Below are 60792 nucleotides of genomic sequence, written 5' to 3' on the forward strand. Positions count from 1 at the left end.
AATCTGTGAGTAACAATGTTGTAGAGATATGTTCAATTATAATTATTTTTTGAACGATCGACTGTACTGCTTTCTAAAGTGACATTGTTTACTGAATGAATGTTTGTCCTATTTTATGAACTGTACTCGTGGTATCCATAGCAACTTACTGCTACTGTACTGTTACTGTTACTGCTACTGTTTCAGAGATCTCTGTTAGTTCCAATGCTTAGAACCAATACTGCATATTGTTTCAATGGCCATCAACTGACTGTTTGATCTACTAAGACCTACTATACTGTTCTGCTATTGGATGTACCACATACGACTGCTATGGTTTTTAAACGATTGTTATGACATGAACTATGAGTCACTGATTGAATAACTGATCTACTGATGCAAATGACTGTTGTAATTACTGAAAGAACATTCATTCTTAATCCCTTTACACATTTGTTATTCACTGGGCATTAGCTCACAGTTTATATATGTATGTAGGTGGCCAGGCACCGGACCGAAGCTAGAAGCGTCGAGTTAAGCTCATGTTTTGTCCAGCCAACCGTTGTGCATCACTTCAAGGTTCCGAGCCCGCTCAAGCCAAGGCTGTGTTTGGGCTGCTTCAGATTCACCATTTTGTCCATGTTTTGTACCGACTGAATAAGACTTGACTGTACAGTTATGGTAAATGGATTAGGTCCTTAACCTGTACGCTATGTGTATCTAATATGTGTATATATGTATATGTATATGGTTGAATGTGGTTATGTCCATAAAAGTCTTTTTCCATTCAGATTTTCACAGCTCATTGGACATTTTTTATTTACTGTTTGACTTCCTCCAGCCCCTTACTCTGTACTATTGTCATTACCGTTAAGCAGGCCTTTGGTAATCACGGATTATTGGCCGGTTACGATACTAAACCCATAGGGGCGGGTTTGGGTCGTGACAATAGTTCCTTATCATCTAAACAATCTCAAATGAGACTACAACTCATTCATTCACATTTCAATAACATTCATTATTCGAACACTTCAAACTTCTTGCTATTTTACGGGTTCTCGTCCGAGAGAATCGACACCTACATATACACATATAAGGTTTCGGGACTTTCACCCTAAACATTCTGGCCAACTTAATTTAAAATGGAGTCTATCTCCTATCTCCTCCCAAACAATGGAGTATATCCCCTATCTCCTCCCAAATAATGATACATATATAATGTATTTAAAGGGGTTGTCATATACAATCACTATCCAAATCACATATTCAATGGTTTAATCAAACCGTTATATTCAATGACATAATTTAAATGACTAGTTTCAACTCACCTAGTCCTCATACAGTTTCTACAGCAATCATAACCATCCTCTACCGATAGCCCAAAACAGACATTTCTAAACAGATATACAATCTATCAACAGATAATTTATCAAATTTTTCATAGATGAGTAATTAATCAAATCCAACTACACCATTTATTCACACATCCTCCTATATTCCACTACTTATACAAAATGGCAAATACCTAGGTTAAAAACCATATCAAGGTGTAGAATGTCCCTACCTCAAGTGTAAAAGCTCAAATGAGATGAAAAAGAATCTCAAAGGTGTCCAAACTCGATTTTGTTCGGATCAAGAGGAAGCCCACAAAATGCTTTAACTCTTTATCAAAGGGAGTAGGGTGGAGAGACCCTTAGATCATGGAGTATTTGTAAAGAGAGAGCGTTTTAGAGAGAGAATGCCAGATTAGGGTTTTGGGGCAAAAAGATGTAAAATTTCTATGTAAGAATGAGCTGCTGCAAACTGATATACGCGACCTTCGCTCGAGCGAAGGAGTTGTCGCTTGAGTGACTAGACACAGCAAGTAACCTCGCTCGAGCGCAAGAAGCGTCACTCGAACGCAAAATGCAAAGCTTCAGAAGTTTTACAGACGCACACGCTCGCTCGAGCGCAAGAAACCTCGCTCGAGCGAAGCACTTCACCTTTCCAGAAATTTTGCGTTTGGAAAAGAAACCTGAGGACTCTCAATTCTCGCTCGAGCGTAAGAAACCTCGTTCGAGCGAAAGAGCAAATTTTACAAGGCTCGCTCAAGTGCAAGAAGCTTCACTTGAGCAAAGAAGCCAAAATCTGGGCAACAACAATCTAGACCAACTAACAACCAACCTGTTCCAAACACACTCAACATATTCCAAAGATCAAATTCAAAGAGTTAAAGGAGGAAAACGAGACATGGACAACAATATACAACCACGGAACCCGAGTCCGGAATACAACAAAAGTCAGGTCAAAACTGGGATCGCCATATAAATGGCAAGAGAAACACAGATTTTGAATTTTTAAGTGTAACAACCCTCATACTGTTTACTGATTAATGACTGAATGATTACCGTTAATCATTGATTACTGCGAAATGGAACTGATAACTGACTGATAATTGAACTGAATGAAATACTGAACTGACTGACTGAAATTGAAACTGAATTGACTGAGTATATGTTAGTTAATTGCATTCTATCTGTTTAATTGTCTGATTATCTGTTCATGTTTATATGTTTAAACTGCTAATTGAAGGCCTTACCGACGGCCGAATCTGAAACCGATTAGTGTTCTATGATCCTTAGAATTAAGGTGATTTTATAGTATAATTATCTGAAAATTGATTGGGTATGATTAAATTAGATTAAAATAAGCTAATTGAAGAGTTGGACTTAATTACCGTTCCGCCACTTAGTGGCCACCACATCACACCTCTTGAGCCTTTTACACTCCACGTATGTGATCAAACCAAACATTTCTTCTCCTCTTCTTGCCTCAACCGACCTCAACCGACCTTAGAGAGAGAGAGACTTGAGGAGTTAGATTTCACCTCTTTTGGCTTGGTTTTGCTTGGTAATTGAAGAAATTGTTGAAGTGTAGATTGCATATTTGAGCTCCCTTCTTGAACTACAAGACTAAAGGTAGCTCCATTGTCTTCTTGTCCATGTTTTGAGTTGATTGTTGCATGGTCCATGTTAGATTGTAGAGCTAAGTCATGATTTGGGTCAGTAATGGTGAATTGAAGCTTAAGTGTTGCATGCATGTACATATATTGAAGTTTTGAGGTTGTGGTTCATCATACCTCACATGCATGTCCATCTTTTGGTCATACTCCATGAGTTCATCTTGTTTTTGAAGGCTTGAGCTCTCTTGAAACAGCATTAAAGCTTTGAAAATGATTTAAGATCATGCATGTCATGTTTGAAGATTGTTCTTGGAAAATGATTTGAAATTGGTTTGAAATTGGGTTTGAATTAAACACCCTTGGGCTTTGATTTCTCGAATTGAGCTTTGAATCATGTTACTCCATGTGTTTATAAGAGTTTTCCAGAAAATGAGCCCAAGAGGATCGGTTTTGATGCATTTAAACTTGAGTTTGAGCTTGGAGGTGCAATCTGGGTTTTCCAGATTTCGCACTTCCGCTCGAGCGGGGAAATTTACGCTCGAGCGTAGAATCCGAGCAACCAGCATCTCTCTGCACTGTTTTGCAGTCCGCTCGAGCGGAGGATTGGGCGCTCGAGCGGAGTCATGTCTCAAGCTCGAGCGGGCGTCGAGCGGAGATTTCACCCATCCAGTACTTTTACAGTACGCTCGAGCGGGAAAGTTTGCGCTCGAGCGTGTACCTTTGTTTGCCTGTACGCTCGAGCGGGGAAACCTGAGCTCGAGCGGGACTCTGTTTTTCTGAAAATCCTGAACATGCTTTTAAATGTACATCTGTGCATCCTCATCCCATTCTAGGCATTCTTAGGCCTAGTTTAAAGCATCTTGTTGAGGATATAGATGTAGAACACGCCGAGGCATTAGGGATTAAGTTGTTATATTTCCCAACTGTGTAGCTTAGTGTGTGTTCAACCTGTGAACTGTGTAGGGTTGGCAACTGGGGAGACACGCTCTAGCATACTGTAGCCCAGAACTCTGTGAGTAACGATTGTGTAAAGATATGTTCCTAAATGAATATCTTCTGAACAAATGAACTGTACTGTTTTCTGAACTGATTACTGTTAACTGAATGAATGCATGTCCTTTATTTCTGAACTGTACTGTGGCATCCTTAGTACTTACTGTTTACTGTTACTGTTACTGCGACAGAATTCTCTGTCGGTTCCCTCGTGGAACCACTACTGTTTACTGACTGATGGCCATCATTACTGTTCGGTCTTTTAAGACCTACTGTCACTGTTATGCTAATGGATGTACCACATATGACTGTTTACTGTACTGAACAACTGAAATACTGATTAAATTGAACTGTTTTCATTACTGTAAGGACATTCATTCTAAACCCCTTTACGCATTATGTTATTCACTGGGCTTTAGCTCACCGTTTATATATATATGTAGGTGCTCAGCCACCAGATCGGAGCTAGGAGCGTGGGTTAGACTCCAGTTTTGTCAAGCCAGCCTATGTGCCTCACTGCGAGGTTCCGAGTTGCCATACTATGGCTTTGGGGTGTTTTGTTTGTCTTCCCCCGCCTGTCTTCATACTGTCTAACTGTACTGTATAGACTGACTGTTTACCGTACTGCTATCAAGGGATTAAGTCCCTGTACTGTGTGACTATAAATTTTGTATAGACCGTACTGTTTTGTACAGACGGAATGTTTCCTGTACTGTTTTGTAGGGTTGAGTCCCTAGTTTGAATGGACGTAAATATTGTACATACTGTCCTGTACTGTTTATGTTTGAATGCATGAAAAATCTTTTTGGCATGCAGACTGTCACAGCTCATTGGACATTGTTTAATTACTGTATTGGCTTCCGCCAGGCCCTGTACTCTGTTTTACTGTATTACTGTTCTACAGGCCTTCGGTAATCTCGGATTACTGGCCGGTTACGGTGCTAAACCCATAGGGCCGGGTTTGGGTCGTGACATTAAGGTTTGAGTATTTTCAAATAATTTTATATAAGGATAAAATTGTAATAGAATTTTTTTTTAAAAAAAATAGGGTTGTAATGAGTTATTTTTCTACTGTAAATTTAAGTATCTTGTGAAATAGGGTGATTAACAAAAACTACTACTTACACACCTTTTCTAATTACACCCCCCCCCCCCCCCCCCCCAAAAAAAAAAGGGTTTATCTCTTTATATTTAACAAAATATCTACTATTACATCATTTTTACATCCTTATTCTTTTAAATCCCAACTCTACCCCACCCCTAACCACTACCTTTGGTTATCACAGTTCTCACCTCCGACCAATAACCCCAGTCTTCCTTATCTTGCAGCAATCTTGCAGCAACCTAAAATTGTGAATTCTACTGTTTTAGATTCATAAGAATTTATATTGAAAATGTGTAAGCAAAGCTATGCTCAAAAGTGATAGAGGAGACAAATTTCAATTGAGATTGAGAAGTGAGAATAATTACATAATTTTGTTTCAGCATGTGATGATAATAACATAATTTTATTTTGTTCATCAACATCATTAAAAGACGAACATTGACAGAGAATCAGTGTAATTTTTATAAGGTGAGCAAAAAATTATATTAAGCAAAGATCAATTTAATGAGTTTAGATTTATTAAAAATGAAAATCTCAATTTCATAGTGAAATTGATCTATTATCGGATTAATTGGACTCACTTTGATGATTTAAACTTTTTATCTCATACAACTAACTAAGAAAATTATTTATGTAAAAAATCAAATTGATCCAATACCAAATGTCATACTATTAGATCATTTTTAGCTATACGATCGATATGCTTTAAGAACAAATTGTACATGGGTTATAATATATATATATATATATATATATATAATTTAATCATTTGACTATTTATGTCTGATCAACTTTGCATGCATATTCTTCTTAATTTGTCATATGAGATAAATGGTTTAGATTATTAGCATGAATATAGATTAATCCCACAATACACCAACATCACCCATGGAGTTACGATTTTCAATTTTTATAAATCCAATCTCCAATTTAATTTATCATGTTTATATTATTTAACTTCATTTTTATAGATAAAAATAAATATAATTTATTGCACCAAATAAGGCCATGATTTTTTATTTTTTATTTTTTATTTTTTTTGAAAATGAAATAGGCTATTTAACTCAACAAAAATGATAGTTCCCATTTTAAAAAATAAAAATAAGATAAATATATAATAATTGAGCACATAACTATAGGAAAGCCTTGGAATTCATCAACCACATATCTAAGGAAAAAAATATTTTATTTCCACAAACATATCTGAATGGTACATTTGTGTGATCTCCTGTGATCTCCGTATAAATAGGCAGCTCAGCACAATCACTTAGTTGTTACATGAGCAATATTTTAAATTTGTGCATGTGGATCATTTAGAAAGTTAGTAAAAAGTTAATTTTTTAATTTTTTGGTAATTTTTTTGGCAAAAAATTGACTTATTTTAGGTAAAAAAAAGTTGATTTTTTTTATTACAAAAAATTAAAAAGTTAAAAAAATGACTTTTTTAAGATGTTGCCAAAATGAGCCTCAGTCATTTAAGAATAAAAATGACAGTTACAATTGACAAGAATAACAACCGTAATTTATAAGGGTTACATTAGTCGTCCAACTTACGAAATTCGAGCGATTTAGACGAGATCAAATTTAATGTATCACCTATTTTTCTTGTTATATGTCGCCGCAGTGAATTATTGCTCATCTCACAGGAGCCTCCTTAATCAGCAGATTATGTTACATCTGGACCATTCGTACACACCAGATGTAAAGTGGGACCAAGTGAAAACAAATCAATCCTTCCACAAGTCGCCAAGTGTCATCAAAACAACCGCTGGATGGCCCAAAGAAAAGGCATCATATCCCTGGATGTGGATAGGCCAACAATTGCCACGTGTTGCCCACCTCCTGAAATGGCACTATTGCCCTTTCTTCTCCTAATCGTCCCCGTCATCTCTCACCGGCAGTCTCTTTCTTGTGATAGATAGTTATATTTTCTCTCTCTAGAAAATTAGGTTTCTCAAGATCCAAGCACTCACAAACACGTATTCTTCATTTTCTCTCTCTTCCCTAGACAAAGTTTGGGCCTTTTCTCTCTCTCTCTCTCTCTCTCTCTCTCTCTCCTACATCTATACAAGGTTCGATACATTCACATCTCTGTCTTTTGGTTTAATTTTTTGCGGAATTGATGTTTCGATTGGGACATAGTTCTTGTGTTTTGTTATGTTGTTGAATTTTGTGTAATTTAGCCTGATTTGTGTTTCGATCTACTGATAATTACTGTTGTTGCATTCAATTGTTGTGTTTGTGTGTGAAATTGTGTGTTTGAGTGCGGTGGATCAGATGTTAATAGTATGAATTTTTAGTTTTTGACTCAGTTTGCTAAAGGTTTCTAATGTTTGAAGTTTGGGTTTTGTGTGATTTAGTGGATTGGGTTTTTATCAGGTTTTGAAGCATTCTTGATGATATCAATGATTATGATTTAGGGATTTGATTATCTGCTGTTTATTTTCTGAAAATTCACTGAAATTCTACTCAATTTAAGTGTTGTGTGATCTAGTGGATTGGGTTTTTATTAGGTTGTTAAGCATTCTTGATGATATCACTGATTATAATTTAGGGTTTTGATTATCTGCCTTTTGTTTTCTGACTTCACTGAAATTCTACTCAATTTGGGTGAACAATTGTGCACCACATTTTCTGGAGGCCTAAAGAGTGAAATTTCAAGTCTTTAGTACTTTTACCCTATATTTATTCTATCAATATATTCTATTATATAAAGCACACAAATTATTTGGTGTGAATTTCGTCACCTAATTTTGATTTCCAAAAATAACTACAACAATACTAGATTTCTCTAAATATTTGGCTTTGCCTAGCAGTTACTTTATGGATTAAAAAATGAAAAATCAACCAATGAAAACCGATGTGTTTAGTTGCCCGCTACTATCTTCACTCTCACCCATGATTTCCAAGAGCAATTTCAATTGCATACATTAATGTGCATAGGTCTTCTAGTATATATTTGCACATTGTACACACGTACATATAATCAACATGTCCTTGTTTGATTTCCCAAGAGTGACAGTGTATGAGTAGACTTTCATTGTCTAGCTATGTTTTCAATTTCATCTGTAATTAATGAGGACAGGTTTGTCAAGACCCCTGATGCAGGTGTACCGATCACACATCATTATTTCTCTAATTTTAGTAATTGTGTCCATTGGTTGTCGTTCATTGGGTGCATAAATTGTTTCATCTGTTGCTCTAGAGGGGTTTTTTTTTCCTGTCAAATTTCTGTCTTAGATATTAGATTATTTGTTTTTACTGCAGGGGTGGAAGGCCATGTAACTTGTTTGAACCAGACTCGAAGTGTTACGTTCTCAATTTCAATTGGCTTACTTGTTCTATTGGTGTACACATGGGTAAATGCAAGGGTTGTGGGAAGTTAGGAAGAATGGTGTCAAGACATGGGTCTCTGAGTGTGTATGATTTTTCTCTTCTGCTCTCTCCTGTTGTTTCTGTTTGGGAATGCATTGTGCGTAAGATAAAGTATCCACTAAGACCCGAGTGGGTGTAGGTGTATGTCTTGACATTAAATTATTCCAAGTTTGGAATTGGTTAGTATTTACTAGTATAGAAACCTATACAAGGGGGAAAAATAAATAAAAGAAACATTTATAGAGATAATGTATACATCTTAGTTTTATTTAAGAGAAAGAAGTTAAGCAAACAAGACTGAGTGGGTAGAGAGGTTGGTAATCGAATTGGAAACATGGAGTGCACCAAAGTTCCACCTGGTGTTAGAAAAGCGAAGAAGAAGCAGGTGAAGGACGAGTTAGATCGCATCAAACAGGCTGAGAAGAAAAAGAGACGGTTGGAGAAAGCCCTGGCTACTTCAGCAGCCATCCGTTCTGAGCTAGAAAAGAAGAAACAGAAAAAGATTGAAGAACAACAGAGGCTTGACGAGGAGGGTGCTGCAATTGCTGAGGCAGTTGCTCTTCATGTCCTACTTGGTGAAGACTCGGAGGATTCATGCAAGATTATGCTGAAGAAGGATACAGGGTTCGGTGCTTGGGATTGCGCTAGCAATGACCTCTTTATGGGTGGAACAAGAGTGATCCTTCCTCATCAGGACCTCTCAAAACATTCATTGGAAGGAAGCAGGTGGGTTCCTTGTGCTCATGGATCTGAATGCAAATGGAACGAGTGGGGAAACAGTGATGGGTCAGTCTCTCTTGGGCCTTTTGGGTTGGATCTTTACACGCCATATTCTGATGATAGAGTTTGGGAGACAGCAGAAATTTCTGCGGGTCATATTGCAGCACAGGCTGTTGCCTCACTCCAAATTGCAGAAGATGCACATGTTGACTCTTACGTATTCAACAGAATGTTACGAGGGTAAGAAGACCACCAGATGAACAGTCTCATTTACGTGTTCTCCTCACCGTGTGGTATCGTTTATCGTAGTCATGGTTCTCAATAATGTTGTGTATATATTTGTCGTGCGCGAGCCCTTTCCGTTCATTGGATATGAAGCTTTTATTCTTTTTGAGTGACATGATTTTGAGTTGTGTCTTAAAGCTTGCTATGTCATTGTGAAGTGTTTGCGGGACAGAGACATCAATGAGCCATATATCCGTTTTCTCTGCAGAGAGTGATTTCCATGAATATCAGATTAATGTCATTGTATCTGAGTTTCTATGTAGTATCAAATTAACGCATCTATTTTGTGTTCCCAGTATTGTGGTTGCATTGCTTACCAAATTACACGTCTCCAAGATTCCTCAGTTGAATATATCTTCTCTCAAATGTGATGACAGTTTGGATTCATGAAAGAGTTTATCTTGCAAGTACTATTTCTTAATTACCATTTGTTTTCACCGCTCAGGCGGTTGGTTTGTCTGTGTCAGAGTTTTACTTTGTTCAGCTGTCAGACATACAAGTTACATTGAAAAATTAATGGAGTTGAACTATGGAAATTGTCTGATCCTAATTGCATTAACACATTCAATCTCATCAAACTAACAATTCTTGTACATCAGTAACTATGGTCTGACAGCTGTTGAATCACACATTTGTAACTGGTTTTGTTCAATTGAAAACACAGAAAGGGTGACCATCACATAACTGCCAAATATTCTGGACAACTTATGATCGGTTAGCAGAAAACACTGGGCAAAAATCGGCAATAGTTCTACATGATTGTTTCCAAAGACTGCTTTAGTACCGATCATGTTACATTCAGGATGACAAGAAATAACACAAGATATGCAATCACTTCATTGTAATTCAGAATCTTCGGAAGAAAACAGGTAAATGTGACAGTCAAAAAGAAAGTAACTTTAAGCATTTTACAATGATTCACAAAAGAATAACTGTAACAATGGCTTCGTAAGGTTTTTAACTAGTACAACACAAAACAATGATGCTGGAGTAGAAAACTTCCTCAAATATCACGGCATCAAGTTATGCTGACTGGGTCCTTTTGCTGCTGTATCTGGTCATTGCTGCTGATGTCGAACCACGGCCACCTCTTGGTTTTCTAGTTCTGAACTACTACTGGATGGTTTGGCACCATTTGAAACAAGGTTTTTAAACCAACTACCTTGGAATCTCGGACTCCCTCTGTTGGTACTGCCTGGAGACTCAGCTGCAACAGACTGGTTGGAAGTAACACCCAGAAGAAACCGGTAGGCCACTTTGCTAGCCGATACTATCTCTGTTTTAGCTTGTCTCAGCTGCAACCGACAAAAACCACCAGAGAGAGAAGCTACATTCAACAAGCACCAAATCTAAGAGAACACAATTGAAACAAGCCAGAAAAAGGTCAATACTCAACAGTCATTCAATTATCCCTGAATTTTCAACTCCCGTAGGAGTCTAGGCCGTGTCTCAGTCCTAGTGTGGCTGATCCTCCTCTCAGACCAACTACTAATCATCGCCTTGGTAAGCTATTGCCTCACCAACTAGCGAATCAGAAGCGAATTTGCAATCTAGATTTTTATAAATACTGACATTGGCCTTTTTAGTGTTTTTGTCTTCTTCAGTATCTAAAAAAGCACATGCATTGGTGAAGTCACCAAAAAAATTGCTTCTTTGTGAACAGGAAAATTGAGTGGGCGGTGGGCTTTAGTTTTTTTGGCTGATGACAAACAGGCTTTTCACTTTTTGGCTTATTTAGCCAAAAAAAGCTAAAAAGGTGTTTTTTTAGCTTTACCCCAAACAGGGCCTAATGTGCTACCAACAAGTCTATACTGCAAAAGAAAACTCTGTAGCAAACCAGTTGTAGGCAAATTTAAACTGTCCATATCATGGTAGAAATTCAATTTATTGAGAGTATGGATGTATGTGTTTTTGGATTTGAGGTAAAACCACAGAAGCAGAGTATGACAATCTTACCCGTAATGCTGTGTTTCCTGCTATTTCTGCCGCGGTATCACCCGCATTTGCAAACCGATTAACCCAACCTGTTACAGAAGCTATAAGAACATCTTCTACATTGTCAATGACAACCATAGAATAATTGAGGTTAAAACACATTTCTTATTTTCATTGGTAAAAGAAAACAGGACAAAAGCACCAAGGTTGCAGTCAACTATAACCAGAACTACTAGTTCCAACTAAGAAGCACAGACAAATCTAAGAAGGTACCGTGTCATGTCCAACACGGTGTCAAGACACCGACATGACAAGACACTTGTCGGACACTTCCCAACACTTTACACAAGAAACACATTATAAGTTTGTATAAAATACTTCAAACATCTCAAATACCGTGTTACACATTTTGTAATCTGTGGATCTCACCAATATTCAAGTTTTATGTTAAAAGCTAAGTCAGATTGATTAGAAACCAATGTTACACGAACTTTTCTAAATTTGTTAAGTACCGTGTTACACATTTTGTAATCTGTGGATCTCACCAATATTCAAGTTTTATGTTAAAAGCTAAGTCAGATTGATTAGAAACCAATGTTACACGAACTTTTCTAAATTTGTTAAGTACCCATGTCAAAAACTTGAGTTAGGATATGGGATATATCTTCGACATGTCTAGTTGGCCATGCACCTACAATTATGCTTTAAGTATTACTATGCATAGGATTCTGATTTTATGAATAAAAAGTTTTATGTTAGTTTGAAAACATCATTTTACCCTAAATAAATGAAAACAAATGAGTCCATGTAACTTAGTTGGAAACTAATACCACTATTACACGGTTAACAAAACCCATAATTAACATATTCAAGTAATTCATAAAAATGGAGACCTCATTCATATTCATGCTTTATATTAGAACCAGATTTACACTAGACTGGGAAACTTGTTACATACAAGTCAATTATCTAGGTTGATGAGTGAAGACAGCAGAATATAATGGAACTAAATTGCACGGAAATATTTCAGGTCAACGAACAAGACTGCAAAGACTTTATCCATCTTCACTTTGTATGCCAAAACTCAGCACTATATGCCGCATATAGGACAAATGAATATGAATGGGGAAGAAACACTGCATCACACATTTTCTCTAGGAACAGTGGACGTTAATTACACTTATGGTTGCCAATTGATTCATAAATGCAAAGGAAATATTTTAGAATCGTTTGTATTAAAAAGAAAAAACAAAAATCCCAAGTAAGGATGCCAAGGACTTTGAGAGAGAGAGCAACGCAAATTACCAGGAAGTTTAGGCACACCAAGCCTTTCACAGAACTCATCACAGAAGTGATTGCAGTTTTTTGACAACAAGTCATACGAGCATCCAGGCCACTCCCGACTTAGTTCCCTCAGGATCTGATTGACCTTGAATATAGAAAAGTTTGTTTCCCCAAGAACAATGCATTCACGATATGTATACATCGGATTCTTTTCAGCCGGGCAACTAAAAACTCCAGTACCTTGTTCACAGAACCCAAACGACCATTCCTCGTCTCCGTAAACCTGCCATCATTTCACATTCCATCTAATTAAGCGGAATAAAATCTCCATATGCACTTTGACACAACATGAACTTAAAAATCACAATGTGACCACTAACATAAAGTCACATCTATACATGGTTAATGAAGTAATACAAATGCAAGAAATATGCTTCTGCTATGTAAATCGAAAATCAGTTAAACACTTGTGAATTGGAAAATGGCATATTACAAGAGATAAAGAGTTGTGGTACTCTACAAAGAACTTAATATGTGAATGAAGTATTATGATACATGATGCAAAAGGTTCCAAACAAATCAAGGGGAAGGAGGAAACACATGCAAGCATTTTGTAATGCTTTCAACTGTTTTCCCAAGTAGTGACAATTAGGTCCTTCTAATTCTCCTCTAAAGATTGAATTAAAAAAAATTGGGTAGCGTTTGGTAGAGCTTTCTAAATATGATTTGAGAATAGGAGTTGTATTTTGAATTTGTGAGTTTTGGAATTATGATTTGAGTGTGAAAAATTTGTTTGGTGAATGAGTTTTGAAAAGAATTTTGACTTGAGTGGAGAATTTTTGATGTGCCATATGATATTTGATACAAAAACTTACAACTCATAACCAAACATACAACTCAAAATTCTATTAACGCTCATAAAAAAATTTTAAAAAATTTCAAAAATATTTTTTGTTGAATATATAAAAATTCATGTGTAAAAAATAATAATAATAATAATAATTTGCACTATTCCAATCAACTGCTTGGCCCAAATTTTTCCGTTTTCGACCGAGTTTTCAAAACTAAGCGTGGAATTAATTTTTAAAAGCTGCAAACAAATGTCATATGCAAACTAACGGGTGGAACTAAAGTTCCAAAACCCTTCCAAACACAACCTTAATATTTCAAAAGTGCACAGTTAGGTCCTTCTAATTCTCCTCTAAAGATTGAATTAAAAAAATTTAATATTTCAAATATTAGTTACAAAAGGCCACTTGAAACAAGCAACTTGATGATATCATGAATGAGAGAAAAGAAGTAATCCGATGATATTACTTTTTATTTAGGCACTATTTGGCATAAACTAAATAAGTGCACTTACTTAGATAAGTGCACTTATTTGGATCACATCACCGCTCTTGCATTGTGCTTTGCAGATTAGAGCATTTTGGGTTGTTACTAAAGCAATTAAAAAGAGAAAATCAAAAGAAGAGGGTTGTCATATCTGGTTTTCTAAACAATACAGAAGTATCAAGACTCAGCCAACATGGAATCAATAAGTACTAAAAAAGTAATTGTTAGGATTAAATCCTGAAAAGAACCATAATCCACAAAAATGAATAAATTTATGAAGCATAAAGATGCTCTCTAAAAAGAGAACAAAAAAGAAGATAATAGTTGACAGCCATGACCACTATTATGTGAATCAACCAGGATAATAAGTAACATGGATAAGCTGGTTGGAGAGGAAGAATCCCTTTCATAGAACTCTCAATCAATGGCAACATTGTGGGCACTGTTCAACAGTGAGAAGGTTCTTCCATTCTTTATTTGCCATAATAGAATGCACACCACCAACCAACCTATTAAATAAATACAAGGTATATCGCAAACATAGACGTGTTGAATGAATCTGATAGGAAGTTGAATCATGAAATTGACCCATGATAATAAGCTAGAGCATAGGTCTTCTACTCTCTGCACTGCTGATTGCTCTCTTTTAGATGGGACTGAGAAGCTCATTATGTGAGAGTAGGGCCTGACCATCTTATATAGGGTGTTGAGCCTAACCCATCAAGGACTCAAATAACCCTTACCACAATCCTCCATCCTTATTGTACACTTAGCTATGGTGTAACTAAGGTGTGCCTTCACCCCAAGAGAAAACGATCCCTAGCCATCAGATGCAATCACCAGCATGCCTTGTAGGTCCGAGCCAGTGTTTCTAAAGGCTCAAGGCGCACCAAGGCGCTAAAGGTCTCTTGGGGCCTAGGCGCAAGGCACAAGGCGAGGCGCGGGCTTTATTAAAGCAAGGCGCACAGTCTTAGTAAAAAATAGATAAATTAACATAGACTAATGATTCATACTAATACTAAGACAATTTTTAAAAAAATAATAATAAAAAAAAAACGAAGACATATAATTGCAAAAAAATAATAAATAAATAAAAAATAGAGACAGGCATGAAAGAGAAGACAAAAAAAACAGCGAAGGAGAAGAAGAAAAAGAAGACTGCTGCTATTCTCATTTTTGCATTATTCCATGTAACAGATAAGAAGAAGAAAAAGAAGAATAGAGAACAAAGAAGAAGCCGGGAAAAAAAAAAAAAAAACAAAGAGCAAGAAACTGAGTTGAAGAAGCAGGAAAAAGAAAAAAAACAAAGAGCACAGAAGAAGAGAGAGTCGAAGTCAAAGAAGCAAAAAAAAAAAAAAAAAAACAGAGAGCAACCAGTGAAGAAGATGAAGAAGGGAAAAATATATATATATATATATATAGTAACTTGAAGAAGCAATGAAGATGAAGGGAGAGAAGAAAAAAAAATATCTAGCAACCAGCAAAGGAAGACGAAGACGAAGAGGAAGAAGAAGGGAAAAAAAAAAAAGGTCGAATCAAATACCCAGCAACCAGCAAAGGAGGAGGAGGAGGAGGAGGAGGAGAAGAACTTACCTCAATCGAAGTCGAGAGAGACGAGTCCAGAGGAAGAGACGACACAGATTTCTTCGATAGATTAGGGATTTGAGTCGATTAATTCGGGTTGAGTTGCATTGTATGAGCTGTAATCCTATGTTGTTGGAGCCTTTTGAACACAGATCAGAGCCGTTAGATCAGAATCATAAAAAAAAAAAGAAAAAAGAAGCCCTCTGAGGCTTGCGCCTTACAACGCTTGGTCAAGTCAAGGCCAAAGCGCACAACTTATTAAACGTGCCTTGACTTGGATCCCTTCAGGCGCACTGTTTGCACCTTGCGCCTAGGCGCACCTTTCGTAACACTGGTCCGAGCAACAACCAATCAGGTTTTTCACAATTCAAAATCAATTTGCATATTAGCCCACAATGAATTCTAACATTCTTCAAGTTGGGCCATGTATGACAATTGGATTATCATTTGTAAAAATATTTTCAAAATGACTCCTCTAGTTTAACACTTGTCAAGTGGCCACTCATTTAAACATTGCTTGTAATAGGCTTCACCTTGGGGTCAAGACCTAGTCTAGTAACCACTAATATGACCGAATCATGGCAATCAATACCTCTCTTCAAGGGATATATGACCTTCTATAGTTATAGTACTAGCAATTATACCGACATAATGGCTGCCATAAAGGATGGTAGTGATGATAATCATGAGAACAGATATAAAAGTCATCACCATGCCTATTCTCAAATTTATCCAACTTTATTATTCATTTAACAATAACATTCATAACACTTCCATAAAACCATTATGAAGCCAACACGTCATACAAATAAAACATGTACAAACCAGTGTTATTAAAAGAGCGCCTAGGCGTGCGTGCCTAGGCTCAAGGCACAGCCATGCCCACCCCCTGCGCCTTGCAATGGTCAAGGCAAGGCGACTTCACTAAGGCACGATTACAGCGCACGACTGGAACAAGGAGCAATTAAGCCCAAGGCGCAAACCTAGAGGGCTTCTTTTTTTATTCGAATTGGACCATTGAAATTACATGGCTCAGCTACAGCAAATCATATCCTTCAAATATACATGCTAATATTGTCGATTTAGCCCCAAATAAAAATAAAACCCCTAATCCAAAGCTCCGAAGAAGTCGAACTCGTCATCGAGTCTAAAAGCTTCAAATGTGCAAGTATGTTCTTCTTCTCTTTGTTTCTTTGTCTCTTCTTCCCCTTCTCTTCATATGTTCTCTTCTCTCTCCTCTTCTCTTCCCTTCTCTTCTCTTCACCAGTCGTCTTCTTCTTCTTTTTCTTCTGTTCTTCTCTTCCCCATGTTGCCACCTTCCTATTTTTCGTTTATTTTCTAGAATGCTCGGGTTTTGTCTATAGAGTTAGGCTGAGCTGAGATTTTTAGGGCTTCAAATATAATCACGTTGTCTTCCTCTCTGCTTTTCTGTTTGCTTTTATTTTCTACTTTTCTTCTTCTCCTTTTTATTTATTTTATTTTCTTCTCTACTTTTCTTCTATGGACTGCTCTATTTATTAAATATTTATTCTAAATTGCTCTGTTTTTTCTCTACTTCTATGATTTAGTTGGCCTTTAGATCATGGATATTCGTGTTTTATATTGAACTTTGGAATATTACTCATTTGTCTACGTTAAAATAGCGATATTTGTTGATATTTATTTTTTAAAATGTTCAATGTTTCATTTTGTTTATGCTATACTAGTTAGTTATTTACATATATGTCTCATATTAAATTATATTATTTCAACCTGCCATGGTGCGCCTTACTTCGATGAAGCCCACACCTCGCTTGGCGCCTTGGTGGGCTTATCACTTTTAATAACACTAGTACAAAGAGTAATATTATAATAGTTAAGAGAGTAAACATACAACCAATAAAATATTTCATTACAACATGGTTACACAAAAGTCATTAATCAGTTATCTCAAAACTTTCAATTATTCCCATATTAGTTACATGTTTCATAAACATTATGGGATAATCTTTTTGTCAATGAATCAACAATCATATTCTCTCTATTGATGTGCTATACAAATGTCTATAACTCTATTAACTTTTTTCCTACAACAAGATACTTAATTTCCATGTGATTAGAAGAAGTAGAACTCTTGTTGTTCTTGACAAATGAAACAATTTCAGAATTATCAGAGTAAATTCTTGTAGGCTTGGAATAGAATCAACAAACCTACGCCTAGAGATAAAAGTCCCCAACTACATAATTTTAACAGTATTTTCATATTAAGTCACAAATTTTGCCAGCATAGTGGATGAAGTAACAAGTAATTGTTTGACATAATAGCAAAACATTATCTATAATTGATTGTGTATCAACACTAACACTCAATGTAGAGTATGAATAACTAATTGTTTCCAATTTATCTGATTTACTATATGTGAGCATAAAGATTTTGGTTCTTTGCAAATAAAGCATGACCTTCTTACCAATCTTCCAATGCTCCAATCCAAGATTGCCTCAATATTTTTGAAGCACAATGATTACCATGTCAGGTTTTATACAAACTCAGATATATTCCAGGCTAACAACTGTAAAAGCATAAAATACATTTTTCGTCTGCTTAACTACCAAATCATTCCTTGCCGTTTGGATACTGATAATTATTCAATCTCACCTTCATAAAATGTGTTTTTACCAAGAGAGCATGCCTGCTTTATGAAATGAATGACAATCCAATTAGTATAGGTTCACAAAGTAAAGTTTGACCGGCTATGATTATGATCACGATGGATCTCAATGGCAATAATAAAAGATCTCCCAAGATCCTTTATCTCAAAATTATTAAAAGAAAATATTTAGTCTCGCGTGGTAAACTTGAGTTTCTACTTACTAACCATACAAAACCATAGAGATAACTTTGCTCCCACTAATCTTGAAATAAAATACATTGATGCAATGCATTCTCTTGAAAACCAAAAGAGTGCCAAAGAGATTATTACCTCATGAAATTTCATATACAATTGTCTTGACGCTTATTTCAAACCATAAATTAACTTTGGCTAGCAAGCAAAATGTTCGCTTGCTTTTGCTCATACTCTCACTATAAGGGTTGGGATGAGAAGATCTGCATCCTTTTTTATCCAGTTGGGTAACCAACAAGATAGCAATTGATTGCCCTTTCATCAATTTTCTTCTCTTGTGGGTCATAGAATCATGTTTTTGCCTAACAACCTCATACTAGAGAATGATTACAAGTAGACTTTCTTCCAGTCCACCACTCATATAATCTTAGAAACAAATTTAGTACTACTAAGTTAGTAGGGACTCGTACTCTTTATCATATCCATGAAACTTGAAAGTGGTAAAAAATTGTAACAAGGGTACCTGAAGATATTCCTATAATAGGATTGCCTTTGGTAGAATTATGGCGTGGAACTGCTAGTGTGGGACAATCCACTTTGCAACTGTGTCTTTTCTACCACTCAATTTGTTCAAATGTTTGGAGCGTTATATACTGATTCGTTGTCCCACATTCTTTTAAGAACTCCATAATATAAAATTAAAAAAGGCCCTTACTTTGTCTAAAGATTTACAATAATACTTTAATCCCTGTTAAATCAACAACTTTTGTCTCTTTCCCTCTCAAGTTGTTTTCCAATTTCAATTTTATGAGTTTTGAATAACTGTGCATTTATCTTTTCATTGATGAGATAAAAATAACCATGTGAGAATAGTCCAGTGGTTGAAAAAACACGTCTTCAATCAATCTATCCACGAGGTCTCATGAGAAGTGTCCCAGAAGTCTATGACAAAATTTGGATAATGTTATAGCCCCATTTTATGCTTCCTCTTTTTCTTTTTTCTTTTTCTTCTTCTTCTTTTTTTTTTTTTTTTTTTTTTAATAACTAGGTGTCCGAGCCAACTTACGCGCACAATTTCTTTTCAACTAGTCTGACTTTATTTCTTGCAATGGCCAGTCTTCTGACATTGAAAATAGGTATATATAAGCATTGGTATATGCATTCCTTTCAATTTTGTGACAACCTCTAAACATTTTGAGCTAAGCACTTCCCTTAAAACAGATGCAATACATTAGAAAAAAAAATATACAAAATGTTGCTTTAGAACCTCAAGGTATTTCATGCATCTCAAGCTGCATCAGATACACGAATTAAATTTGTTAGGAGCAGACAAGATGAAGTGATACGTAAAAGACTATTGAAATTCATAGTTCTCTATATTTCAATTTCACAGATGTCTAAACTTTTTTTTTCCATCAAATTTAAATTTAATGAAATAAGGACAGTTTTGTTGGTCCAACCATGAACTCAAATCTATATCAAATGAGGGAAAACCAAAAACTTTTATCAAATAGAGGGAGGCTTAAGCATTTCATCAAATTGAGAAAGTAGCTGCTATTGTTGCAAGTAGCCGTTGGGACGTCATAGTACACTAGACAACCGGCCGATTGTCTAGCCGGTTGTCCCTTGCAAAAATGGAGAGAAATTTACACAAACCAGTCGACTGCGTAGACATCCTCCCGGTCGTCATCCCTGTCGACCGGTTGTTTGATAAAAATTGAAAATTTAGCATTGGTATCAGATGAAACTTTTAAGTCAAATCTTTACTCAAATTTGATGGGAAAAAAAATAAAAAATAAAAGCAAGCGTTGGAGATGCTTTAAGACTATCTCCAATGGTTCATCAAATTCATCATCAAATTTACATTTGATGAAAAAAACTTAATTTTTGTTCCTCCAAAAAGTTCACCAAATTCATCATCAAATCCAAGATTTCTCAAATAATTGAAGACTGATATGCCTTTCATCAAATTACTGTTCATTACCATTGGATTTTTACCCCAATGACCACCTCAAAAATTTGTAAAAAAATTACGCTGGCCGGTCAACCTGCCGATTGTCCGCCCAGTCGACCGGTGGTTTGATGAAAGCTTTAAAACACTCCGTTGGAACACTTGATATCAAAGTGAGCTTTTACTCAAATTTGGTGGGAAAAAAAAATGCACCAGTGGAGATGCCCTAAGGAAAGTACATCTACAATCAGTATTTTCAAACCTAACAATCAATGCAAATAACAACTTGATCCTAAATCGATTCGAGCTACACATCTAAAATAAAAAAAAAACTCTCAATTGCTGATTTAACGAAAGACTCCAAAGAGCAGAGTACACAAACCAAACAAGCAAATGCAATTCAAACCATTAACTAAGTATAATTACAGGAATATACAAGAAAATCGTGTTTGTTCGATCGAAGTCATAATCTCAACGTCAGAGCACCGATTAACGAAACTAAAACCCTAGATCTCAAATCTAATCAAAGATTCGCGTTTTCATAAATACTTGTATATATATATATATATATATATATATAGAGAGAGAGAGAGAGAGACCTGAACGGCGCTGTGGAAGATGCCACCGAGACCGATACCGTCTTTGAAGATCTTGTTAATCTGAACAATGGTGTTGTTCGTCTTATCTGAATCGCTATTCGTCACGTCGTATATGTGGAGGATCACCTCCGTCATCTTCAAAACCCTAACCTTCTCTCTCTCTCCCCCTCTCTGTGTGCAGAGGCTGAATCAAGAAACCCTGAACCTCTCTCTCTCTCTCCTCGATTTTGAGAGCTAGAGCTCTCTTCAATGATGGAATTCAAATTGAAGAAACAACATAATCATTATCAGCAGCACCACCACCGATCAGATAAACAAACAAAAAAAAAAAGACAAAAGCAAATCATCATCACCGTCAATTATCTTATTTTTCGCGCTGGCTCTCTCGTGCTTTGATTATTGCCTCGATTTACTCAAATATGTACAATTTAGCTTGCCTTTTCCCTTGCAGATATAAATACCGTTTTTCGTTTCGTTTTCAAGTTTCAAAAACAGAAGTTTACGGTGTCGTAGTAAAAAATTCCCCTTTGAGAAATTCCACATAATATTTTTTCCCCAGTGTAGATAGCTAGTAGTTTAATTATTAATTTTTATTTTCATCTTGTACATCAATTATATCAATTATCCTCTTAACTCATATATTATGCATATACCCGTCAACTTTCTTTTCGCATATTAAAAGTGATTTAGAATGATCTAAATAAGTGTATTTTTTGATTTTTTTTTGTGAAATATGAGTTACGTATGGGTTGGGTTTGAAGTGATCTGGTAGAGAGGTGTTGTGACTTAAATAATATATGATGTTACTTAAATAGAATAGTGACTTTTTGACTTTTTTAAATACCCGAAACAAGGCTTTAAACTCTTTTTTCACATTCCTATTCAAAGTTAAAGAGTAACATCTTCCTTATTTCTGTTCACAATAAAGATTTTAATAGTGAAAAGAAACTCCATTGAACAAAATAAAAAACCTGAAACACTCTATTGAAGACCCTTAATTCTACTCTTCCATTCGACACTCTAGTTCACGGATCTATTGAAGCTAACCATTACTTGGTTTCAATTTCATTATATTTAGTACCATTTTGTTTTCTTTGTCGAGTGCATTGATAAATTAAAAGAAACCCTTAATTTTTATTGAAAAGTTGTGATTTTTGACATTCGATACTAGTTTTTCGAAATTTATTTTTTAATTCGACACTTGATTTTCAAATAATATTGCTTTTTTCGGCACTGTAGTTCCGAAATATATTGATTTTTTCGACAATGTGGTTCCGAAAAAAAATTTCCAATTCGACAGTTGAGATTCGAAGTGCTTTAAAAGCAATACGTATCAGTTTTTTGTATCCCCCTTGCAGCATTACAAGTTACAACTCGATCATAAACCCAACTGACGGATTTTTGCTTTTGGTTTAATTCACAGATTCAACATTTGGGAAAATGATCTTTTGTCAATAAGGCTTTGAATTTCCATGAGATACAATTGGTGTCATATTTTTCTTGATTGAGAAGCATGGCAGGTTATGACCTCCCGCGGAAGTGTGCTTGTAACTATTTCATTGATTAGTAAATGAAAAACATAGTGAGAGAAAAACGAAAGAGAAGACGAGAAAGATATGGGCCAATGTACAAGGCTGTGTTGCTAGGTGACTTACACATGGCAATCAAGGTGGCGGAGCAAGCGAGATGCGTTGATGATGATGAAACTATGAAGATGTTTGTAGAGCTGGCGAGGTGTTGAGATGTTGAGATTTTTTTTTTTTTTTAAAATGTGCACAGATAATATTTTCATATAATATTATGGATGTTAGTAGATGTCCATTATGATCATTTTAATTTAAGGTATAATTATCATTAAAATAATATTTCATTAAATGTGTGCACTAAGATAACTAAGCGTGTGAAAATAAAATTTTCCTAATAGAATAGATGCTTCGATTTGGCTTTTGGTTAATTACGATAAGACTCTTAATTTTTACCAATTATCACTCTACTCTTACGTTGTGTTTAGTTAGATTTGCAAATGAATTTATAAAGAAAAAAGCGAAAAATATATATATATATATATATATATATATATGTGTGTGTGTGTTTGTGAAACTAGGTAAAATTTGGTATATTTTACTTAGTTTTTCCTTCTTTTTTTTAAAATTTTTTCTCAAATTTTTCAACCAAACATAGCGTTAGGGTTGGACTAAAACAACCCATTAAAAAATAAAATATATGAAAATAGTTAATAATACAAAATGTCACATTCAATCCATAACTATTTTATTTTTTTTCTCACAACTATTAAATCAATTATAAAAAAAAAATTAACTATCTTCCTAAATATAATTATTTTAGCCAGACTTTGAATTGGTGAGAGAGATTGATTCACCCAAATAAATGGGTTTCGTCAAGTCCCAATGAAGACCTTGTTATCCACAATTGTGTTCAAGATTGATCCACAGCTGATGAGATGGTTATCAAGAGGAGTGAAAGCTGTGGAGAGATGGAGAAGAATTGACAAGTGGAGGAGAGAGAATGTGAGTGGTTTTGGTTTTGATTTTAGTTTTAATTTATATTAAAAAATCAAAACAAATTTAAGAATTAGGAGTTAAAAATTTTGTGATGCGTTTAATTACTGGTAGAAATTTCAATGCCCAAAGTGCAGTGCTAGAAAGCCTATCTCTAGGTGATTTTTGGGCCCTTTCAGTGACTTTTTGGCATGTTGTCGACTAGTTTCAAAAACACTTTTCAAAGTCTAGATTTGAATTTTTTATATGTAGGAAAAGAGATTTGAGAGTTTCTCTCACTATTTTTGACATATTTTTTTGAATTTTTGACATCCGTAATAATTTTTTTTTCTTTCAATTCTCTTCTCTTATTGTTGTGAGTGTTCTTTTTCTACAACTCTAGGTTACGATAGTAACCAAAGTATAGTGGCAATAGTAGTGGAGTTAGGCAGTAGTGACAAAGACGACGACGACAACGAGTTTGGGCTTTCTTTTGATATAAGTCTTGCTTTTCAAAACCATATCTATAAGAAGATTGGTGTTTTTCTTCTGATCGTAACTTTTTTTCCTTTTTTTTTTTTTTTTCCAACTTTATAGTTATTGTTAGGTTGTTATTTGGCCCATAAGGTCTTGGGTTTGTATTATTATTATTGTTTTTTTTTAGCACACCTAAAATAGTGAATTAAACATAGGATAGCAAATTTACAGATTTTGCAAGTCGATGCAATAGATCAACCAGCAACCTATCAACTTTAGTTACACATAGAACACAAAATACTTACTTAAAGACCAAACATCTTGGACTACTAAATCGACCTCTCAATCCAACTTTCTTTTTTTGTTCAAAACTATCTACCAAAACCTTACAATCTGTAAATATAGAGAGGCATCGAATTTTCATATTGACAGCTCATTTAGTAGCCTCCAAAAGTGTTCTTGCTTCTGCTAGCAATGGAAAGAAAAGCCAAGTGGAAATCTCTTGTTGGTACTGTACGGGGGCGAAATATCCTCTGCTTTCCGTACTCCTTGTACTCTAAGCTTCTCTTGACGGCGTCTACCTGGCAACACAGAAACGGTAAGCTGCCTGGCGGTGTTATGCCGGATAGACCCTCCGACGATCAAGTCAGTCCACTTGAGGAAGAAGAAGAAGACTGAGAGAGAGAGTATTCTCTTTGGAGAAGAAGTTGCATACCTCTAGCGTTCGTCCTCCTCCCTATTTCAAGGCTGGCCATGCAGCCTCAAGATTATGCGCGCACTACCTCTGCCGTCCTTCCCAAGACAGGTGGCAGTGCTCGCCTCTCACCACCTTACGCGTGTAAAGGCTCAGTCCTCCCATCAGTACACGCAGAACTGTCTAACGGTATTGAGGCATGTGTGGAGCAAATGTCCCTTCCCTCGTGCCATTGGCCCAGGTGGCACACCTGACTGCAATACCACGACCGACCTATCTCCCACGAAGAACTATCACTACAGGCGCTCAACCACTCTATGCCCCACTGGACTGCCCCTTGGCAAAGGGGCGGCGGGGTGATGCTCATGGACCGGGCAGGTATTGACCGGTTTATCGTGGCATACCGGTTGCGAGGCATGCCGGCCTCCCTCCATTCTACCTTCATCCGAGGTTATCTTGAATCTTCCCATCTCGGCTCACCGGTCAGAGACGCGTCATCCCTCCCTTGTCCGCAGTTTAGCCCGAGCTATCCGTAGCCCGGTCTCGCCACTTAGCTGTGTGCACCGCCGAATGTTTGCTAGTCACCGCTCGGCCAGGCTTAGTTCACGCCCGGTCAGCTGATCTTTTAGACTGAGCAAAACGGACCCGTCCAATCTCTGCTCGGCCGTACTAACGGCGCAAATCTTCCCTTTCAATTGCCCCTTAACCCTATCCGACCTTGTCGTGACTGGGGTTACCATCGTGACCGAGCTAACGGATTGAGTTACGCCATCACCAAGCCGAGCATGATTGGGGGTGAATCTATCGCCGAGCTGTCCCGTTTGGTCGGCCATTTCCTCCGCAGTCTTATCAAAGGTCGTACAACCGTATTGACAACCGCGTTTCCAGTGCCACGTGGCTTCACGCCACTAGGTCGTACAGCCAGCTGTTCTGCACGCGCAAAATTCAAACGGCGCAGCCGTTTGGGGTTCCTTCCTCCCTCTTTTGTATTCCAACGAAGGGCCTAAAACCCTTCACTTTTCACCTTCTCTTCCACACAAGCCCTAAACCTCCCAAGCTTTCGAACCACTGCCATTGCTATTTCTGTGCCATATCCCCCATTTCAAATCCTTTCGAAGGCCACAATCGAGCTCTCGAGGTCGCGTTCACCCTCACACCTGCCCTTCTGGTAAGTCACACTACCCCCCCTTGCATCTCTTACTTCTACTTCTCAAAGTTTTTCCATACATGTTCTTCATTCCCGTGTCACTATGCTTCGTATTTTTGTTTATTTTCGGGGCCATTAGAGTTGCTTTCCCTTGCCTAGATCTTGCACATCCTAGGGCAAACAAGAATAGTAAGAATGGCTGGGGCTTCCATACCCCTTGTTTCTCCTGGGTTCGAATGAGTTCGTCCTATCTCTGGGATGAACAGTTTGAATCTGGGTAGAACCAAGCAAAACGCTCGTTTAGATCCATAAATGACACATCGGCCGAGCAAAAACTGGTTTGTGACTTCTCGTAGAGGTTGTAGCCGAGCCAAGCTATCGATTAAAACTTGGTAATAGTACTGAACCGGGCAAAAACTTGAGGTCGTTACTCGTGCCTTGACCGAGTTAACTCGTCAAGTAGAAACGACCGAGCTATAACTTTGACCGAGCCATCTTCGGAAAGTTAGAACCGAACTAGGAAATCGACCAAGTAGCATAACCGAGGTACGGGTCGAACCGGCCAAACACCAATAATCCCTTCACTGAGCCAATTCCCATAGGGGCCGTGCAATTTATGCCATGCTAACCCTTGGAATTATTTTTTAACAATACAGAACAAATAGGACCGACCAAGCCAGTCCAGCACTAACTGGTGGAGCTCAGAGTCCGAGCAGACCCACCAACATTTTTGACCGAGATATACACTATATCAAATAAGACCGAGATAGATGGGGAAGCACCGCTATATGGTTAGCTCGCCCGGTGCGATGGCCGAGTTTCGCAGGGATTACAACATCCCAGATGACGTCATCTTAGAGCTCGCCAAAAAGGGAGATACCCCTTGGGGAGATCTAGACCGGTGCCCCTTTACGGTCGTGTCAATAGTAGAGGGAGGGCTCCGCTTCCCGGTCCAGCCTTTGATCTGTGAGTTTTTGAGGCAGACAAGGCTTTGCCCGACCCAAGTTTCAAATAACACTTACAAAATAATAAACGGGGTCACCGAACTGAACCGGAGGCTCGGTCTCAATCTCGGTCTGGCTGAAATTTTCCATCAGTATAGTCTTAGTAGAAATAAGAGCAGGTTTTGCTGGTACCTCAAAGTGAAGAAGGGCCGAGCAAAATTAATAGAGGGTAACCCGGACAAGGAGACCAACGACGACGACTTCCTGTGGGTGTCCGGTCGCTATGAGGACACCGAGGCACCCATACCGGGATGGTATATTAGAAAGGATTTTGGTAGTGCCGGTGAGTTGCTCAGCTGACTGCGCTATTTTCTTTATGTATCAATTATTTTCCATGCCGATCTAACACTTGTCTTCTTTTTGCAGATAAGCACCTGGCAGCAGACTACTACCGGGCCAACCAAGAGGCCATCAGAGTCCTGCTGCGCCATCCTGCCGAGGAGAGGGAGGCTTCGAAATTGCTCAGCTTCGATCAGACCTACCATTACACCGCGCCGCGCAGGAGCCGGGTTACCGATTTTCTGCGTGCGCCAACCCCAGAACTGGATCCAAACCTACCATCGATCAGGCTTATTCCACTCACCGCCGAGCAAGAAATTGCGAAAATCAGGGCCATCAAGTCCTTGATCACTGGGGAAGAAGACGAGCCCTAGAACCTAGAGGCAACCGGTGGGACATCCTCCACACCCGCTGTTGTAGACACCCCATTTTTGACCGTCCTCAAGACTTGGACGTCACCGTTTGAACACTCGGTGATTATCCATGTTTGTGTTCGTTTGGAGTTCCCGGAGGTCTCGGCTCACGCGCCCTGCCTCAGGATCTCCGAACTTGACCGTTTAGTGTCTGGTTTCACACCAAACACTTGTGTTTTGCCTTGGAGGGGCAGGGAATGCCTTGTGAGGCATCCCCACACACCACCGGCAGTGGCTAGAGGCCACCGGCTGGTTTTTTTGCTTCCATCGGCACTGTTTGTTACCGGTCGGCACTGTTTATTGCCGGTTGGCACTAAATTTTGTCAAAATGACATTTTTGGGCAGCCGACCACTGTTCATCTACTTTATGGAGATATTTTATGCCAGCTGTGATAGCTGGCACCAACTCTGCCTCCCTCCATACACGTGTATGGAGGGATCTCCCTCTAAGCAAGCTTGTTGTATAAGCTTTGCAAGAGGGAGTCCTATAAGAGGAAGGCTCTCCTCTTTGATCTAGGTTAGAAAACTTGGAAGCAAAAACCAGAGCTTAGAGATATAGATACATCCTATCTCTATATCTCCCTCTCTCTCCTCCTTTGTGTGTGTTTTTTGCCCCAAAAGTGTGTTTTTACCTTATTTTTGCACCAATACACACACTATTACACCTAGCTCCGAGATTGAGGGACTTGGGGGCTTGATTCTTGAGTTTTTGGACTGATTTTGATCAAAAGAAGAGGGCTAGACCATTTGTTCTTCAAAGGTTCTTCAAGGGTGAGCATCTTGCTTTATTTTCTCCAAACTTGCAATAGTTATTTACCTATCTGGCTTGCTGATTTAGCTTTTGTGCATAACATGAAAAAGGCTTATATTTTCATGCTTTAGAACTTTCATTAAGGTTGTCTTGTAGTTTGAGTGCAAACTCACCTTGTTAGGCCTTATTTGGCCCCTTTTGTTGCCTCTTTGGTAAGGTTTTGTTTACTTCAGTGTTTTGATCTCCTCACTACTGAAAACTAGTGTATTTTCAGTGGTAAGGAAGGTGGTTTGAAGTCTTGCATAGGGGAGGGACACCCCTCTCCCTTCATTGTCTTGTTTCCTTGCTTTTTGGCTTAAAAGGGTAGCATGTATGCTTGATCATTTTTTGCCTCATTTCAGAAGTTTTTTGGGTGTTTTAGGTCATGTGTGACCTCTGTTTTTGGCCGGATTTATGTCTCTTTACATGCTTAAAGTACTTGCTTTGTATTGCTCCATTTGGCCTAGAAATGCCCCTTGTGCTTAGGCCATGATTCTTGCATATATTGGTATGGTTCCATGAAGGTTTTGATATTATTTTATCATATTTGAAGTCTCTTGGTTATCAATTTGGTCATGTTTGACATGTTTCTTATGGTTGCTATGCATTTTGGCTTGCAAGCTTTGAGTATGTTGACCTCTAGCATGCATAGTTTGGACCATCCTCATGTTTTGGCATCATTTAGGACCATGTTTCAGTCCATAAATCATGATCATATGTGTGCATTTGTGACCTCTTTTGTGCCTTGAAGGTGTGCCCTCTTATGCCTACACATGAGCCTTAGTGCACACACTCCTTTGGAGTCTTTTTTAGCTGCCATATTAGGAGGGTTTGGAGTCCTATTTTGTCTGTAAAAACTCTGTTTTTACTTGTCTAAACCATGCCATGATTTGGTCTTGTTGTTGGAAGTGAAGTGGCCCTTTTGTGCCTTAGCCTTAGGTCTATTGGCTTGCATGTTGACATGAGAGTTTGTCCGTCATTTTGGGCACTTTTTGGTACTGTTTTGAGGTGAATCAAGGCCTGCACCTTTACCACTTTAAGGCCCTCTTGCATGCTTGTCCCATGCCCATTGCTTGATTGCTTCATTAAGCCTTATAATGTGTTTATCCCATTGCTCAAATGGTCCATGTTTGTATCATATTCATATCTTGCATGCCTAACATTGTATACTTGCCATATTAGTTGCATGATATTGGGCATGTCTTGCATGATTGGTATCATGTTGCATCTTGAGCCATGTTTGCATAACATGCATTGCATTATTTGGTTTGGGGTGTCAAGCCAAATGTGAGGATCAAGGGACATTCATACTTCAAGTGATGTAATGTGCCTTGATTCTCGGTCATCGAGGCCTTTGACTCCGACTTGATAAGGCCTTGGTTCTCATTTCGTTTGTTGCATGCATCTTTACATCAAGTGGAAAACTTGATCCCTTGGGCTATCATGCACCATTGATGGCTCGAGGATCGAGGGCCATGCTTCTTTGAGTTTAAAGCATGACCATGCTTACATATGCCTGAAATCCCATGCCATACTGTCTGTCCTCTGTTTGCTGTCAAAACTGTCTTCTGCAGGAAGTTTCTGCCGACCGGCAGAATTCAGTGCCGACCGGCAATCTGTTTACAGCCGATAGATCCAAAATCGGCCGGTGGGAACTGTGCACTGCCGGTGGTAATTTTCCCTAGCCGGTGGTACTCTGCAGCATGCAAGGAACCTGTTTTGAGACTTTGGGAATTTTCAGAGAAGCAGGGCAGTATAAACAGAGGTGGCAGTGATGTGGTACGGGTTTTCCAGGCGAGCCGAATTTCGAGCATGCATCATTCGCGCATCCCGAGACAGAGGCTGCGGCCATCCTTTTCTTTCTGTTGCATTCTTTCTATTAATTAATTAGAAATTCTGTAATAATTTATTCGCTTATCATTTGGACTGTAATATTTATTTGGCCCCTCCGAGTGAGGGCAATGATGTAATAAGTGTGGGTGAGTGTGTGTATGTCTTCCAATCCCCACTTCTTTCTTCCCTTTTATTTACCTGCTTATGATGGTAGATTAGGGCATTTTTGAAATTAGCATACCTTATGCTATGCATGCGCGCATTCATGTATTTGTATTGCACGCATTAGGCTCGGTACATCATGCTAACTGCATTCGTATTTCAAATTCCAAATTGAATACGTGAATCAATCGGTTGCATCTCATATGCCATATTCAGGTTAGCCGAGCCTGTCTAGATTGCATTTTTACATGTGTTGTATTAGCCATTTTTTTAACATGAACTAGGACATGCATGTTTGCTAACTAGTTTACTGTTTTGGCACGGAGTACAATGTAAGTAGTTATGCTTTAGCATCCTGCATACGTGTGAGTGTTGCCATGACAGTATGTTTGCCATGCGAATAAATGCTTATGTGATAAATTGTTTGAATGCCTGTGGGTGAAGGGTAGATTGTTTGAATTGGAAAAACTCATTAAAATCCGTGTTTTAGCCTACTTGCGGGTAGCAAATTCTAAAACGTTTTTCAAAACAAACGGATATGCAATGCTTATTTCCAAATTAGGCGATCTAGTCTATACTTGTTTGCTGTGCGCATAATATAATAATTCTAGGCTAATAACCGGAATAAGAACACATAAAGTTTTCAAAAACGGATATCATGATTAGTAGAGGCCAGTCTTCGGACCCGGCGAGAGGGGGTGCTCATAGTTGACCTTCCCCAATCGTACCCTAGCTCCCGAGCCGAGACAACTCCGGTGATGATGGACATGTGGCCTTCGGCACCGAGTCAAGGTTTCCTAAATTTCCCCATTTTAAAATATTTAGGTGGCGACTCTGTATCTGGCAAAGTAGTCCATGTTTGGCACTTCTTTTAAAAAAAAATCTGTTTCTCAAAACGATTTGCTAGATTTGGACTCTTTGGTTCAAGATTAAGAACCGTGACAACAATCGAGTCCGAACTGTAGCGGGGTCCCTCGCGGACTTGTTATAGCCGTGCAGGGAGACGGGGCAGTGCTGGCGCTTGCCAGCGAGCAACCGGCTGGTCGGTCCAAGAACCGGCCGAGGAACGAGAAAACTGGGCCGCGTCTGGCGAATGAAGACTCCACCGATCACATCTCTACCGAGCTCGGGGACCAGACCGAGCAACCACGGACCAGCAAATCCAAGGGCCCAGCCCCCCCGGTCTGGGCACCCGAGTTCAAATACCAGGGCCGAGCAGTTTCTGCTGAAGACTCTGTGTACGCGGACAAGGACTACTCGCTTGGTTTCAATTTGACCAAGGGGTTGATCTTGCCCGCCGATATGAAAAAACATGACGAGCTTTCCGATCTCAAGGTCCTCCGCTCAGCGGCGAAATCCATAGTGCTGGTAAGTTCTCCATTTTTTACGTCAACTGTTTGCTCGGTTTTTGCGCGGTTTTTCGAATACTGATGATCTCTCACTTGTTTTTAGGCCGCGCAAAAGAACTACTTAGCCCACGACCGGATGATCAAAGTGCGGCAGAGCCTGCGGAATGCCATAGTTGAGAATAAGGCTTAAAAGGACGAGATAGCAAAGCTCAAAGCAGCGCAGGAAGCAGTTGAGGCCGAGCGAGATATCCTGAGCCAGAAGGTCGACCGAGCTAACGAGGACAAACTTCGGGCTGTGAAGTCGACGAGGGCTTGGTATCTCGCCGAGCTGAGGAAACTACGCGATGCGCACAAAGCCGAGAGGGACAAAGCTGTAGATGATGCAGAAGACTGGAGATACGCGCAGGGCGAGAAGACCTACGAACGGCAGGTCCAAGCGACCAAGGACATCTTTTTCCAATGCGGCTGGAAAACTGCCATGGAGAAAGTTGGTCTTGGTCAGGATTCTGACATGTTCATCAATCCGCCTGCTGCCTATATCCCGGTCTACATGCAGGCGTACTCCAAGGCCACCCAAAACCGGCTCATCACGAATGCAAGGAAAGAGGCCGAAGAAGAAGCCGTCGCCGCGAAACTAGCCGAACAAAATCCTCCCGAAGCATCTCCAAGTGCAGAGGAAGAGGCTGATCGGGATGTTGCCATGGTGGAAGGAACTGACGATGACGCCGAAGAAATCCTGTCCCAGCAAAATGTGGAAGAGGCCAAGCAAACAGTGCAAGTCGCCGAACCAACGGTTGACGTAGATTTGGATTAGCCCTTTTTGTTGTTTTTTTTTTTTTTGTAACCGGGCTATGTTCCCCCCGTCTTGTACTTAAATTTCCATTATCAATGAAGGCTTTCGACTTTTTGCTCGCTCATCTTCTATTTCTGTTCGGTTTGCGTCTGCATGGATTCCTTAATTCAATTGATGACAATTCACAACTGCTAGGTCGGTTATGCCGTACAATTTGACGAGCTAAAATCACCTCAAACGTTTGCTAAGTAGTAGTTCGGTTCCATGAACTTTCAAATGAACTGACGTCTTAACTCTTTCGAGCAAAATATGTTCGGCCTTAATTAGTTTGTAAATTTCATGCAATTTCGACGTAACCGAGCAAAATCAGTTTGCCTTTTAAGTTGGGCAAGCCGCCAACATTTCTTTGAGGCCGAGCAAATTCAGCTCAGCTTCTTATCGATTGGACAAAATTCCAACATCCCGAATTCTGCCGAGCAAGCTCCGCTCGTTTTCCATATTGGGCAAGACACCAATATGTCCACTGGGCCGAGCAAAATCAGCTCGGCCCTTACACTGGGCAAAACACCAATGTTTCAGCTGAGTTGGTCATGGCGCCAACATTTCAATCGGGCGAGCAAAACCATCTCGGCCCTAAGGCGAATGGGGCCTTACGCCTATTACATCTTTTGACAATGCAACTGTTTGTGCGGTTTGCATTCATTCCGGCGAGAGTAAATCAATCCAGTCCCATTCAAGTCGGTCTCTTGCCCCTGGTACTCATAATTGCCTTGCGTCTTTGCGAATCCATTGTACAAAGATGTAATTCCAAATAACAAGAGGGCTATTTTTCATTACAAAAGCATTGCTATCCTTTACATTAAGTGCCAAAGGGCTAAAGGTCTAAAAAAGCTAAAAAACACAAGCAAATTACATCTTAAAAGTAAAAGACCTTAAGGTTGGCCGTATTCCATGGTCTGGGGACAGCCTTGCCATCTATATCTTCCAGATGGTATGCCCCTTTACCGGCAAGACCAATCACTTTGTATGGTCCTTCCCAATTTGCACCGAGCTTTCCCTCACCAGGGACCACTGTGTTGCCAAGCACCTTTCTTAATACCCAGTCCCCAATCTTGAACATCCTGGTATGCACAGCCTTGTTATACTTTTTGGAGAGTTCTTGTTGATAAGTTGCTATGTGGATCAATGCTCGCTCCCTCCTTTCTTCAGCAAGGTCTAACTCTAATGCCAACGCTTTACTATTTAGATCTGGCTAGAAACCTTCAGAGCGGATGGTTGGCATGCCAATTTCTAATGGGATGACGGCCTCCATGCCATAGGCCAAAGCAAAAGGTGTTTCTCCGGTTGACCGCCTTGGGGTAGTGCGGTATGCCCAGAGCACATTAGGGAGTTCTTCAGCCCATTTACCCTTAGCCTTCTCAAGCCGCTTCTTCAGCCCGTCCAGGATGGTCTTGTTTGAAGCCTCTGCTTGACCATTTGACTGAGGATAGGCCGGCGTCGAATTGTAGAACTCGATCTTCAACTCTTCGCAAAATTCGCGAAAGAGTTTACCATCAAATTGAGCGCCATTATCCGAGATGAAGGCCTTGGGTATACCGAAACGGGTGATCACGTTTTGCCATACAAACTTCTTCACGTCTTTTTCCCTTATGGTCGCTAGTGGCTCGGCCTCAACCCACTTGGTGAAATAGTCGGTGGCGGCAATGAAGAACTTACGGTTTCCCGGTGCAGCTGGGAGTGGCCCAACAATGTCCAACCCCCAAAGCGCGAACGGCCAAGGACTTGTGAGGGGGAGCAAATCCCTAGCCGGCTGGTGGATCTGGTGGGCGAACTTCTGACACTTCTCGCACCTGCGAACATATTTTTGTGCATCTGCCTGCATGCGCGGTCACCAATAACCGTGAGAAATTGCTCGGTAAGCCAAGGATCTGCCCCCAGTGTGGCTGCCACAGATGCCCTCATGTATCTCATAGAGGAAAGCCTCCACCTTGGTGGGGTGGATGCATTTCAAATACGGTCGGTGAAAGATTTCTTGTACAAGGCCCCGGACGGGGAGAGCCAAAACCGCTCTGATTTTGCCCGGATCTTGTGTGACGCCTTCTTTTCTTCTGGTAGAATTCTATCTTTCAGGAAGGCGATGATAGGATCCATCCAAAAAGGGCCCAAGTCGGTGCAGAGTACCTCGGTTGATTCGGGTTCCTCAATGCTTGGCCTGGGTAAAAATTCTATCATCAAGGGGTTAGGAAAAGCTGTCTGGGCAGAAGCAAGTCCGGCCAATTCATCAGCCGCGCTGTTGTCCTCGCGGTCGATTTGTTCCAACCTTATTGCAGCGAACTTCTTGATCTCTACGCGTACCAGCGCCTGATACTTGGCCATTCTTTCGTCCTTTGCTTCATACTCCATTGAGACTTGATTGACCACCAACTTGGAATCACTAAATACCATAAGGGTTGTGGCTTTCATTCTCAGCGCGCTTCTTAGTCCGGCAAGGAGAGCTTCATACTCAGCCTCGTTGTTGGATGCTGGGAAACCGAGTGTAATTGTCTGTTCGATGATCAGCCCGTCCGGTGAGTTCAGCACGATGCCCAGCCCGGCCCCATGTCTGTTGGACGCCCCATCAACGAAGAGCTTCCACATTTCGCCAATAAACAGCTTCCAGCAATTAGAGGGGTTCTGGGAGCTTCTCATTTCCAAGTCTCTGATCGATTCATTCTGGTCCCTTTCCTTGTCTTGGTTGGGTTCATCGTCGTCGGACTTTGTTAGTCCGGTCATGCTTGTCCCTTTTCCTACTTGCGAACCAACACTCGCTTCTGCTGCCAGAATCATGGGTTGCGCTAAATCCGCACCAACCAAATCAACCGGGCATACTGGATGTATCCTAGGGGCAAATTCCGCCACAAAGTCGGCGAGTGCTTAAGCCTTGATTGCGGTGCGCGGTCGGAACTTGATGTCATATTGTCCTAATTGCACGGCCCATTTCAAAATTCTTCCAATGAAGTCTGCCTTTTCAAAAAGCACTTTAAGCGGGAACTCGGTTAACACAACTATTGTATGGGCATGAAAATAATATGCCAGTTTTCTTGACGCCATCATTAGGGCCAGCGCCAATTTTTCCAAGGGAAGATACCTCGTTTCAGCTGGGAGAAGAGTCTTGCTTACATAGAAGATCGGTAAGTGCTGGATGCCTTCAGCACGCACCAATACCGCGCTGACTACATATTGAGAGACAGCCAAGTAGAGGTACAACTCTTCGCATGGCTGAGGTGTGACCAAAATAGGGGCTGAAGAGAGATATGCTTTCAGGTCTACTAGCGCGTGGTCGCACTCGTCATCCCAGAAGAACTTGGACTTCAGAGTTTTAAAGAAGGGCCTGCAACGATCAGAAGACCGGCTGATAAATCTGTTCAACGCGGCTGCCATCCCGGCTAGATGTTGCACGTCCTTCATGGAGTTGGGACGCTCCAGGTCTTGTATGGCCTTGATCTGTGATGGGTCAGCTTTAATCCCTCGATTTGTGACCAGAAAACCCAGAAACTTTCCGGTGCCAACTCCGAAGTCGCACTTTGTGGCGTTCAAGCGAAGCTTGTGTAGCTTAAGTATGGCGAACATCTCTGCAAGGTCGGCGAGGTGTTGAGACTTCTCCTTACTCTTCACCACCATGTCGTCGATATAGGCCTCCATTGTTCGGCCCAGAAGAGGAGTGTAGACGTCCCCGAACGCCCCGGGAGGGTGAGCTCCCGTTCTGTTCATTTGGGGTCATTACAGCTCAGGACTCTCAAATTGTCACGGTTCTAAGTCTGAACCAAAGAGTCCAAATCCGACAAATCGTTTTGAGAAACAGATTTTGAAAGAAGTGCCAAACATGGACTGCTTTGCCAGATACAGAGTCGCCACCTAAATGTTTTTAATGGGAAATTTAGGAAACCCTGACTCGGTGCCAAAGGCCACGTGTCCGTCATCACCAAAGTTGCCTCGGCTCGGGAACTTGGGTACGATTGGGGAAGGTCACTTCATGAGCACCCCCGCTCGCCCGATCAAAGATCGGCCTCTACTAACCATGATATCTATTTTTGAAAAAATTATGTGTTCTTATCCCGGTTATTAGCCTAGATTACTATGTGATGCGCACAGCATACAAGTATAGACTGGATCGCCTAAATTGGAACAAAACATTTCTTGTTCGTTTTTGAAAGATGGGTTGCTACTCGCAAGTAGACTTAAAATGCAGATTTTGCCACCCTCGGGTGGGCTTAGAAAAGATGGTTTTGCCACTATCTAGTGGGCTTAAAACAAACAGTTGATGATTTATTCCAATCCAAATAACCCAACATTCACCCACAGGCATTCAAGCAGTTATATCACATAAGCAATTAGCCTTATGGTAAGCATGCTATTCATGGCAGTCACTCACACGCATGCAAGGATGCTAAAGCATAAAACTCACCGAGTACTCCAAGCCAAAAAAAGAAGCTAATTAGAAATCCATGCATGATCCTAATTATACAGAAATGCCTAATGCAACACATGCAAAAATGCAACTAAAATAGGCTCGGCTATTCTAAACATGGCATATGAAATGCTACAGTTAACATGTATTCAATTTGGAATTGAAAGTACAATGCAGTTAGTATGATGCGCCGAGCCCGGTGCATGCAAAACAGATGAATGATGCAAACATGCTGTCATACTGTATGCTAATTGAAATATGCCCTAATCTAACCATCATAAGCAGGTAAATAAAAGGGAAGAAAGACGTGGGGTTGGAAGACATACATCACACTCACCCACACTTATTACAATTATACCCTCGCACAGAGGGTCCGAATAAATAATACAGCCCCGAATAAAAGAATATTACAGTCCAAATAATGTACAAATTCCTAATTAATTTACAAATTAACTAAGAAAGCTGTAAACTGGCATACAAGCCAGGGACTGCCTTGATTCCATTCCGGATGATGAATGATGCATACCCGGGTTGTCTTTGCGCGGAAATCCATGACGATGCCCCAATTAGCCTCTGTTTGCACCTGTTCTTGAAATGCGTGCCAAGCCTCAGAAGACCGCTGATTCTTGATTTGTTGCAACAGAGAGCAGGAAAGGGACATAGCAATGTATTTTCACAAATGTATGCATGTCTCGATTCTCGTGCCACCAATCACGCATATCGATGCATGATGGCCGAGGAGTCGAATTGTGAAATTCAATATAGAATGAATGCACATATAAACACAACAAGAACCTAACTCCATCATGGATGATCCGGAGTGTCGGTGACTAGGGAATTGAGACACATTCCGTCACTTGGAGTACGGAACGTACCTCGTTTCCCGTGCCCAGGCTAACTCCTATCCCGAACGCGATGCAATATGCATGACATGCATGAAATGCAACTAAGATACAATCCTAACATATACAATGTTATGGAATGGCATACACGCTGCGCGAGGTAATACACAACCGAGCATACACAATGCTATGGATGAAATGGCATACGCAATGCAATAATGGGCTTACACCAACATGAGAGAGCCTCAGCCACACTCACATAGGAGGCCATCAGATGAAAACAAGACAACTCGAAATGCGTGCACGCGTGTACGCAAACCGAGGACTGACCCTCAGGCACCGAAATGCCACTCTAATGAGACATGGCAAAGACATGGAGTATGATATGCTATAATGCAAAAATCAGAGGTAAAATGAGATGCAAAATAGCCCCGAAACCCGGTAAAATGAAACCCGATGCATGGAACGAGCCCCGAAACATAGATTTTGGTGCATGAAATGGCTTACAACTATACAATACAAACATAATTTGAACATGAGATGAAAAGACAGAAGCAAGGCAGCCCCTAGAAAAGCATTTTTACAGTTTAAGGCATGGCCAAACAGTAAGCACAAGTTGGGCTAAATTAGCATACAAAAGTGGCCCTAAATGTGAGATAATGAAGCAAGTGGTAGATACAAAGCCCAAACAGAAAAAGACTCTTCTACAACACTGAAGAGGGACAAAAAATATGACTACTTTCAGTTTATGGAAACCCCCAAAATAATATACAAGTATGCTCAAAATGCCATGCATGGTAGGGGCCAAAAGAGGTCGAAACACAAAGTATACAAAAAATTCACCAAACAGAAAAAGACCCTTAATGAAACATGACAAGGGGGTCAAAATATGGTCACTTTCAGTTCGGACCGAGGTCCAAAAACAGAGACACAATAGGCTAACAAATCATGCAAAAATGGAGACCAAAGAGGGATATAATGACAAGTGGCACATGGAGGTCCCAAACAGTGATGAGCCCTTCTTCAATGTTGAAGAAGGGATCAAAATAAGCTCACTTACAGTTTATAACATGCCCAAAACAGATTACATATAGGCCAAAAATAGCATGCAAGATTAGGGCCTAAAGAAGATATAAAGAAGGAAGTGCAAGATGGGAACCTAAAATGCCAAAATTTCCTTAATGAAACATGAAATAGAGCTCAAATAAAGGGTACTTTCAGTTTTGGTCGGAGCTCAAAACAGTAATCAAAATAACTAAAAAAATGTTGCAAAATTAAGCTCAAAAAGAGGGAATTGACACTTACCCTTGGAGACCAACCCTTGGTTGCTTCTTGGCTTGAGAAGTGATGCCTCCTAGCTGCTGGAAAACTCCCCAAGCTACTAGAAATGGAGTGGTGGTGGTGATGCTAGGTAGTGGTGTGAAAATGGGGTAGAACTTGGTTGTTTGAGCTTGAAAGAGAGAGATGGAGGGAGATGTGTATACAAGGCTTTTAGGTAATTTTTCCAACCCTCAAGACCAATGCTGGAGGCCAGTTATATAGACCAAAGAGGGGGAGAAAAGGAGGGAAAAAGTGGGGGGAAAACCAACCAAGTTTTCCTCCAAAATGGCAACCCCCTCCCGGATACCAAATCCGGGAAAAATGAATACATATTTGTAATGTACCAACCCTGAGGATCATGGCCGGCCAATTATCCAAGCTGCAGGCGGCCGGCCGGCCACCTCTTATGGCCGGCCGGCCAAGGGTCAAAAAGGTCAATGAGAATTAGTAGCCGACCATATGATATTGGTGGCCTCCCATGTGTGTACAACACAACCATGTGGTTAAAAACTGGAGAAAGTGAACCAGGAGAGAGAAAAGGCCACTTTTAGGAGGGGTTCAAAAGGGTCAAGCAACATTAGTGGCCGGCCATATGATATTGGTGGCCTCCCAGGTGTGTACATCACAAATATGTGGTTTTGGGTGCAAGAAAGTGGTCCAAGGGTGTTCAACATTGGCTTGGAAGTGAGAAAAACGGGCGTCGGAGGGCGCCGGAGGAATATAACTGGTTGCTGAAACAATTGTTGGCCTCCCACCCTTCTACGGCCTTCCTGGTGATGAAACAGAGGTACCTGCCAAAAATGAACGAAAACCGATGCAAAACGAATGTTCCGGGGCCGAAACGCGCAGTCCGGGGCCCCAAAAACGGGCTGTTAAGCACCGGGAGTGGTGTTTGACCACGAAGTCGGTCTCCCGGGCCACAGTGTCCCTCAAAAGGGATCAAATAAGAAGTATGCCAAAAATCAAAGCAAATGGAGGTGGTTAAGCGGTCCCGAACCGAGGCACACGGCCAATGGCTCCGAAAAATCGGAAACCGGACTCCAAACGGGCAAAATGGCCTACGACCACAAAACGTAGCCTACGGCCACTGAGAGATGACCTACAAGACCTCTCCCTCCCTTCGCGAAGAGAAAACAGAGAAAACCGAGCCTGGTTCGCAAACCGAGGCAAAGCACAAAAGAGTCCGGAAGTCTGGAGGCAAGGCTCGCAGCCGAGACTCTGAAACTTCTGAACGAGCACAATATGCAACATCACCAAGCGCTCAATCGGTGACGTCTGAGTCTAAAGGTCGATCAAAAATGGGGTGTCTACAAGGAGCGAACATCTTCGTTACCATCCTCTGAAAAGTAGCCCCGGCGTTCTTTAGTCCAAACGGCATGACTTTGTAGCAATATAAGCCTCTGGGGGTTGTGAACGACGTGATCTCTCTGTCCGGTTTATACATGGCTATCTGGTGGTAGCCGCGATATGCGTCCAGGAAGCTAAACCTCTGATGGCCAGCAGTTAAGTCCACCAGTTGGTCAATTCGTGGCAGGGGAAAGCTATCCTTGGGGTAAGCTCGGTTGACAGTCTTGTAGTCAACGCAGACTCGCCACTTGCCGTTCTTCTTCGAAACAACCACCGTGTTGGATATCCACCGAGGGTACTGCACCTTCTCTATGGCCCCAGCTTCTAACAAATTCTTCACTTCTTCTGCGACCACTTCAGCATAGTGCAAGGCTGAGCGGCGCGTCCTTTGAATGACTGGCCGTGCATTAGGGAAGACATTCAACTGATGACAAATGAAGCTCGGGTCGATGCCAGGCATGTCGTAAGGCGTCCAGGCAAAGGCCTCCAAATTGGAAACCAAGAAGTTTACATAATCCATCCGCTCGGCGCTAGACAAGGATGATCCCAAGAGGAAGAATTTAGTGGGATCGTTCTCGTCAATGCACACTTCTACCAAATCTTTGACCGACTTTTCCTCGGCCTTTCTTCCTACATCTTCAAGGACCTCTTTACCCTCGGGCCCTTCAATCATTTGGATGAACCCTTTGGCCGCCCGACTGCCATTTACCGCAACGAAGCATTGTTTCGCCATCACCTGGTCCCCCCAAACTTCCTCTATTTGTCCGCTTGGTGCCAGAAAGCGCATGACTTGGTGGAAGGTCGAAGCCACTGCTTGCATGGCGTGAAGCCAACCCCTGCCTAAGATCAAGTTGTAAGTTAATGGAACTTTAAGCACCCAGAACTCTACTTGCTTTACGACCGATCCTGCTTTGACCGGCAAAATAATCTTTCCGATTGGCCATTCTGGCTGCGAGTTAAAGCCGACCAAAGGGGACGTTGCAGGGGCCAAGTCCTTTTCTTCCAACTTCATTTGTTTAAACGCGTCATAATACATAATTTCTACCGAACTCCCCTGGTCGATCAAGATTCTCTTGATGTCAAAATCTTTGACGCTAAGAGTGACTACTAAAGCATCATTGTGCGGCATCTAAACTCTTTCCAAGTCCTTGGTTGAGAATGAAAGGATGTCCCTTTCTTCGGTCTTTCCTTTCTTCACAGCGGGCTGAACAGAGAGCACTTCCCTCATGTGCTCGACTTTCTTGATCATCCCTCTCAGCTCGCAAACCCTGGCCGGTTCAATGATACCGTGGATGACGTTGATTACACCTTGCGGGGGCGCTTCTAGGGCGGCCAGGCCGTTTGGCTCGACTTGGTCCGCTGGCGTGGCCTTGATGCCCCCATCTATGTATTGGTCAAGATGCGCCGCCGCCACCAACTCCTCTAAGTGTTGTTTAAGCGGCAAGCAGTCCTCTGTTTGGTGCCCCCGTTCTTCATGAAAGGTGCAGCGATATTTTGAATTGAAGCCCCTCTGCGCACTCCCCAACTTAGCCGGCCATCGGACGAAGGGTTCACCTCGAATCTCGCTCAAAATGCGGTAGATGGGGATTTTAAATACCGTGGTGATCCCAATCCGCGCCTTCAATTTTCTTTTGGCATCCTCCGCCGCATCATGGGGAGGGTCAGCTCGGTCATTTCAGCGGCCCTTGTTTCTGTCATCACGGTTTGAACCACGGCAGTGGTCTTTCGACTGGTTGTTCGGGCGGTTATCCTCCTGCCCAACCGAGTGAACTTTCCCCGCAACCCTTCTGTCCGCCGCGACCGGATTAGCCTTCTCGGTCACGGAGGCGGCATCATCCTCCACACGAATGTGCTCATTGATCCGCTGCATCAATGACTCCATGGTTGTAGGCTGATGCATCGTGAGTGAATCTCGTAGCCTATGTCCGACTGGGAGACCTCGTTTGTACTGAGTGATCGCCAGATTGGTGGGGTAGTCGAGGATCTCATTGTAAGTTTCCCAGTATTTCGCATTGTATGCCTTCAACGAACATCCAGACTCCATCTTGACGCCCAGGAGATGGTCGACCTCCTTCGGCGTTCGTGTGTTGGTTTTGAATCTGGTGACGAAGGCTTCCACTAGTTGCTGCCACCCCTCAATACTCCGCTCCGGGAGCCTTTCGAACCATTTCAAACCCAGCTCTCCCAAGCTTGCTGGGAATATGAGGCACATCAAGGCGTCATTCCGCCGGTGTCCAGCCATTACTTGCCGGTAATGGCTCACATGCATGTATGGATCCGTCTTGCTGTCGTACAAGGTAAACTTTGGCTGGTGGAATCCGGCGGGTAGTGGCGTACTCTCAATCTCTGGAGACAGCGACGTGGCAGTAAGTTGCGCCAGCTCTTTGTCCACCAGCGCAGGGGCCATCACTTTGGGGGCTGGCATCGCCACTTCCTCACTGTAACGAACTGGAACACTTAACCTCTGCAATGCCGGCACTCTCCGAGCCTCCCGACGGCGCGCCCTCTTCTCCAATACATCCCTCAAGTCCCTGGAACGTGTGGAGAAAGAGGATCCCGACGTCGGCGTCGGGTGTGAGGGGCGGTAGGTGTTGTCGCGAGAGAGGAACCTGCTCTCTCCCTAGTCAGAACCTCCAACCCCATAGTTCCTGGTGATGGAGAGAGAGTGGGTCCTCCCCTGGCGGCGACTGCTGCAACGAGGGGACGGGGTGCGCTCACTGAGGTTGCCCTCTCCAGCAACACCTTTCCCTTTAATTTAGCATTTCAGCAGCTCCATCTTCGTTGCCATTTTGCAAATGACAGCGTCTTGGTCCCTGAGTTTGTGCTCCAGGCGCTGCGTATAGGACTCCTCCAGGCGTCGGCGGCCCTCAGGACTCCGCGAGCGATCATTACTCCTCCCGTGTTTGTCTCGCGCACTTCGCGAAGGAGTCTCTAGGCCCGCCATGGCTGGAATATTCGGAGGACCTTCTCTCGCGCAGACGTATTCAGGTGTAATGCCATCGATGACGAACAGTAGGGCTTCGCCGTTGTTGGCCATGGAAATGGTTGAAGAAGCTCTAAGAACAAGGGTTGAGTATCAAAAAACTTCCCACAGACGGTGCCAATTGTACGGGGGCGAAATATCCTCTGCTTTCCGTACTCCTTGTACTCTAAGCTTCTCTTGACGGCGTCTACCTGGCAACACAGAAACGGTGAGCTGCCCGGCGGTGGTGTGCCGGATAGACCCTCCGACGATCAAGTCAGTCCACTTGAGGAAGAAGAAGAAGACTGAGAGAGAGAGAGTATTCTCTTTGGGGAAGAAGCTGCATACCTCTAACGTTCGTCCTCCTCCCTATTTCAAGGCTGGCCATGCAGCCTCAAGATTATGCGCGCACTACCTCTGCCGTCCTTCCCAAGACAGGTGGCAGTGCTCGCCTCTCACCACTTTATGCGTGTAAAGGCTCAGTCCTCCCATCAGTACACGCAGAACTGTCTAACGGTATTGAGGCATGTGTGGAGCAGATGTCCATTCCCTCGTGCCATTGGCCCAGGTGGCACACCTGACTGCAGTACCACGACCGGCCTATCTCCCACGAAGAACTATCACTACAGGCGCTCAACCGCTCTATGTCCCACCGGACTGCCCCTTGGCAAAGGGGCGGCGGGGTGATGCTCATGGGCCGGGCAGGTATTGACCGGTTTATCGTGGCATACCGGTCGCGAGGCATGCCGGCCTCCGTCCGTTCTACCTTCATCCGAGGTTATCTTGAATCTTCCCATCTTGGCTCACCGGTCAGAGACACGTCATCCCTCCCTTGTCCGCAGTTTAGCCCGAGCTATCCGTAGCCCGGTCTCGCCACTTAGCTGTGTGCACCGCCGAATGTTTGCTAGTCGCAGCTCGGCCAGGCTTAGTTCACGCCCGGTCAGCCGATCCTTTAGATCGAGCAAAACGGACCCGTCTAATCTCTGCTCGGTCGTGCTAACGGCGCAAATCCCCCCTCTCAGGTACACCTTACCTTGAGCTTCATCAAAACACACCCATAAATTAATAGACTACCTGCTCCAGTGTCCTGCTTCCATTCGCCATCCACCACACTGGTAAATAACTAATGTTTAATGTTGCGAATTCCGACATTGGCTCTGGCCACCACACTTAAAAAGAGACTTGAAATGATTAACAAAAGCTTGGTGAATCTCCTTTGCTCTGTAGCAATTGATCCATCCTCTTTTTTCAAAAGACTGATTTGATTCTTATTTTTCTTTCAAGTAGCCATTTGATGAAAATATCTTGTACTCTTCTCCCCTAATCTTAACCAGTTCTTCTTGAATCGTTGGGCCCAATATAGTTTTTGGATTTTTATTTTGTTCTATATGTCATTTACAAGCATTTTAATTGCTTTATAATTTTTCAACAAAAATTAAAAAAAAGAAGAATTACAAATCAATTTTATCTTTTAAAATAATTATTGATACATGAAAAAATTTATGATTTCAATTATTAAAATTTGTAAATTTTATCATTAATTTGAATTTTTTTTACAAAAACGTTGATTAGTTTTTTTACAAAATGGCCTAACAATTCACTGAAATGATTGAAAATGCCAGAGTGCGACAACTGTATGCGAGTGAGGTGGCCATGGCCCATGCAATCAAGAAGTTATTAGAGCATCCCCATCAAACTGATAATGCCCCATCAAACTGATAATGCCTCCGTTTGGAAAGTGAGTTGGCTTTTTGGCTTATTGGTTTTTTTGGCTATTTTAACTTGGGCTTAAAAACTTGGTTTGGGAAAGGTTTTTTGGTTTTTTTGTGAGAGAAGAATGTAATGATTATGGGTTGGATGTGGTGTTTTGTTTGTTATAGCTAAAATAGTCTATTTTATTTTTTGTGGCTAAAATAGCCAAAAAAGCCCAAACCATGACTTCCCAAAAGAAGCCAATATCGTTTTTTAGTTAATGAACTTAAAAAAATCAAATTCATCAAACTCGTATTACAGCATCTCAATACAGCAAACGAGATATTATTCATCGCTAGATTAGTGTTATCGAATGTCTGCTCGGAAGTCTGGCCGAACAACCGGCCTGTCAACCGCTCAACGGCAATTTTTTATTTTTTTTCAAAAAATTGTTTAGCTACTTATCAATTTAATAAATAAAAAAAAAGACTAACAAACATAATAAAAAAATAATATTTTAATAAGATTAAGTTAGAATAAAAAGTCTGACACAGTAAGTATTAAGAGGTGACTAACTAAAATAGCAAAATAGTTTTAATTTGACTAAAAATTTAAAAATATTAGTGTAGATACTCTTAGTTGATGTTGGCACGGATATTTTAATAATATTATGATTAGTGAAGAATTGAAATTTATAAATTTATTTTGAGTAATTAAAAAATAAAATAAATCATGAAAAATATGACCGCAAAAACATTTTTTAACCCAGTCAGGATGCCCATCATTTAACTCCAACGCTCTAGCAGCCCTGGACCTCAATTGATGGATCATCATTATTTTTAATATTATTTTTACCTGTAAAGTTTAGCAGCCCTGGACCTCAATTGTTGGCTTTTGACTTTTTTGTGGCTCTTTTAGTAAAAAAAAATTTTTGCCAAACAGGCCTCAGTGGAGATGGAGAGGACATCCTCCTACCACGCCTTCATTGGGGGTGTCTGTTTAGGTTTTTTTTTTTTAAGTCAATTTATGCCTTGTGATTTTTGAAAAGTTATTTTGAATTATTTGATTAAATTTATTTTAAATAGTTTTTTATTCTAATAATTTATTTTAAGTCAAAAAAATTAGTTCTGAAAAGCTGCTCGTTGCTTATTTCTGATTATTAGTTTCTATTGTGAACATGTTAATTTATAGTTACACTCTTAGATTTTTTTATTTTTTATTTTGTTAAAAATAGAAAAAGACTCAAATAGATTATAGAATATTATTATTATTATTATTATTATTATTATTATTCTTTATGAGAAATGTAGACAAGTAGTGAATAACAAAAAATAAAAATTAATTGAAAAAGTTACTCCACAGTTTATTTAACAAACATTACTCAATAACTTAAATCTATAATTCAATACTTACACCAAACAGATTAACGGTTTCTGATTAAAATTATAATTTATAATTTATTAAGTTATAATTTATAATCTGTTTTAACAGTTACACCAAACGGGACTTTGTCAGTCGACTAGCCATATCAAATACACAAGATTAGAAGGACATCCAACACGCCCAGCTTGACAAGGAAATGAAATGCACTTAAAAAAATTGAGAAATTGAAACAAAATATTGCTAAAACTTCATTTGATACCTCAGAATGTATGGATGTTTCTACATAAATTTTGGACATTGTAGCTCATGCTGTGTTTGAACTTATTTTACAATATAACCTATAAACTATCACGATCGTCTTTGGCGCTCACCCCCTTTCTTACGATGTCACATGACTCACCCCCTTTTTTTACGATGTCTTGTGGTTAAAGTTACGACAAAATTCACATTGAACCACAACTCCGAGTTACTCCTCACAACTCCGAGTTACTCCTCAACGCGTTATTAGAGTTGCAACACAATCTGATTGAATCATAATTTTGAGCATATTTTATCGTAATTTTGAACACATCCCATCATAATCATCTGAACTATCTACCTTCATTAGTAATCAATTGGGAAAAAACTTGGCTTCCCGATATATCTGAAACCCCATCACCATCATCTCTCTCAATTCCACCATCGCTCGACAGAGCTCGGGGCACAACCCTAGCCGCTGGGAGTTCTTGAGCATTTACACCACTCTCTTCATGAGCTCCTCTTTGCCTTCCATTCCCCTGAAGCTGAAGTGCATACTCCAAATTCCACAACACATCGCCCATCGTAGGCCTATCTGCACCATACTCAGCCAAGCATTTCTCCGCTGTTTCACCAAATTTTCTCAGAGAGCTCGGTTTTATCTTCCCCACAAGATACGGATCAATGATCTGGTCAAGCAAGCCCTTCTTTTGCCATTCCAATGCCCACTCGGCCAAATTGACAAGCTCACTCGCAAGCAATGGATCAACAGCGGGTCTAGCACAAAGAACTTCAAAGAGCACAACCCCAAATGAATAAATGTCTGATTTATCCGTAAGTTGTTGCCTGCGAAAATACTCTGGATCAAGGTACCCAAAACTGCCTTTGACACCGGTGCTCACGTGGGTCTCATTGAGACACGGACCAGGCCTTGAGAGCCCGAAATCAGCAACCTTAGCGACATAGTTCTCATCGAGCAAAATGTTGGTGGATTTGATGTCGCGGTGGATGATTCCCTGTGCCAAACCCGTGTGAAGGTAATGAAGGCCTCTCGCAGCACCAATACAAATTTCGAGCCTCTGCTTCCAAGACAAAGGCGGTAGTCCTGAACCATATAGATGTTTTTTCAATGGCCCTTTCTCCACGTATTCGTAGACAAGTATCATTTCTGACTGTTCTTCACAAAACCCAACAAGTGAAACAAGGTGGTGGTGTCGAATTTTTGACAGAACTGTTATTTCAGACTGGAATTCATGGAGGCCTTGCCTAGATCCTGGTACACCTCTCTTCACCGCCACCTTTGTGTTGTCTCGGAGGACCCCTTTGTAAACGATGCCAAATCCACCAGAACCAATAATAAGATTTTTGTCGAAATTGTTTGTTGCCAATTGTATTTCAGCAAAAGGGATCGATCCTGGGGATACAAGGGCAGTCCCTTCAGACAGCCTACTAAGCGAACTGCCTCTGTGTGCTTGTAAAGGCGTCCAACCCATACTTTCTGTTTTTTTTAGTTTTTGTTTCTGCCTTACTCTTCGCAATATCAGTAAAACAGTGAAGGCTACCACACACAAAAAAGCAAAGCCTCCAACAATTGAACCTACCAAAACCCAATTACTAATCTTCTTGGACCGATCTTCTGAACCCATAAAATTCACCATCTTCATGATCTCTACCCCATTCAATATAGCATTCTTTCTCAACAAACTACTAAGATCAGAAGGACCAACACTAATCCGCACAACTCCTGAATTATCCAAATCCACAACGAAATCTATGAAACGCGGAGATGCAAGCGTGTGGGATGTAAGCGAAGACAGATCAAGATCTTTGTACGCAATAAACCCGTTGATAAACACATTGAAGTAAAGCAAGTTAAGGGATTGACTAACGATATCACAGAAATGCAAACGAACAAAGTATCGAGCAGATTCCAAATCCACCGGATAATCCCAAGTTAAATTGAATTCTGCATTTGTAGTTAAATTATCCCTATTCATCTGTTGTGCAGTCATGTAAACGTTATCTGGAGCACTCACTCTGCTTGCACCGCCATTTTCGTAGTTTGGCGTATGAGTAGTACTCGCAATCTTTGCAGCCGATTTCAGAAGTAGAAAATCCTCATCAGGGATCCAAGTTCTCCAAAGGGTGTCATTGAAAGGGGTTAATTTCGAACCCCCAACATTGATCCTATGAACAGTTTCTAAAATCTGTTTAGACATATTGTCGAACACTTCATCTCCATTAGGACCAATCAATTTAGCTTCGTATTCGAAAAAGAGATCATCAGGAACCGAAAACACTTCAATTGCATTAACAAAAGCAAAACCAGATTGATTCGTAGGCACAAACAACAATTCAAATTTCACAACATTGATCATCAAAATGAACTCTTTAAGCACAGTGGAGCTAATACCAAAATGGCTCAAAATCGAAAGCCCATTAGCCGAAACACTGAAATTTGCAGTGTTGAGATCATAACTCTGAGAAATGAATGGAGAGAAGTGAAGACGTACCATGTGAGTTCCAATTTTCTTGATTTCGAACTCGTAGCTCGAAGCTCTGGTGAAAACTCTGGCTTTTTGGTAAAGTGGAATTGAATTTGAAGATGGGTTTGGATTGGTGAGAGAGATTGATTGACCTGAAGAAAGAGAAACCGAGTTGGGTTTCGTCAAGTCACCAACGAAGACCCTGTTATCCACAGGTGTGTTCGCGATTGATCCACAGCTAATGAGATGGTTATCTAGAGGAGTGAAAGCTATGGAGAGATGGAGAAGAAGTGACAAGTGGAGGAGAGAGAAAGGTAGAGAGAGAGTGTGAGTGGTTTTGGTTTTAGTTTCCATTGATTTTTTGATATTTTTTTCCTTCAGAAAAAGTGAAGGATTTTGGGGAAGATGAGAAGGGGAGAGAAGAGATAGAAGAAGAAGAAGACAAGAAAGATTTGGTGTTCCATTAATAGAAAACTGTGGATTCTTTGAAAAAAAAGTTGAAGAGAGAGATATTGGGGTTGGTCAAGAGAGTACTGTCAGTGAACTGTGAAGTAGGAGAGAGAGAGAGAGAGAGAGAGAGTTTGTGGCGAAAACAGCGAGCATTTGACTTTGTAGCAAAATGTAAAGCTTAGAAAAGCAACAGTGAAGGAGAGAGTTAATGGAGCCATGGAACCACGGATGGTTGGCAACTTGGCCAAGGTCTGGGATTAGGCCGTCAGGTTCCAGGTTTAAAACTTTTTTAGATGAATTTTTTTTTTTTTTTTTTTTTTTTTGGTGTAATACAGTTAGTTAGGAGGTTACTTTTACATAGTTTCATCACACTTAGCATGGATTTAATACTCTTCTATTATGTAAATCTTGACTTAAGTAGAATTTATCTTGAGAGATCAAGATAAATTTTCAAGTTATAGTTTTCTAATTCAGAATGAATAGTAGGGATCTCGGATGCTACCTTAATCTGCAGACAAGTGAAAAGATTTTCCTATAACAAAAAAAAATAAAATGGAGCCATGGGAATTTGAAAGATTTTGATGCAGTTTTTTTTTTTTCTTTGGGGAGAATTGCACATTAGTTGGAGGAGACAAGAAGGATTTTTTTTTTAAAAAAATGGAAAAGTTTATCTGTCTATTTGGTTTAATTTTTCAAAAATTATTTTTTGAATGAATTTTTGTTTATTTTTAGTAATTTTTTTTATAATTTAATAAAAAATAATAATATATTTTTATTCATATGACTAATAAATAATTGAAAAAAAAATATAACTAAATTAAAATTTTAAAAATATTGCTTGATTTGGGTTTTCTAAAAATATTTTTCAAAAGATTCTACTTTATTATTTTTTGTATTTTTTTTTTGTTTTTACTGATTTTTTTAATAATTTAAGTAATTTTTTAAATTTTTAGACACACCTAACATAAATACACTTAAAAAGTATAATTTTCGTAATTTTTTTTAAAATTTACAAATATCAAAAATATAAAAAATATATAAAAATTTAGTATATTTTTGTGTATTTATTAATTTTTTGAAATTTTTTTTTACAAATATTTTACTTTTTAGTTATATTTAAGTAAGGTGTATTTAAAAAAGTAAAAAGAATGCTTAAAATTTTTAAAATATTTAATAAAAATAAACAAGCACGAAAAAAATTTAATTTTAAAAAAATTAAATTTAAAAAACTGAAACTAAATATATTAAATTATATTTTTTTTGAAAAATGAACCATTCGCATCCACAAAGGTCTCGCTGGCATACTTGGCAAAGGCAATTTTTTTGATTTTTTAGGCTAACATTTACAAAAAGATGAAATATGTTAAAATAATAAATAAAATAAAATGTCACATTAAATTCATAATTATTTTATTTTTTCTCTCACTAATATCACACCCAACTATAAAAAAATTTAACTATCTTTTCAAATACAAAAATTTTAATTTACTAAAATAGTCAAAAACTAAAATAGCCTACTAAAATAACAACTTTCCAAACACCCACAATGTAGAAAAATTGTTAAATAGGCTATGTGGTGTTGGTACATGGAATTTTTGACAAATTAAATATTATAAGAGCATATTTTTTTATATTTATATCTCAATATAATAGAATTTGAGAAATTTGTAGAGTCATCATAAGTCTCGTTTCGATTATTCGAAGTGTTTATTTTATAGAAAAATGTTTAAAACACCTAATTTATCATTCCTAAAAGGAAAATGCTATAAATCCCAAATGAATTATTAAATATTCTATCAAATCTCTCATATGGGTGTGGGACTCACACAAATGTGTGATAAATTAGAGGGATATAGTATTTTTGTATTTTATAAAACCCTAAACGTATAATTTCCATGAAAAAAATTATTTTGACCAAATAATCTTAACATTTTTATATTATCATATTTTTATCTAAAAAAATTGCTAAGAGAAGATAAACTCTACATAATCACCCATAAATTAATCGTATTAAAACCGAGCATTTTAAAATAAAAATATATATTAAAGTAATATTTAATTACAAAAATGACACTGATAAATCAATCTATAGAAAATTTTATACAATTTTTTGTAAATTTTTATTATTTAATGTATCACATCCCCAAATACTAATAAAATAAGGCGAGCAATAATTTCATTCATTCAATTATTACAAATATATCACATTAAATAATAAACAAAATATTATTAAAATCAAACATATTCTCAAGAAAAAGGCATGTGGGTTGGCATCAACTTAAAAAGTGGGATATAAGTGGACTCCACCTCATATACATACAAGACAACGGCATTCAATTACCACACTTTATGTGCCCTAAGTGCTCATAAGCTTGAACAAACCTAGTCTTTTAATCACATCTCCAATAATTTATCAAAAATTTAATTAAATTTAAATAAAAATATGATTAATTTTTATCTGATATTAGCCACTCCAATGATAAATACTGTAACTTTCATCAAATCACAAGACGTTCGGAGAGTCGACTAGCCGGTCGACCGACAAGAGCAAAATGAATCAAGATAATTTCCATCAAACTTCAACCCCAAAAACAAAAACAAATTGCGTCAAAATTTGAAGAATCATTTCTGATCAATGGAACAAAATCTCACAAGAAAACAAAGAAATAAGCATAAAAGATGAGAATCAAACTGTGGTACTGGCATTTTCAAAGCAAACCATCCAGTAGCCTCAAACAAATTTGGTCATCATCAACGGCAAGAACACTCATATTGTAGACATCCCATTTTGTACTGCCTTTAAGACTTGGGTGCCACTAATTGATCACTCGATGATGAAAGTTATGTTGTGCAAATGTTTGATTTCTTTAGTAAGAAGAGCTTCTAAATCCCAACCTTACACCCTATTTTGACCAAAACTATTTTAGACCTTGAAACCCTCTTTTTCAAAATATTTTTGAAAATGTTTCTACGATATTCCGAGGCCCGTATTTCGTTTAAAATATTGCACTTTTCGGTAAACCGAATAAGAACAAAGTGGAAATAAATGAAAAAGATGTGAACTCTTTGAAAAAACTTTAAAAACATCTTATTTTTAGGTTTGGAGTTGAAGAAAATAGGAGGAGATGGAAGAAAACTAATTGAGGAGAAAGTTGGGCATCAATCCGTTAGGACAGAAATGAGCAGCCTTCACTAAAATAGGCATATATCTTTGAACACTTAGAATTTAGATGTGAGGCCACAGCCATTAGAAAGTAGACTTCCATGGCTTCAATTTAGACTCAAGAATGACCTAAAATCGAGTCCAGATAAGGGAGATATACCCATTTAAAGTTGGGCCTAAAAGCAGATTTTTGCCTGCCGCCCACTAATAGTTGCGGGCAACCCACTTTTAGTGGCCTTCTGGCCGTTTGTGTAAAAAGCCAGATATTTGCAGATATTTGTTACCAGTTGTTCCCACACTATACTAGCTATTCTTACACAGATATTTCCGAGATAGGCACATGGTTTTCTATATATAGAGGACCTCTCTTCTTGCTTTCAAGGTGAGAAAAATTTCGGAGTGAGAAAATATTTTTGAAGAGCAAATTTTGAAAAATTCATCTCTCTCTACAATTCTCTCTCTCTATCTGGCAACTTGAATAGCCTTTGCCTAGACACTCTAAACCAAATCTGGAGAACTTTTTACTGAGGTGATTTGAGCTTGAATTTGAGCTCTTAAGGCACTTGAGAATGTGAAATTGGTGGTTTGTAACTCAAAGAAGCATTCATCTTGAAGAGGTATACCTTCTAGTCCTTTTGTACCATCTTTACACTACTTGTTTTCTATGTTTTTTTGTTGTTTTTGAGTTATTTATTATCTGTCTTTTTGGGCTGAAACTTGTGATTTAAGGCCATTAAAGGTAGAGGGGTTGATAGCCCTTCTTTGCACCTTACTTTTAAGGCATTTACCCTTATGTTTCCCACATTCTCATCACATTTTTTTGACCTTCTTACCACTAATTTTCAAAGATTTTTCAGAGGCAAAAATCATGTTTTGAAGTCCAAAAAGTGGAGGGGTTAGCCTCCCCTCCTTGTGCTTGTGTGCTAGTATTAATTCTTCAATATTTTAGCTTTTTGTTTTAGCTATTTTTGTTTTCATTCCAGCACATTTTAGGACTGTTTTTAATGTTCATTGCATTTGAGCTTTGTATAGCATGCTTGTAGTATAATAGTCCTCATAGAGTTGGTGGTTTAGGCCTTAGCCACCAACCTATTTGAGTTGATAGTGTTTATTTTCTACTTTCCATATTTGTTTTCATCTCTAATCACCTTTGCAACCTCTCTCCTTTCTTGACTTTTTCTTTGTTTTAAAAGTTGTTTCAAACTAATTGCTTGTTTAAGCTTGAGATTGAGTGTCACGACCCAAACCCACCCCTGTAGGTTTAGCACCGTAACCGGCCAGTAATCCGTGGATTACCAAAGGCCTCTGAACAGATTATCAAGTAATAAGGGGTTGAGGAAGCAATAAAACAAAATAGACAAGGTCCAATGAGCTGTGATAACGTACATGAGACAGAACATTTTAAAACTTATTTATATAGACAAACATGCCAGTCAAGGACACCAACATTTACAAAATAATTACATCCCAAGACCTGCCCTTACAACACATACAAAGACTAGCATGAATACAAAACAGCCATGGCATTAAACTTCGATCGGAACCTCCTCGGAGGCACAAAACAGTATAGAAGGCCGTCAACTCTAGCCCTGGTCAAGTGCCGTTTCACCTACATATATAATATAAACTGTGAGCAAAAGCCCAGTGAATAATAACAGAGTAAAGGGGTTATATGAATGATGTCCAGCACAAGTTAGAATCCAGCATTTAAGTCAGAGCATAATCAGACTTCAAAACAGAAACAGATTCATATACATTTTCATATTCAGATTTTGCATAAGATCATACGTGGTACACCCATTAGCTATCAGATCAGATTGGTCCAGAGACCCACATACATAGTTGGTACCAACGACTATAAAGGTCCATATCTTGCGTGCAAGTAGCCATGGTATTGTTACCCCCAGGCAAGGGCCACGTGCAGATTGGTCGTGGTATTGTTACCCCCGGGCGAGGGCCACATGCAAATTGGCCACAGTATTGTTACCCCCGGGGCGAGGGCCACGTGAACTAAGGGTGCCACAATTACTTTTCAGAAAATTGGACATTCATTCATAATTCGTGAGATAGCATTTCAAAAAATAGATCATAAAATACCAGTCAGAAAATACTTAAGTTGAACATAACTTTACAGAGTTATTACTCACAGTGGGCCTTGAGTCAGATAGACGAAGTAAACTTGGTTAAACGGTACGTGGCACGTGACCTACACAACACATAACAGATGCACACATAAAACAAACGTTCTAATTGTACAAAACTTATTTCATTGGCTCTTAGTGTGTTTCTAATCTCCTACCCTCACTATAGAGTCTAAAACATGGCCTAGGAATGCCTAGGATGGAATGAGGAAGCAAAGATACGTTTTAAAACATTTTTCAAAATTTTCAGAAAATAGGAGTCTCGCTTGAGCGTGGCTTTCAACGCTCGAGCGGACATGCAGACAAAGGATCTCCGCTCGAGCGTGACTTCCTTCGCTCGAGCGGACTGTACACTACAGTAAAAGTACTGGATGCACAAAAATCACGCTCGATGGGCGCTCGATCCACGCTCGAGCGTAAGACACAAGTCCTCGCTCAAGCGTGCATTCCCTCGCTCGAGTGGACTGTAAACATGTGAAAAGTACTGGATACACTCATTTCACGCTCGAGCGTTACCTTCCACACTCGAGCGGGGTTCGTGTATTTAGAGTGCACGCTCGAGCGTAAAGTCCTACGCTCGAGCGTGGGTCCAAAATTTGGAATTTCTAAATTGAACCTCCAAGCTCAAAACCAACTTTTAAAGCATCAATTTTGATCCTCTTGGGCTAATTTTCTGGAAAATTCTTGTAAACTCATAGCATGACATGTTTTGAAGATCAATTTGCTAAATCAAAGCCCAAAGGTAGTTCAATTAAACATAATTTCAAGGAAAACTTCAAGAACATAAGTTAAATGTATCATGCAAGAATCTCCTAGAAACCAAACCCTCCAAAACATGATCAAACTTGATAATTTGATGGACAACAAGATGCCTAACCACAATGAGAGTGAAATTAACACATGCATGGAAGAAATCTTAGAATTCAAAACAAAAGCATGGAAATTTATGCATGCATGCATGAATGGACTCTCAAAACCACACTTTGAGCTAAATCTTGACTTCAACTACCAATTTCACCAAGAACCTAGCAAGAACAACCCCCATTCATAAATAAAAGGATGAATTCACTACCTTAAGGTCTTCAATTCATGTGTGGGAGCTTAAACATGCAATCCTCCTTCAATTCTCCTAAGTTCTCCAAGCTAATTCCTAGATGAATCCAACTTTTCTTCCAACTCTTTAGCTCTCTCTCTCATACGGTTTGTTCTAAGGAAAATGGCTGAAGAAAAGGTGCCTCAATTGTATACATTAAGTCCTCAAACAATGACCCTAAGGTGGCCCACTCAAGGGCAATTTCGTAAATAATTGGACTAGTGTAATTTAATGTTATTTGATCTAATTTAATCGCTTCGAACAAAATTTTAATTAAATCTATCATAAAATTCTATAAATCCTAACTAGCACATAAATCAAGTCAATTTCTGATTCGGACGCCGATAAGGCTTTCAAGTCGCAATTTAAAGTCAAAGACACGAACAGATCATTTTATGGCAAACAGATAGAAACACATAAATAATGCAATACACATGCAAATAAATCCCAAATCCTTCCTAAATTACTGTTAAGCATAATTAATCAGAATTAGCATTAATTGGAGGTCGGGGTCATTACATTGAGATTATTGTGCTTAATGGTTTAATCCTTTTGGGGGTTCATTACCAACGGAATGACATCTCTCTCATGCCTAAAACAACAATTGATTTGGTACTCCTTTCTATTAGAAGACTTAAAAGCTCACTTTTGTACTTAAATGAACTAAGAAATGGAAGGTAATTAAAATGAAGTAATAAAATTGGGACTAAAAGTGATGTAAGATAATAAAAGATTTGGTATGATGCTCCAAAATTTAAGGACATCATAATAAGATTTAAAATCAATATTGCCACCAATATTACTAACATCCATTAATTAACAACTCAGAAATTGAAAATTCTTAAATTACAATTTAGTCTTAGTACATAAAAATAACACAAATATATAAAAAAAAGAAAAAAAAGAAAAGAAAAAGAAAACTAATGGAAAACTAGAAAATTTAGAAAATAGTTCATGGAATTTGGACACTCTTTCTTTAAGCTAACCAAAGTTGAATGTCGCCTTGCAAGGCCTTGGTGTTCCCTTCGGTTTCTTCGGTACCTAGCATAAAATGCCAGGACAATGAGAATGCCAATGAGTAACGAGCTCAATAAGATACTATAACCCGAAAATACCCACCCCGATAATAATACTTACAATTAATGAATAATGTGCAGTAACAGAATAACAAGTAGCATTTAATAAGCATAACAGGAATGCTATCAATTGAAATGATAACAATAGATTAAAAAAAAAAATGGCAAACAGAAGCAGTATTTCATCATAAGGAAAAATGCTCACTTTTCTTTTTAAATTCTCATAGATTTAGTTTATCAGATAAGTTTAAGTAACTCCCTGCAGAGCACTATTTCCACTCAATCGCTAAGCAATGGCCACGGGCAATTCTAACTGTCCCTTGGTCAAATATTCAAATCTTACTTGCTGTAACTACCAATGATGCCCACGCACGCACCAGGGTTACGTACCCGAGTCGTGACATCACGATCTGCCTCAAGGGAACGGTCTATGTTGTGACATCCGCACCACCAACCTTATATCGTCTATATCGATAAGAGCCGAAATACCTTCCCGTGCCATGTTAGGGTTCACAACTCACTTGCACAAGATTCTAAATTGGCTCACCCCATCACTTTTAAATTTTAATATAAGAGTTCAATTTCGTTTTTCTTTACGTCATCTAATTCACATTTTCATGCATGTACGAGTTTTAGTTTGATAACCACAGTGTCATAATGTTTATATAGCACAACGCAATCACGTATGGCAACCAAAATAGATATGACAGAATGTCTTAAGACTCATCACAAAGTTTCTTAGGAATTCATACACTTCTTCTTTCAGCATTGTATGGTCTAACAAAAAAAATATGAAACCCAAACCAAACGAAATTCAACCATTACAATATTTTAATTGGTGCTAATTCATCGAGTTAGGAAAATATTTTGAGAAGAATACCAAGGATAAAAATGATTTTAAAATGGAGAAATAAATTTTGGAAGAAAACTGGTTTTTCTAGGATAGTGAGTTATATTAACTTCCAGCACAGGTGATTTGTGTTTGAAAAATAAAAAGTGTCCTCAAACGGTGTCAAAAAGAGGTATGATTAGAACAATTTGCTAGATATTTGAATTTAGAACATATTTCCAGAAGAGTTTGAAGACTGAAACCCAATGGAAGATGGTCAAATAATTTTTCTAAGAAAACTGGACAGATTCTATCACATTTTGGAAAAATTGACGTTTCTCTCTCAATGCTTAATAAAAAATTACAAAACTAGTGGCCTTTGGAAGATACTTTTAAAATACAACTTTTCAAATTTGAATCACTAAAAAATTCATTCTGTAGAATAAATGGTGACCTGATAAAGTCAGCATTGCCACTGCCTCCAAACAACAATGAAGTTAAAAATATGTTTTGCCTACGAAACATTGTCAAATGATTTTTTTGATATTCTAGCACCATGAAAACTTGTTAAACTAAATCTAGTAGTTTCATATTTTATGAAAGTGTTCACATGAGTTTGTTTGGATTTATTCAAAATGGATTAAAAATTTGTTTTTGTTGGAAGTTCATTATTTTGTGAAAAACACACTTTGTATTCACCATAAATCATACATGAGACCATAAAAATTATTTCTTGCTACTATTCCCATGTGAAACTCTAATCCTTTATATTTACTTTCATTAGTGGTGACAAAGAATAGATGACAATAATATTTATAAAGAGTAAACACAAATTCATAAGCATGCAAGATTAATTCAAACAACAGAGAATATTTGAGTACATAAGAAGAAAAATCAGTAACTAAACCCTCTAATCTATACTTGCAAGAAGGATAGAAATTATATAATCATAAGATCATCATTCTATCAACATGCATTGAGTTATTGTGTATTAACAATGCATACTTTTGCATATTTTTGATATATAGATTTAGTATTAAAAAATATATCTAAGGGAGGATAAAGGTTGAGTATTCCTACCTCAAGAACTTTTACAAACAATTCTCAAAACTTGTTTTGAATTGGTAACCACCAAGGACTCTCTCTTCTTCCTCTCTTTTTCTTTTCTTTTCTACTCTTCCTCTCTTTTTGTTTCCTCAACCGTGGAGATGAAAAATGGGTGAATAGTGCACTATATATAGGATCTTGGAGGCCATCTTTATTTTATTTTATTTTATTTATTTATTTATTTTTCTCTTGGCTTGGGAACTATCATCTACAAGAATAGACTTGGAGGCTTAGAGTATGCTTGCATGCCATGGCATGCCTGGATAGAGGCTTAGAATTGTTATCTATGTATAGGCCTTAGAGTATGCTCCTATGCATGCTTTGGCATGCTTTGACAGTAACCTATTAGGAAGAAAGTCAGCCAAAATCCTCTGCCCAAAACAAATCTGATTTACTTTCTTCTTTTTTTTTAAAACAAAATAAAAATCAATGAATATATATAACTTAGTCACTAGATATTTTACTTCCTACTATCCTCTGATTAATTTAGTTACTATTTATTTAACTCATTTAGTTTCCATAACTGTATTTAGCTACAAAAATTTTATCACAGAAAGATGAATAATTTTATTTAAAGGAATTTAATATTGGTATTAATCATGATGCTATTAACATTATGATTCGATAATTTAATAATCACTATTAATTGACTTAATATTGTTATTAACAAACTTAATTAGTTGTCCAAAAATTCAGATTCTTACATTTGGTGTTCAATCGGGCGTTAATTGAACACATGGAAGTTTTGGTCATTTCATACTTGCTAGTGATGAAATGGTTCAAGTTTTCAAGGTCAACCACTTCCATTGATCAATCTATGATTGGGAGCAGGTTTTGTTGGTCTTTTGTTATGCATTTATTGAAATTGTGTCCTTTGATTCATAAGTCATCACGCAATGAGATTGCGTCGATTGATAATTTGCGAATCAAGCATTCCCTTCCTTTGACCTGTTGGCTGATAAGGAGCAGGGTAGACAAACATCTCTTGAAAATACTCTGATTTGTACTCTGTTTGTCTTCTGTTACTGCAGGAAAGAACCAACATTAGTGGCCGGTAGGCCACTACTTCTGGGTCGCCGGCCACTTTTTCAGCCAGGCAGTGTCCTTTTTTCAGCAAAGCAGAGCAGAGGCTGAGGTGAAAAAATAGTGCAATTTTCCAACTGTGTAACAGAGGCATCCTAGTAGCAAAACGGAGAGCATTATCGGGCGAAAATCCGCATCCATGCATAAGTCGTCCCTCGATTATCGGGATCCGCCAAGATGATGTTGTAATTATGGTTGGAGTAGTCGGCTTGTAACTAATTAGTTAGAATAGCTATGTGTTGTACTTATTTAATTGGCTAGAAGAATTAGTTAATTTGCTGTTGTAATAATTAGTTAAGTAGCTTAGCTAATTTATTCATTTGAGTTTGTAATAGTTAGTTAATTAGGTAATTAATTAGCTAGGTTATTCATTCGGACCCTCCTGCGCGAGGGCAATCAATGTAATAATGTGTATGTTTTCCAACCCCACGTCTTTCTCCCTTTTATTTACTTGCTTATGATGGTTAGTTTAGAACATCACTTTCTTTTTAGCATACTCCATATTTACATTCACTTGTCTTACATGCATCGAGGCTCGGTTCATCATTCTAACACTGCATTGTCGTTTAAATACTTCTTTGAAAATGTGCTTAAACCGGATGCTATCAAATTGACTCACATGTAATAATTAGTAGCTGAGCCTATTAGTTACATATTGCATGTGTTACATTAGTTAGAAGCATACATGTTTTCTAACTCTTTTGTTTCTTTTAGCTCACCTCGGAGTACTAGGTGAGCATTTTTGTGCTTTAGCATATTGCACGAATGTGATTGTTGCCATGTTTAG

The 60792-nt window shown here is 39.2% G+C and overlaps 4 protein-coding genes across 5 annotated transcripts; 1 reads left to right on the forward strand and 3 right to left on the reverse strand.

Moving 5' to 3' along the window:
• The first annotated feature begins 6716 nt into the window (after positions 1 to 6716).
• Positions 6717 to 9693, forward strand: LOC114270068 (uncharacterized). The gene is made up of 2 exons (XM_028211463.2): positions 6717 to 7090; positions 8286 to 9693. The coding sequence occupies exon 2, from the start codon at positions 8728 to 8730 to the stop codon at positions 9355 to 9357; it is 630 nt and encodes a 209-aa protein (XP_028067264.1). The 5' UTR covers positions 6717 to 7090; positions 8286 to 8727; the 3' UTR covers positions 9358 to 9693.
• Positions 9694 to 10212: 519 nt separating this feature from the next.
• LOC114270067 (deSI-like protein At4g17486) lies at positions 10213 to 21527 on the reverse strand. Of its 2 annotated transcripts, none has more exons than XM_028211461.2 (4): positions 20909 to 21527; positions 12639 to 12900; positions 11355 to 11422; positions 10213 to 10693 (listed from the first exon to the last, which is right to left on the reverse strand). In XM_028211461.2, exons 1-4 carry the CDS (start codon positions 21041 to 21043, stop codon positions 10457 to 10459), a joined length of 702 nt encoding a protein of 233 aa, XP_028067262.1. In that variant the 5' UTR covers positions 21044 to 21527; the 3' UTR covers positions 10213 to 10456. The 2 variants fall into 2 exon arrangements, with proteins under 2 accessions (XP_028067262.1, XP_028067263.1); XM_028211462.2 differs by having other exon boundaries at positions 10213 to 10725; positions 20909 to 21445.
• A 16461-nt stretch (positions 21528 to 37988) lies between these two features.
• On the reverse strand, positions 37989 to 41432 carry LOC145797617 (uncharacterized). The gene is made up of 2 exons (XM_082884999.1): positions 40470 to 41432; positions 37989 to 38024 (listed from the first exon to the last, which is right to left on the reverse strand). Exons 1-2 carry the CDS (start codon positions 41430 to 41432, stop codon positions 37989 to 37991), a joined length of 999 nt encoding a protein of 332 aa, XP_082741125.1.
• A 5132-nt stretch (positions 41433 to 46564) lies between these two features.
• LOC114270069 (putative receptor-like protein kinase At5g24010) lies at positions 46565 to 49794 on the reverse strand. The gene has a single exon (XM_028211464.2). The coding sequence runs from the start codon at positions 49415 to 49417 to the stop codon at positions 46931 to 46933; it is 2487 nt and encodes an 828-aa protein (XP_028067265.2). The 5' UTR covers positions 49418 to 49794; the 3' UTR covers positions 46565 to 46930.
• Positions 49795 to 60792: the final 10998 nt, after the last annotated feature.

Source organism: Camellia sinensis, chromosome 8, assembly GCF_055761805.1.
Source record: "Camellia sinensis isolate YWXY chromosome 8, ASM5576180v1, whole genome shotgun sequence".
In the NCBI taxonomy this organism is placed as follows: domain Eukaryota; kingdom Viridiplantae; phylum Streptophyta; class Magnoliopsida; order Ericales; family Theaceae; genus Camellia; species Camellia sinensis.

Coding starts and splice junctions, on each gene's coding strand:
- LOC114270068 (XM_028211463.2), top strand. CDS start 8,728: ATGGAGTGCACCAAAGTTCCACCTGGTGTTAGAAAAGCGAAGAAGAAG.
- LOC114270067 (XM_028211461.2), bottom strand. CDS start 21,043: ATGACGGAGGTGATCCTCCACATATACGACGTGACGAATAGCGATTCA. Junction 11,423..12,638: donor TGGTGTGCCTAAACTTCCTG/GTAATTTGCGTT, acceptor CTTCTGTAACAG/GTTGGGTTAATCGGTTTGCA. Junction 10,694..11,354: donor CAGGAAACACAGCATTACGG/GTAAGATTGTCA, acceptor TGTCGGTTGCAG/CTGAGACAAGCTAAAACAGA.
- LOC145797617 (XM_082884999.1), bottom strand. CDS start 41,432: ATGCCGCACAATGATGCTTTAGTAGTCACTCTTAGCGTCAAAGATTTT. Junction 38,025..40,469: donor TGCCACGAATTGACCAACTG/GTGGACTTAACT, acceptor TTTGCATTATAG/CATATCATACTCCATGTCTT.
- LOC114270069 (XM_028211464.2), bottom strand. CDS start 49,417: ATGGAAACTAAAACCAAAACCACTCACACTCTCTCTCTACCTTTCTCT.